Source organism: Mirounga angustirostris, unplaced genomic scaffold (assembly GCF_029215605.1).
Source record: "Mirounga angustirostris isolate CCGP_5_RB_7025 unplaced genomic scaffold, mMirAng1.0.hap1 SCAF_1, whole genome shotgun sequence".
Lineage (NCBI taxonomy): Eukaryota > Metazoa > Chordata > Mammalia > Carnivora > Phocidae > Mirounga > Mirounga angustirostris.
Genome location: NW_026991709.1, coordinates 177,544,849 through 177,596,705, shown reverse-complemented (window position 1 = coordinate 177,596,705; position 51,857 = coordinate 177,544,849). Strand labels below are relative to the sequence as shown.

General features: G+C 42.4%; 2 protein-coding genes and 1 pseudogene across 3 annotated transcripts; 1 reads left to right on the top strand and 2 right to left on the bottom strand.

Moving 5' to 3' along the window:
* Positions 1-5,236: 5,236 nt before the first annotated feature.
* On the bottom strand, positions 5,237-5,404 carry LOC123834902 (U2 spliceosomal RNA; annotated as a pseudogene).
* A 9,329-nt stretch (positions 5,405-14,733) lies between these two features.
* On the top strand, positions 14,734-17,554 carry GPR27 (G protein-coupled receptor 27). Its single transcript, XM_045863791.3, has one exon. The coding sequence runs from the start codon at positions 15,082-15,084 to the stop codon at positions 16,216-16,218; it is 1,137 nt and encodes a 378-aa protein (XP_045719747.1). The 5' UTR covers positions 14,734-15,081; the 3' UTR covers positions 16,219-17,554.
* An 11,369-nt stretch (positions 17,555-28,923) lies between these two features.
* On the bottom strand, positions 28,924-43,466 carry PROK2 (prokineticin 2). Of its 2 annotated transcripts, XM_064576321.1 has the most exons (4): positions 43,285-43,466; positions 39,798-39,923; positions 31,967-32,029; positions 28,924-30,654 (listed from the first exon to the last, which is right to left on the bottom strand). In XM_064576321.1, exons 1-4 carry the CDS (start codon positions 43,378-43,380, stop codon positions 30,550-30,552), a joined length of 390 nt encoding a protein of 129 aa, XP_064432391.1. In that variant the 5' UTR covers positions 43,381-43,466; the 3' UTR covers positions 28,924-30,549. The 2 variants fall into 2 exon arrangements, with proteins under 2 accessions (XP_064432391.1, XP_045719746.1); XM_045863790.3 differs by lacking the exon at positions 31,967-32,029.
* Between the last annotated feature and the right edge of the window lie 8,391 nt (positions 43,467-51,857).

Genomic DNA, 51,857 nt, shown 5'->3' with positions numbered 1-51,857 from the left:
CAAACCTCAACAAATTTAAAAGAAACCACTAATAGAAAGACAACAGGAAAATTTCCAAACACATGAAAACTAACAGTATACATATAAATAATCCATTGGCTAAAGAGAAATCTCAAAGAAAATTTAAATATACATACAACTGAATGAAAATGAAAATACAACATATTAAAATATGTCAGATGCAGCTAAAACACCGCTGACAGGAAATTTTACAGTGTGAAATGCTTACTTTTCAAAAGAAGAAAAGTCTGACATCAGTAACATAAATTCCTACATTAATAAACTAAAAGGAGAAGGGCAAAGTAAACTAAATCAAGAAGGAGGGAGGGGAAAAAATAGCAAGAATCAAAAAAATTTAAGATGTTTACACACATCCAAAAGCTTAAAGTATCCATCACCAGTAGACCCATGCTACAAAGAAGGTCACATGAAGTTCTTCAAGAAAAAGAAAAATGATACCAGAAGGGAATTTATATCTACAGAAAGGAGTAAAGAGTACTGGAAATGGTAATCACATGGGTAAATATATGAAAATTTTCCTTACATTTAAAATCTCTTTAAAAGACAATGGACTGTCAAAACAAAAATGATGAGAAGATAGTATGAGGTTTAAAATACAAATAAAAGAAAAATATGTGACACTAGCACAAAGTTTGGGAGAAATGAAAGTACACTATTTGTAAGTTTGTACACTAGATGTGAAGAGGCACAGTATCACCTGAAGATAGATTGTGGTGAGTCAACGATTACACTATAAACCCTAAATAAAGCACTGAAATAACAGAGCAAAAGATTATAGCTAATAATCCAAAAAAAGAGGCAAAAAAGGAATCATAAGAAACATCTAATTAGGGCGCCTGGGTGGCTCAGTTGGTTAAGCGACTGCCTTCGGCTCAGGTCATGATCCTGGAGTCCCGGGATCGAGTCCCGCATCGGGCTCCCTGCTCGGCGGGGAGTCTGCTTCTCCCTCTGACCCTCCCCCCTCTCATGCTCTCTCTATCTCATTCTCTCTCTCAAATAAATAAATAAAATCTTTAAAAAAAAGAGAAACATCTAATTAATCCAAAAGTAGGTATAAAAACAGGGAAAAGGGAACAAAGAGCAAGTAAGACAAGTAAAAAACAAAAAGCAAGATGATAGATTTTAATCTTATCACATTAATATTCACATTAAATGTAAATAGTCTAAATATCCTAATTAAAAGTTAGGGATTGCCAGATCAAGACCTACCAATAATACTCCCTACCAGAAATACACTTTAAATATAAAGACAGAAATAGGTGAAAAGTAAAAGGATTAGAATGTTTTCCTTTCTGCAGGTAGTATAAGAAAACTTTCAATTTAACAAATATTTACTGAGCACCTACTATGAACCAAGAATATACAAGAAAAACTGTTAAGAGAACAAAAGAATTGTAAGAATTCATTCAAAACCACACACCTGAGGACATGCGAAAACACAGGTGCACATCTTAAATCCCAGATTTAGACTGTAAGCAAAACTGTAAGTTACCTTGATCCTTAGCTTGATTTTATGAACATATCCTACCATAAAATAATTTTTAAAAATAAAAAAATAAGAGTAGAAAAGATATACTGTGCTACTTCTAATCAAAATAAAACTGGAGATGCTATATTAATATCACCCTAGGAGAATTTTAAACCAAAGAATATTATGAGGAATGAAGAAGATCAATTAATTATATAGAAGAGTCAATTCACCAAGACGACATAACAATTCTAAACATCTTCACTCCTGACAACACAGCTCTAAAATACATTTAAAAAAACTGTTACAGCACAAGAAGAAATATATGAATCCACACTTACAGTCCAAAATTTTAACAGTACTCTTTCAATAACTGATAGAACGGGTAGACAGAAAATCAGTAGGAATATAAAATATTTTAACTTTATTGAATATAAAAATACTCAAATTAACCTGATTGTCATTTACAGAATATTCTACCCAACAACCACATAATATATATTCTTTACAGGGGCACATGGAATGTTTAGCAAGATAAACCATACTCTGGGCCATAAAACAACTCTCAATAAATTTAAAAGAAATCAAGTCATACAAATATGTTCTCTGAAACAATGGAATTAAACAAAAAATTAATAACATCAATATCTCTGGGAATCCCCAAAATATTTATAAACTAAATAAAACAATTTTATATAATCCATGGTTTAAAAAAGTCATCAAGAAAGAAATTAGCAAGTATTTTGAAAAAAGGGGGCATCTGGGTAGCTCAGTCGGTTAAGTGTCTGCCTTCAGCTCAGGTCATGATCTCAGTGGGGAGCCTGCTTCTCCCTCTGTCCCTCCCCCTGCTCATGCTTTCTCTCAAATAAATAAAATCTTAAAAAGGAAAAAAAGAAAGTATTTTGAAATAAATGAATATGAAAACACATAGATCAAATTTGTGCAATGCTGCTAAAACAGTAAATTTATAATACAAATTTAGGGAAAAATTTATGATACAAATGCTCGAATAATGGTTTCAAATCAATGAACTTGATCATTGAATCATGTTTAGAAACTAAAAATGAAGAGCAAATTGGATTCAAGTTAAAAAGGAAATAATAAAAATCAGAGTAGAACCCAATAAGTAGAAAACATAGAAAATCAATGAAATAAAAATACAGTTCTTTGAGATTAAAAAAATTGATAAACCCTTAGACTGTTCAAGAAAAAAAAAACTGAGAGAAAAAAATTAGCAAAATCAGGAAATAGATGATATCAACACAGAGTCTATAGATATCAAGGGAATTCTAAGGATAACGAGGGAAGATTATTAACTTTATGACAATGAATTGATAACACTGATGAGCGGGACAAATAACTTGAAAGACACAAACTACCAAAGTTTACTGAAGAAACAGATAACTCAAATTGCCATACATCTATACAAGAAATGGAATATAAAGTTAAAAAACACCCCACAAAGAAAACTTGCTTCAATGGTCTCACTGGTGAATTCTACCAAACATTTAAGGAAAAAATAATACCAAGCACAAAAACTCTTCAAAAAAAATTGTAGGGGCACCTGGGTGCGCAGTCAGTTGAGGGGCTCACTCTTGATTTCAGCTCAGGTCATGATCTCAGGGTCATGAGATTGAGTCCCACATCAGGCTCTGCACTCAGCACAGTCTGTTTAGGACTCTCTTTCCCTCTCCCTCTGCCCCTCCTCCCTAAAATAAATAAATCTTTTAAAAAAAGTTTAAAGGAGGGACATTTCCCAACTCATTCTATTAAGGCAGCCTCACCCCCAAAACAAACAAACAAAAACAAACAGACAAAACCAGGACCAGAAAAGTATCAATAAAAAAAAGTAAAGAATCAATATCCTTCGTGAATACAGATGTAAAAATTCTAAACAAAATTTTAGCAAGTACAATATAAGAATATATAAAAAGGATAATACATCATGACCAACTGGGATTTCTCTCAGGAATACAGGCTGGTTTAACATTTGAAAGTCAATCAATACAACTCATCATTCAACAAATTATACTAGTTAATCCATGTGATCATCTCAATAGATGCAGAAAAAGCACTTGTCAAAAGCTAACAATCATTTTTTATTTAAAAAAACCTCTCAGCAAAACAGGGATAGAAGGAACTTTCTCATCTATAGGCATCTACGAAAATCTACAGCTAATATCAAACTTACTGGTAAAAACCTGAATGCCTTCTCTTTGATATGGGGAAGAGACCAATAAGGTCCGCTCTCATCACTTCTATTTAACATTGTACTGGAGGTTCCAACCAGTACAATAAGGCAAAAAAAGGAAATAAAAAGTATCTGGATTGGAAAATAAAAAATAAAAATGTCTCTATTTGGTGATAACATAATCATGTATGTAAAAAAACCTCATGGAACTTACCCACAAAAGCTACTAGAATCAGTGAGCTTAGCAAAATTTCAGGACACAAGATAAATATGCAAAAATAAATTATGTATTTACATACTGGCACTGAACAATTACAAACTGAAGTTTTTCAAAATGCCATTTGTAATAGTATGATAAATATGAAATGCTTATGAAAACATCTGACAAAAGATGTAAAGAATTGTGTGCTAGCTACAGAAGATTACTGAGAGAAATTAAAGAAGACTTAAATAAATGGACAGATATGTCTTGCTCATGTACAGGAAGCTGTAGTATTGTTAAAATGTCAGTTCTCCCCAAATTGATCTATACACAATCCCAATTAAAATCCCAACAGGCCTTCTTGTAGAATTTGATAACTTGATTCTAAGAGCCATACATGAATGCTAATGACTTAGAACAGTCAAAGCAATTTGAAAAAGAAGAACAAATCTGGAAAAATAACACTCCCTGATTTTAAAGCTTATTAAAAAGCCACAATAATCAATGAAGTGTGGTATTGACATCAAGATAGAGAAAGTGAACAGAATGTAGAGTCCAGAAACAGAGACATATATGAACAGTTGATTTCTTCGACAAAGATGCAAAGGCAATTGTGTGAACAATAACTGTCTCCCAATAAAGAGTGTTGGAACGAGTGGATATCCATGTGCAATAAATAAAACAAAAACTTCAGGCCGTATCTCACACCATTTACAAGAATTAGCTTAATATGGAACATAAAACTAAATGTAAAACTTAAAAAAATAAAACTTGAAGCAAACATAGAAGAAAATCTTTGTGACTCTGGTATAAGCAAAGACTTCCTAGAAAAGCCACCAAAAACAAATCTATAAAATAATCCAAATTGACACATGGGACTTAGTGAGAATTAAAATCTTCTGCTCATCAAAAGACACTATTAAAAGAATAAAAACACGGGGACGCCTGGGTGGCTCAGTCGTTAAGCGTCTGCCTTCGGCTCAGGTCATGATCCCAGGGTCCTGGGATCGAGCCCCACATCGGGCTCCCTGCTCTGCGGGAGGCCTGCTTCTCCCTCTCCCACTCCCCCTGCTTGTGTTCCCTCTCTCGCTGTGTCTCTCTCTGTCCTATAAATAAATAAATAAAATCTTTAAAAAAAAAAAAAGAATAAAAACACAAGCCGCAGACCAAGAGAAAATATTTGTGAATCATGTGTCTGAAAAAGAACTTGTTTCCAGAATATATTAAGAACTCTCTAAAGTCAATAAAAGTAAGTGATCAAAGGGAAAAAATATAGGCAAAAATTTGAACAGACTTATCAGAAAAGAAGATATACAGATAGCAGATAAGCCCATGAAAAGATGCTCACCGTCATTAGTCATTATTTCCAACCTGGTAGAATTCTATTCCCAGCCAAACTATTGCATAATGAAGGCAAAATAAGGGCATTTTCAGATGTGTAAAATCTTAAAACAGTTACTTCCAAATCACCTTTCTCAGGAAGTTTCTACACTTGATCTTAGCCAAAAGGCCGAGAAGCGATCTCTCAGGAAGTTTCTGATGTACTTACAACCACCTAAGAATGAAATGAAAGAACAAAACAAGAAAGAGAAAGATGTGGGCTTCAGAAAATGGGAGATGTGACATAGCAGGGGAGTGAAGAGGCCAGCATGATTTTGATGGAAAGTGTGAGGGCAACAGCTGCGCAGACCAGAAAGAAGAGAAAGAAGGTTCCAGGAGAGAGGTCTCCAAGGATGAAAACACTACTAATTGCCCGGATGATGAGAAGCTGCAAGATTCTGTCAGAAAGTCCGAGGTCAAAGTGGCCCATATCACATTAAGGTGTGTGTGTGGGGGGGAGATAATTATTCACTTTAAGGAAAACAAAACAGTGGTACAATTGACAAAATGCAATTATGTGATTCAGCTGTGAACTACACCATACACATGGCATTTCATGATCCCACACTTCACTAATGCTAAGCGGACTTGAACTTGTACTCATTAAGCGAGCGCTACGCAGGTTACAAAGTGATGTAAGCGGGGCGCCTGGGTGGCTCAGTCGTTAAGCGTCTGCCTTCGGCTCAGGTCATGATCCGGGGTCCTGGAATCGAGCCCCACATTGGGCTCCCTGCTCCTTGGGAAGCCTGCTTCTTCCTCTCCCACTCCCCCTGCTTGTGTTCCCTCTCTCGCTGTATCTCTCACTGTCAAATAAATAAAATCTTTAAAAAAGAAAATGATGTAAGAGTGGCGGGGTGGGGGTTCAGAGAAATGTAGCTGTTTAACCATTAATGTCAAATAAGAAATGTGCCGAAGTCATATCTTCTGTGTGACTTGTTTCACTGTCCAGATCTGTCTGCCTTATCTCTAAGGTAAGCCTGGATCTTATTTTTGCAGATGCTCTCCCCAAACAACGGTAATAATTCTGGCCAGTGAAAGAGTCTGTCTCTACCTCATCTAAATCAAAACGCAGTGCAAGGGCTGGCCGTAAGGGGGAGAGAAAGAATTTGTATGCGTGTGGGATGTGTACGTGTACAGAGAGTGGGTATTTTTAAATAGTTACTTTTCTTTTTCATTACAAGAAAGTCGTTGCATAACAGGTAAGATAGCAAATCAGGAAATAGCAGGTACATCTCTAGAGATGTGTCTTATGGGTCTCAGTTTCACAGCTCAAAGCATTTTATAAGGATGTGCCCCCCAAATCTGTTATCTTACAAAGTACCGTCTCTGGGGTGCCTGGGTGGCTCAGTTTTTAAGCATCTGCCTTCGGCTCAGGTCATGATCCCGGGGTCCTGGGATCGAGCCCCGCATCGGGCTCCCTGCTCGGCGGGAAGCCTGCTTCTCCCTCTCCCACTCCCCCTGCTTGTGTTCCCTCTCTCGCTGTCTCTCTCTGTCAAATAAATAAATAAAATCTTAAAAACAACAACAACAACAACAACAAAGTACCGCCTCTGTAATTCTCTAGTCTAGAGAGTAACAATAATCAATGCACAATTGGACTTCCGAGTAAATAGGACAGAGGAGTATAGCAGGAGAGCTTTGACACATGCTATTTGTACCCTTAGTCCATACACAGAAGGAGGACAGTTAAGGATTAGGTTTGACCCTACAATCTTCTGCATTCACAGTTGTACCCTTGTCCAAGGGGTCACATTCAATCTCTAAAGAGCAAAATTTAGGGTCACATCATGTCTTAACCACTAGAGGGAGTTCAAACAGCTATTAAACATAGTGGGAAAGCGAGGGGTCACCTAAAAGGCAGTTTTTTCTCACTTGGAGCCATGGCTGTAACTCTTAGGTAAAAAAAACTATGACAGAAATCCCCCCAAAAAACGAGTTTAGATGATGGCGTGATAACATGTTAGCGTAGATTTTCGTTTCTTTTCAATATCGGAAGTGTTCATTTTCAGGTGATTAAAATACTGCCTCCAGCATAATGGTTTTTTTCAACTCTGTCTCAGGTGGTACAACCCCCCCAATTTAATATTTATATGATATTGATAGGTTTTCCTTCATTATGTATCCATCAACGCAGACCTGTAATACATTTACTAAGCATTCAGGCTTTCAGGCCAGTCTCAATTGTAACCTTGCTTCGCCACTTTGTGCTGTGTGACCACAGACCACATGATTAACTGCTCTAATTAACACGAGACTCAGGGTTCCTCCTCTGTAAAATGGGGGGAACAGGGTTTTGTAGGAGTAAATTACATAATGTATGCAAAACACCTTAGAGCATTAGTGGATCTAAAAAAGAACAGTTTTCTAGTGGACAGACAGCGCAATACAAAGCGACTAAATAAGAATTTAACCCCTTCCTTCCAAGTTCACTTCTGCATCAAAGCACGCAAACGCTGAAGGAGCCCAAAGAGACAGCACGCGACCACAGGGCAAGGCATGACTTATTTCTGTGGCCGACCCCAGGAAAGGATATCTGAATTCACACCTTAAAGGCCTACATTCACTTAGAAAGCACTAACAAGAGGTCCCCATTGCTTTCCAGGGCCCTATCCATCATTCATTCATTCACTCAATCTTTTTTTTTTTTTTTTAAGATTTTATTTATTTATTTGACAGAGACAGAGAGAGCAGGAACACAAGCAGGGAGAGTGGGAGAGGGAGAAACAGGCTTCCTGCAGGGCAGGGAGCCTGATGTGGGACTCGATCCCAGGACCCTGGGATCATGACCTGAGCCAAAGGCAGACGCTTAACGACTGAGCCACCCAGGCGCCCACACTCAATCATTTTTTTTTTTTAAAGATTTTATTTATTTATTCATGAGAGACAGAGAGAGAGAAAGAGAGAGAGAGAGAGGCAGAGGGAGAAGCAGGCTCCCAAGGAGCAGAGAGCCCGATGCGGGACTCGATCCCAGGACCCTGGGATCATGACCTGAGCCGAAGGCAGACGCTTAACCATCTGAGCCACCCAGGCGCCCTCAATCATTTTTAAGTAGGCTCCACACCCAGTGTGAAGCCCAACGTGGGGCTTGAACTCCCAACCCTGAGATCAAGACTTGAGCTGAGATCAAGAGCTGGACACGTAACTGACTGAGCCACCAAAGCGCTCCCCCATCCACCTTTTAATAAGGACACTGCCAAAGGACAGAGGTGACCTGACTTTATTATGAATTTGTTCACAATTCTGTATTTTCTTAGGACATTCACGGAGTTGTGCAACTATCACCACTATCTGAGTTTAGAATATTTTCAGCAGCCCCCAAAACAAACCCAGTTCCCCATTAGCAGTCACCCTCCAATCTCTTCTACCCTCAGCCCCTGGCAACCGCCAATCTACTGTCTGTCTACATGGACTTGCCTATTTGGCATTTCGTTAACACAGAATCGTGTAATATGTAGTCTTCTGTATTTGGTTTCTTTCTTTTAGCATAATGTTTTCAAGATTCATCCGTATTGCCACAGGTATCAGCACTTCATTCCTTTCTATGCGTGGGTATTCCATTGTATGGATCTGCCATATTTTGTTTATCCAGTCATCCACTGATGGACATTTGGATTGCTTCCTCCTCCTGGCTCTTCTGAAAAATGCCTCTATGAACAGTTGTGGACATTTTTTCATTTCTCTTGAGTATACGTCTAGGAGTCTAACTGGGTCATATGGTAACTCTATGTTTAACTTTTTGAGGAACTGCCAAACTATTTTCCAAAACACCTACAGCAAGTTACATCCCCATCAGCATTGCAGGAGGGTTCCAATTTCTCCATATCATCACCAACATTTGTTATTGTCTGTCCTTTTGATAACAGCCATCCTAGTTGCTGTGAAGTGGTTTCTCATTATGGTTTTGATTTGCATTTTCCTAAAGACTAAAGATGTTAAGCATTTTTCCTTGACTTTATTGGCCATTTGTGTATCTTTCTGGGAAAATGCCTATTCAACTCCTTGGCCCATTTTTAAAAAATTGGGTTATTTGTCTTTTTTTGTTGTGTTACTAGAGTTCTTTTTTTTTTTTTTTTAAGATTTTATTTATTTGACAGAGAGAGACACAGCGGGAGAGGGAACACAAGCAGGGGGAGTGGGAGAGGGAGAAGCAGGCTCCCCGCAGAGCAGGGAGCCCGATGCGGGGCTCAATCCCAGGACCCCGGGATCATGACCTGAGCCGAAGGCAGATGCTTAATGACTGAGCCACCCAGGCGCCTGAGTTACTACAGTTCTTTATATATCCTGTACAGAAGTCCCTCACCAGATATGTAACCTGAAAATATTTTCTCCAATTCTATAGGTTGTCTTTTTCACTTTCTTGAAGGTATTCTTTAAGCACAAACTTTAAAAATTTTTAATAAAATCCAATTTATCTATTTTTCATTTTGTTATCTCTTTGCTGGTATATCAAAGAAATCATTGCCTAAAGTCATGAATATTTACCCCTATGTTTTCTTCTAAGAGTTTTATAGTTTCAGCTCTTGGTTCTAGGACTATAACCCATTTTGAGTTGATTTTTGTATGTGGTTTGAAGCAGGGGTTCAACTTCATTCTTTTGCATGTGCAGAACACCAACCATTAAAAGAGTTTTCACTACAGTGTTACACCATGTATATACACATAAAGATATTCATTCAACAAATACATGCAGCAAGAACAATATTTTAAGATATGAACTGACAATTTTCTTCCCCTATTTTTCCTATTCCTTCCCAACATTCAAGGACATAGCAGGCAGGCTTCCTTGCCTAGGACAGGTTTATGTCAAGGTAGCTGGCTTTTATTTTCCCAAACACCTAAATTCTAGTAGCACAGATTCCTAGGGGAATTGACCCAATCCCAGATAAAAACAAGGAAGAACTGGTTTTTCCCTCGGCCAGAGTGGATAGGGAGTCCCCAGAAATGAAGAAGGGAGGAAAGGGGGTTTCTGAGAAACAGGGGATCTGCACTTGGTTTCCCAGACATACTGCTGAGAGGATGTGTGGGTACATCTATATCATATGCATCTCAGCTCAGATTCTCAACCCTAAGTCTGGCATGGGGCGGCTAAGAATCGCAAAACCACAATAGTTTCTAAGGACAGGAACAACATGGCAACAACTGACCAAACATCAGATGGAATACCCCACCTACACATGCACACACTCTCCTTAATGACTGAGTACTGTGCAGTCTGGGCATTACCCTGGAACTATGGCACATCTTGAGGAAGCAGGGGCCATGATGAAATCCAAGAAGCACTGAGAAGGTTACATTTTCTCTTCCCACCAGCCAGGCAAAATGGTAACTCAGAGTCAGAAATTAGGTTTCTAGGAAGCAGTTATATTTCTTGTGCCCTCGATTTTATAGACTGACCTTCATACCTGTCACACAAATATTGAGAACCCACTATGTATAGGGCATCCTGTTAGTCTAAGTTGGGGCAGAAAATGTAGACGTTAATCAAGACATGGTTAGCCAAGGCACTTATAGTCTGATAACAGCAAAAAGAGTAACTGTAGTAATCACTGCGTGCACACCATGTGCTTACACTCTTTGTAATGGTTCACATTTTCAATCTTCTTCACAACCGGCCTTTGAGGTTCAGAGGTTTAAAGAAGGTAAGTTACTTGGCTAAGGATGCACACTAGTAATGTATGGGACTTGGATATGAGCTGAGGTACACTAACTCCCAGTCCATTTTCATTCCTATAGTTATGAATCCCTCCCATGGAGAGGCTAATGTAAGTGCTATCCTTTGATAACTCAACATTCCTTGGATGTAGACTCTGTCTCATGTTTTCTAAGAGTTAGGATGGGGTTAAGTCAAACCAATCTTCTCTAACTTGGTATTCGATGCACCCACTGGCAGTGAATGGTCAGGGGTCTAGGGTTGGACAAGAGAGATAAGCCAAATTGGCTCCCATGACCATGGGACCCATGGCTTTGACTATATCTGTCAAGATGGGTCAACCAGTTCCTCCAAACAGTCTGGATTTCCATTACCATCGACACTGTTTATGTGTACAGCACAAGAAGTGACAGAATTGATTTGGGGGTGAAATCCCAAATTTTCTATCTATGTGCAAAAGGGAGAATTTGGTTATAAGCAGAACAGACATTTTGCTTATAGAAAAAAATCTCATAGAACTGTTTTGCTTTGAGATGCAACAACTTAAGTCCATGCCTTAGAAACTATTTTAAATTCTCATCTGATGCTTCCTAGAAACAATAAAAGGAAAATAAGTTGGTTCTGGCAATAAAATGTTAATAGTTTTTCCTTAAGTATTAATCTACTGAACAAATGTTGAGAATGAAAGCAGCAGTCATATAAATGCTGTGAGAGCCAAGATTTATGCATTTTCTTTCGCTGCTTCTGCTATTTGATCTTGGGCAAATGACTAAACCAAATCTCAAATCCCAAAGAGAAGCATATTGAACCATACAGAGAAGTAGAAAACACACGGAAATCTAAATTATAAGAGATGAATGTCCCTTCTTTTGTGTCCTTTTTGGAAGAATAAATGCTCCCCATTTGGGATTATATAACCATTTAACTTTCATTTTTCTCATACACTCACTGAACGTCATCACTGACCACCTGCAGAAATCAGTCGGTCCCCTGTCCGTCTTGTAAAAGGCAACATTTGAGAGTCCATGAGGTGAAGTGACTTGTCCAATGTCATGAGTTCATTAGGACAAATAATATTATTTCAACTAAGTGGGAAGGGTACTGACCTAGGAGTAAAAAAGACCTGGATTCTCCTTCGCATTCAGCCATTAATGAGACTCTATTTATAAAATGAAAGTGTCAGATTAGATGATTTTGAAAAATCCTTCCCTCTCTGAAGGGGCTATAATTCTGTGAACGTGAATATCAGTAGTTCTTGCTTGTTTTTCTTTCCAGAAACTCAGTAACCTTCTTTGCAGTTAGGATAAAGAGACAATATGTATAGAAGTTATGAGTTTGGGCTCTCTGAGTCGGACTCTGCCTTCCAATCCCAGCCCTCATATGTATGTGTAGGGAAAGCCTGAACAGATTACTTAACCTGTCCGCCTCATCTGCAAACTGAAGACTCTCACAGTACCTACTACATATGGCCCTTACAATGATTAAATGAAGTAACACATGTCAGGTATTCAGCATAGTGCATGGCACATAACAAATACTCAGTAAACAAAGGCTGCCATTAATATTACCGGAAAGGAACCAGATTTGGTGACTTTGTGTGCGTTCTAAGAAGGCATGCCTTCCTCAGGGCAGAAGCAGCACAAGTGCTAAGGTCCACATCAAGGCAGGATCTCATTCTTGGCTATGTGTCTGGCTTTCAAAAACAAAACAACAACAATTTCCCAATCTCCCTTCCTGCTAGTGGTAGCCAATGATGTGTTTGTTATAACAGAGGACTTCTAAAAAGCTCTTCAGAGTGGGCCTACTTAAATGGCAGGAACACTTTTGTACTTCACTTCTTTTCCTTTGTTTTTGCCTGGAATGCAGACGCAATGGCTGGAGTGTCAGCAGCTTATGCATAATAAGGGGAGGGCTAAAAAACTTTCAGAGATTCGGTCCTTGAGCCAATAACTCAATGCCAGCAACCACTGACCTCCGACCTCCGGGCTTCTTGTTCATGAGGAAAATAAACACACGTTCACATTTAGGCTACAATTATCAAAATGCAATTCCTACCCAAAATATCCTCCAAAATCTATTTCTCTTTTCTGTCAACAAATATTTGCAGACCTACATGGTCAGCCACCTATTTGTCCCTGGCCCCTTTAGGGGTCCTAAGACAGACTGTCATTGGCCATCACTTAAATTTTTACAAAAGGTCCAAATTGTCCTCGAGATCCTTGTTACTCAGTGTGGTGTGAGGACCATAGCATTAATGTCACCTAGGAACTTGTTAGAAATGCAACATTTTTGGCTCCATCCCTGACCTACTGAGTCAGAATCTGCATTTTAACAGGATCCCAGTGATTTCTGTGCACATTAAAGTCTGAGACTCTGGACTAGACTTCTAGGCTCTACTCTGTCCTTCCTCTTAATTAAGCACTACTGCCAGAAGAATCTTCCTGAAGCACAGCTCTAACATTGTCACTCTCCTTGGGGTACTTCAGGTCACCTCCCTGCCTACAGACTAAAGTTTAGACTCCTTAGCCTGATGGTCAAGGCCTTCTATGATCTTATGTTGTCCTGGAAATGCCCATCAAAGTGCCTGCCATGCACACGGTAGGTGGACAATAAATAATGTTCTGCGTAAGAGGAAAAAAAAAAGAGTATACCCAAGAAACAACATATTCCTCAATTCTGGTTTTACTATGCTAGGCATTTGGGATACAATAGTACAAAAACAAAAACAAACAAAACAAAACAAAAAAAAAAACCCCACAAAAAACAAAACAGACATGGTCACTTGCCTTCATGGAGCTTACAGACTGGTTGGAAGGAGAGAATTTTAAAAAACAAATAAAACTATGAAACGATAAATGATAAGTGCTATGAAGAAAATGAGCAGGCAGTGATACAGAACGAGGTGGACTAGTCAGAAGGATGGCCCACAGGGTGGGAAGCCTGCTCTGGGACGGGACCAGGCAGAGGGAAAGAAAGGCACGTGCAAAGCCTTGAGAGAATTTGGTGTGTTTCAGGATGGGAACAGGGGCCGCCCTTTCAGGCTCATCCAGGAAAGAGATTCCCTGGGAGAAAGGTGTCACGGGGTGCACTTGAGAGAAAATGCTGAATTTCTGTTCCCTGGCATAAGTCTTCACTGGGACCACAGGTGAGGCCGAGAGCAGGGCACGCTGCAGAGCCGCTGGGAGCCCAGCCCTGGAAATCAGACCCAGTGGAATTTGAACCCCAGCTCGGCCACTTCACTGGCTCTCAACTCCCTTGAGCCTCAAGCTTCTGCTCCCTCAGGTATAAAGTATGTTAGGAATACAACCAACTTTGGAGTTACTGTGAACGTTAGGGACATAATGCTTGTAAAGCTTCCCCCGAAAACTGCCACCCACATCAGTGCTCACCTGAACATCGGCGGTTACAGGATTACGATGGTGACGATCACTACTGTTAATCATTAGCTTGCGGGCAGAAGGCTCAACCCACAGATGCCTGCCAGCCCCCGCCGCCCCAGGCCTCCCGACCCTGCCATCCCTAGCCACCTCCCCCTGCGCACGGCCACCGTGACCCCAGCGCGGGCGCCGGACGCCGCCGCCGGACCCCCGTTACCTGGGGCCAAACGCGACTTGTCGCCACCTTGCGTCCTGGGCCCTGCCTCCCTCCCGGCCGCCTCCCGGCCCCGCGGCTGCCGCGGCGGCGCCCCCAGCCCAGCCCGGCCCCGGCGGCGCGGGCTGCCTCGGCGGGGCTGGCGGCGGCGGCCACGCTGCGCGCTCCGGTGAAGGGGAGGGGGCTCGGCGGCGGCGGCGGCGGCGGCGGCGGCTGCGGGCCGGCGGGGGGCAGAGCCAAGAGGCGCGGCGGCGGCGGCGGCGGCGGCGGCGGAGGCGGAGAAGGAGGAGGATGCGGGGGGCTGCAGGCGGCGGCGCGGCCCTGTCCGCAGTGAAGCCCGCGGCGCCCAAGGTGCAGGGAGTGGCCGTCGCCTCCTGCGCGCATCATTCCTGAGATGGCGGCGGCGGCTCGGCGGCGGCTCGGGGAGCCCGGGAGGGGCCAGCCGGGCGCGGGCTGAGCCCCGCCGGCCGGGAGCTCGCCCGAGGGCCCGCGCGGCGGCGGAACCCGGGCCGGGCGGCCTGGGAGCGGCGAGGCCGGGATTGGCCCCGGAGCGGAGCGCACGGCCTGGAGAGGCCGCGATGGCGAACGCTAGCGAGCCGGGCGGCGGCGGCGGCGGCGAGGCGGCCGCCCTGGGCCTCAAGCTGGCCACGCTCAGCCTGCTGCTGTGCGTGAGCCTGGCGGGCAACGTGCTGTTCGCGCTGCTCATCGTGCGGGAGCGCAGCCTGCACCGCGCCCCGTACTACCTGCTGCTCGACCTGTGCCTGGCCGACGGGCTGCGCGCGCTCGCCTGCCTCCCGGCCGTCATGCTGGCGGCGCGGCGTGCGGCGGCCGCGGCGGGAGCGCCGCCGGGCGCGCTGGGCTGCAAGCTGCTCGCCTTCCTGGCCGCGCTCTTCTGCTTCCACGCCGCCTTCCTGCTGCTCGGCGTGGGCGTCACCCGCTACCTGGCCATCGCGCACCACCGCTTCTACGCCGAGCGCCTGGCCGGCTGGCCGTGCGCCGCCATGCTGGTGTGCGCCGCCTGGGCGCTGGCGCTGGCCGCGGCCTTCCCGCCCGTGCTGGACGGCGGCGGCGGCGGCGGCGACGACGAGGACGCGCCGTGCGCCCTGGAGCAGCGGCCCGACGGCGCCCCCGGCGCGCTCGGCTTCCTGCTGCTGCTGGCGGTGGTCGTGGGCGCCACGCACCTCGTCTACCTCCGCCTGCTCTTCTTCATCCACGACCGCCGCAAGATGCGGCCCGCGCGCCTCGTGCCCGCCGTCAGCCACGACTGGACCTTCCACGGCCCCGGCGCCACCGGCCAGGCGGCCGCCAACTGGACGGCGGGCTTCGGCCGCGGGCCCACGCCGCCAGCGCTCGTGGGCATCCGGCCCGCGGGGCCCGGCCGCGGCGCGCGCCGCCTCCTGGTGCTCGAGGAGTTCAAGACGGAGAAGAGGCTGTGCAAGATGTTCTACGCCGTCACCCTGCTCTTCCTGCTGCTCTGGGGGCCCTACGTCGTGGCCAGTTACCTGCGGGTCTTGGTGCGGCCCGGCGCCGTCCCCCAGGCCTACCTGACGGCCTCCGTGTGGCTGACCTTCGCCCAGGCCGGCATCAACCCTGTCGTGTGCTTCCTCTTCAACAGGGAGCTGAGGGACTGCTTCAGGGCCCAGTTCCCCTGCTGTCAGAGCCCCCAGACCACCCAGGCCTCCCTCCCCTGCGACCTGAAAGGCATTGGCGTATGAGGGGCTCGCCAGCCACGTACGCCTCACCCAACCTTTCCCTTTGGCTCGGACAGTGACGTCGTCTCCCCCCTTTCTGCTCCCTTATTTTCTAAGCTGCCTTCGGAATGACTCTCAAAGTGGATAAACACTTGGATTGTACAGAGAGACTACTTTTTCCGGGGGGTGGGGGGGGGAGGGATGGGTTTCCATGTTCCAGCCCCACCCCAGCTCCGTGCATTTGTCCTACTGAGTATATTTTCATCCTGACAATAGGCCTTGGAGTCTTTGTACTGGTACTGACTGACGTCTTTTATTCCATGTGTTCCTTTTCTTTTCTTTTCTTTTTTTAATAAAGGCTAAACTAATTTTCTTCGTGCAACGTTTCCTAAAGACCATGGCCAGTTTTCTACAGAAGCTATTTTTGACAACCTCAAGTGGCATTACATTTTGCAGTGAAGTAGAGAAACCTAGGGGGACTTCACAAGTTTGATTTCTTGAGGGTCTTCTGTTGGAAGCAGGAGAAAGGGGGGAAATTGTCTTAAGTTCCCTCTGAATTGCTGGCCGTGGGGGTCAGTTGCGCTGCCCTGGTTCGTTGAAAGTGTTGAAAACTTTGTTCCGTGTTGATAATGAATTTAAAGAGCAGAAATGGGAGGGTAAAGTAGCAAGGCAGTGTTTTTTAAGCAGTAACAAGTAACAAGATTTGTTTCCTACCTTACTTTGTACAACTAGAAAATATACATCAGCAACAACTGCTCTCTGTATTATACCAATCTTGAGTGGAAACATTTCTGTAAAATTGTAACTTTTAAAAGAGTAAAAGTGTTTTGGTTAGTGATGGTGTGGAGAAAATACAGTATTGCATGTTTTTGTACTGATTGTGGTTCACGGATTGGGAAGGCTCTGAGAAGCAGAGTACGAATCAGAATTGTTTAGGTATTTTTTGCCAATAACAATTAAAAGACGTTTATGGAAGCAGCTTGTGCTTTGAGAAGCCCAGTTTTATTCTGTCTTATGAAGCTAATTTCCACTTTGAAAATTGTTCTTCTTTTGTTCATGGCATAAATGAATGGAATAAAATGATACTCTACTTCTACAAGACAAAGCATTTCCTTAAAATGTTTGCTAGGTTAAGCTGTGCTGTTCATCTGATGGATATTTTAAATTAATAATGACAACCATAATTTTAAATACTTGTTAGACACATTGTAATCTTAAATGGAAAGACTAAACTCTGCAAGTACTGTATAATATTTTTTGCTTATAATGCTACATTTTTATTAATGTACCTTCTGTTTTGAGGATTTATATCTGTATTTCTCTTTGCATTATACAAATATACCAGTATTTTCATTCTGGAGTGGTTTTTTTGTTGCTGTTGTTTGAGGCTGTGACTGGTACTAAGACACTTCTAAATACGGTATTCATGTTCCATTATCCTTTTAGTGCATGCCTGTTCAGCTTAGTTGACCATCAGCATATTTGAGACATTTGGAGTCTTGTTAACTTAAAATGCAAGATAAAAATCTACAAATCTTCTCTTTAAAGGAAAGAAACAGTAGATGTATGTACTGCTTTTATAACTTTTTTTATGAACATACAAAATATGAGTGAGCATTTTGATAAAAATAAGGGTGTAATAAATATATTGCAATTTACTATAGTTGAGCATAATATGAACTATTAACTGTTCAGTCCCAGAGGGTTAAGTCATAATAAGAGGGTGTGGCCAATTTATCTCTGACAAATGCATTATTTTGTCTATAGAAGATAGTCTGTGAAGACAGTCTCATATTTGGAAAATATGAGTAAATATTACCCTATTTCTCCCCAGGTCATGAGACCAAATAGATGTTAGTTATCCAAGGGCCGCTTGTCAAAAATCTCAGCTAACCTGAAGACAGAGAGGCCCGGGAAGTAAACCTTATCTAACCCCCCACCCACCCTAGGGATCCAAGTTAAAAAAAAAAAAATAGAAGTCACCAAGCCCATGTGATTTTTAGAATATTTCGCACCTAGCATGGCTCAGGGACCAAGTCCTCTGACTCCTGAACACATCCAGCCTTACACAGCAGACTGACTGTTGAAACCAACTGTTGGCCCTATATACATGGCTTTGAGTTCATGGATATTTTTTTCATAGGAGAATCCATAAGCGAGTGATTCTCAAATTTTAATATTCATTAGAATTACATGAAGTGCTTGCAGCATCCAGGGATTCTTATTAGGAGGGGCTGAGGTTGGACCCAAGAAAGAACATCTTTAAGAAATGCACCAGTTGGCTGGAGAGGTACCAATAGGCCTTTGTGTTCAGACATAAGATTTACTTTAGATGCCATGTCTACAATCTCGGTTATCTGGTTTTGGTTTTGTTGTGTTTTATTCTGATTAGATGGATGATTTCTAATGAGAGTTCAGGTGAAGAGTAATGAGAAATGACAGCCAACTGTAAAGGGAACAGAAGAACAAAGAGAGACAGAGAAATGAGCTGTCTATGGGAATAGTGTGTAGAGGCAAAAAGCCCCTCACACTTCAACGCTTTTTGGATCAATGAATCTATTAACATGTACTTTGATTGCTAATTATATTAATAAAACATCACCAAGAAAAAGTTTAGTTGTGTTTCAGAATACTCTACTCATTTTACCAGGACAGGTACAAGGTCTTTGGGGAAGACTGCTATTAAAATAGCTCATTTGTTTATTTGGGAAGTTAATTTAGCACATCTCCACCCTGCTCCCCCTCCCCGCCCCCGGAGATAAACAAGTTGCCACTGCACTTGAAGCAATAGAAAATAGATTTCTTGTATATAAACCTTCATCAGCATGTCCTGGCATGGAACTATTGGGTCAGAAATAAGAATTTTTAGGTGTTTTGATATCATTATGTCTAAAAGCTTTGCAGAAGGATTATCTATTTACATTTCCACCTGTGTTCCTTTTTTAAAAAATGAAATATCTCAAGTGGGAAAGCATGTAACAAATCAATACCCATAATGACAAAAATCTCTGTATCCATTATCTGTAACCACCCAATTATCTTGTCAGTTTTGCCATATTGGTTTCCACTGCCCTTTTTTTTCCTTGACCTTTTCTTCTCTTTCTTTGTTCCTCTTCTCTTATTCCCTTCCTCCATCCTCCCCTCCCTTCCTTTCCTTTCTTCCTTTCTCTTTTTAAGAGAAATAAAACATGACACAATTATTTTTGCCAAGTCTGGTCTCACCACCACCTCCTCCCTTCTCAAACGTCCGGACCACTAAGAGATAAAAGGATCCTGGGTCCTAGGGCTGATTTAGGGGTTCATTTTGCAGGGGGATGATTGGATGGGCAGGATCGGGTCTTTCCATTTTGGTCTTTCTAAGGCCTACAGGATGGAGCACAAACTTCTTTGCCTGCCAGAGAAAGCCTTTCATCGTCTGGACCCTCCATGCCCCTGGCCTCATCCTCTCTGTGCATTTCCATCTCTTTCTTCTCCGATGACCTTTGTATAAGCTCTCCTTGGAAAGCCCATGTCCCCTTCTCTGTCTGGGAATCCTTCACCAACCCCTTCCGAGTAGAGGCAATACTCACAATATTTAAGAAGTGGGATGGCAGAGGCATAACTTGCCTGTACATCCATACCTCTGGGCCCTGGCTGACCATTAGGTTTGTGCTGGCCCCAGATCCAAGACTTCTGTGCAAGCCCTTCTTGGCCCAGCCACCCCTCTTCTGGGCTCTCCTGGCACATTGTGTTTACCTGCATGAATCCTCCTGTGTGCCCATGGCTCCCAGCTCCCTTAGGTCTCACCTCTTCCCATTCCTTTCCCAGGCCCTGTCTTCCAGCCACTCCATCACTGCCAGATCATACTGTGTCATACTAACATGGCTTTACATGTATTGTTCCTTGTGTCCAAAGTCCTCACTCCCTCCTTCCCCAACTCAATTACTACTAAGCCTTCAGATGTAAGGGATGAATTCCTAGACATAAGGGGTGAACTAGCCTCCGCAGAGGGGGAGATCATTCTAGGGCAGACCCTACAAAATTTTCAAGTCTCCAAACCCACACATTAGATCTGAGTGCCATGGTGGGTTGAGTAGCAAATGTATTGTCTTACTGGCATTTTGAGTTGTCTTTGCACTGAGGTGGCTGAGGTTATAAAATGTAGTGGATGCAGAATACCATTCTCTTGCAGATGTGTCATTCTTTGTCACCTGCCAAGACCACTGAGTTTCAGGATCCCCTCCATGAGGGGTAAAGGAGGTAATGGGAAACCTTCTCTACCCATCCACATTCTAGACCACTGTTGCACTATTATTTAGCTGCATCTGGAGTGAATGGAAGTTAAAGCAAAATTGATCTGAGTCCAAGGGGTTCTTTATGCCTTTTGTCCAACTTAGTTAGGCAAGACTTTTGGGGTCCAACCCAGCCCATAAATAAAGCTCTTGTGTTCCCCCCCCCCCGACAGACACACACACCTTCCTTTCTTTTGGGATGCTTTTGGTGAGGATTAGATGCTTGGAGCCACAGCATCCATCTTGCAACCCTGAGAAAAGATACCGTCAACACAGTGAAAGTAGCAGAGCAGAAGGATAAAAAAAAAAAAAGCAGGCATCTATTTTTAACATTGTTGAGCTGCTTAACCAAACAAGCAACCTCATATCTATAGACTTCTGGTCTTGAAATAAAAACTACTATTGCTTCAGGCACTAATATTCAGTGATTCAGGCACTAATATTGTGGCTTTTTGAAGTAACAATTAACTGCAACATATTAAAATATTTAATTAAAATATTCAATTCCCTCCACTCCTTTGACAGGTATGCTAGATATCCCGGAACTGTATTTACAAAGTTAAAAAAATTAGACTTATTTAATTCACTCTTTCCAACTATTGGGTCATTCAACCTGCTGTTAACTGTTAAATTAACCTGCCTCTGGAAAAAGTAAATTTGACTTGATTTCTTAGAATGAAATAAATTTGGAAGATTAAAAAGATACCTATTACTAGGCTGGTTTTGATCAGTGTATGTTTAAGATTTTGATTTCATAAGTCTAGTTACAAGAAAATGGAAAACTACTTGAATGAATCCATCTACAGTAATCAATAGGTATTGTAAGCTAATAAGCTAGTTTCTGTGTTGGGCAGTGCGGGAGGACACAGGGGGTATGGTTCTCTTGCTAATGAGTTAGGAAGCTAAGTGGAGAAACCTGGCAAACATGCCCCAAACCACAAATCAAGGCAGAACATAATATATGCCAAAAGCGAGATCTAGATAGTTTGGGTATAATGAGGAGATCAGACATCATAATCAATTGCCTGAGACAGGCCCTAGGCATTCTATCTCTGGTTACCCAAGTGAAGAAAGCAGGAAAGACCAGAAGACTGGAACAAAAATTGTCCAGTTTCCATCTTCCCCCTCCTCTCAGGTTCTTATGTTACCTTCTGACTCCCACATCTTCCCCACTCTGGTGTCCATTTTTTTTTTAAAGATTTTATTTATTTATTCATGAGAGAGAGAGAGAGAGAGGCAGAGTGAGAAGCAGGTTCCCAAGGAGCAGGGAGCCTGATGCGGGGCTCGATCCCAGGACCCTGAGATCATGACCTGAGCCGAAGGCAGACGCTTAACCATCTGAGCCACCCAGGCGCCCCCTGGTGTCCATTTTTAAAGTAAATCCCTCTAGGGGCACCTGGGTGGCTCAGTCAGTTAAGCATCTGCCTTTGGCTCAGGTCATGATCTCAGGGTCCTGGGATCGAGCTTGTGCTCTCTGTCTCAATTTAATAAGTAAAATCTTAAAAAAAAATAAAGTAAATCACTCTAAGTGAAATAAAACCACCCAATTATATCCTCAGCACTTTCTGTTCCACTTCTCTCTGAATATTCAAGGGTCAGTAAAGAATGTGGTCATTTTAATGGAGGAAGTTCATTACACAAAATCTTGCCTCAAGGAGAGCCAGCAAAGACATTATTAATTAGAAGAGTCAGAACTTAATAGAAATCAAACAGGTAGTCTTTAAGAAGACCATTTCACTTCCCTCCCAAAAGAAGAATTAGAAGCAGCAGGTTTACCCTACAGAAAAGGGTATTTTGTGCTTTTGGTCAAGGAAAAGGGAGGGGGAGAGACTTACTGGGTGTTTAACTCACTCTGTCCTAGTTGTAGTTATTTCAAATAAAGAAACAGCTTGAAATTTATGTCTACAAGTCCCGAGTCTTGAAGTCACCTCAAATAACACAGTGAAAACATGCAAAACTATTTTAAGTTGCAATGTTAAGGCATAAATGCAATTCTCTTACTTCTCGGTAACATTAGGGAGACAGGTACATTAAAGCTATTATTATTTGGCTTCTAGGAGGAATAATTTAGTCATTTATAAATTAAGATTTAAGTGGCCAGTCTACGCTAGGTGGAGAACATGTAAATTGTTGGTTAAGTGTATGTTTTAAAATTTCCCCGATTCATTTCTATTACCTGAATTATGCCAGTCTGGGAAGCTTTCTAGGATGGGAAATCTTATTTTCGGCCAGGCTCTGATATCTGAGAAGCACACACTGTTTTTTGGTTAGGACCTGAGTTGGAACCTGGAGAGTGCAATAAACGGTTTCATTTTCTTGAAATACAGATGTGCTGCAATTTCAAAAGGCTTTGAAAAATTATTAAAGTTTCAAAGCTGACTTAATACATGCCTTATTAGAATATTCTCTAGAGATCATGAAATGTAAAATGCATGAGGCAGTGAAAATTTTCCTTGTCTTTTTCATGTAACATATTTATTTTTTCCCCTTTTATTCCTCCATATATTTCCCCCATGTATTTCCTGAGCACTGACCAATTTGCATGGCAGTGTGCTTGGTAGAAGAGGAAGAAGGAGAGGAGATAGGGAGGAACCTGTCACAGGTATTCATTCGGCAGAGTGACATAAAGAGTGAAACTGTACAGTGTGTAATTCTTTCAACCCACAGTCACGAGCCATTTAATTAGCATATCTATCTTGAGGAATTATGGGATACCCAGAGCTATTTCTAGAATTTGATTTGCATAATTGTTCTAATCCTTTATGAGTATGGTGACATGTGGTCTGACAAAAGATTTTTTTTTAATTTCTAAGTTACCTTATAAGTTTTATAAAGATATTAGAATTAAACACCTTTAGATATATATTTAATAACCTGCCTCTATTGAAAGGAACACAATTATAAAAAGGCATAATTAGTCTTCCGCTAATGGCATATTACTTTACTACTCAAAAAAACAGCTTTGTTCACTGAAAGTTTGTCATTTAAAGTTTTTACCTAGCACCTTTTGGTAAGATTAAAATTCACTTAAACATCCTAAGAAAATTTACAGTTGTAATGGACCTCAGTGACATTCCCTGTCTCCAAAATTTCTTAATCCATGGATAGATGACATATTTGAGTTTAGAACAGCGGCAGCAAGAAATGTATTTACACGTATTCTTTGGTTTGGAATATTAATATTCTCATAACCAAAGTACCTAAGTAAGTTTAACTATTTCGGATGAAGATTCCTCTTCCATTTGGTTATCAGGTTCTCGTTAAGATATTATTTCAGGACTGTGATGAAGAGGAAAACCCCAATTTGGATGTTTGAACACTGACCGCTCTCAAGACTCACATTCCCCTTTATTCTTTGCCCTGCAGCTGGACTATCCAGCCCCAGCAGGTAGGAATTCTCATGTTGGCCCTGCCTCTTGGCCACAAAGCTAAAACCAGCCAAACAGCCTGCCTACTGCCACCTGGACTGACTTGCACCTGTTTTACTCTCGCCAGAAAAATCCCATGATATGAGTAATAAACCTTGCCATATCCTTTGGGGGTGTGCCATCATCAGTCCCCAAATGCAAATCAATTTTGGGTAGGGGGTTGATTCCACTCTCTGCAGGACAGTCACTAAAGGAAAACACAGAAACAGTGCTTTTAAGATCACAGAATCAAGTATAAAGTACAACAAAACAATGTACTTTTAAAAAAGAATACTCCATTTATACTGGTTAGGGCAGAGGTGTTTTACAGAGACCCAAAATAAGAGTGGCTTATTTCTCTGGGTTCTGGATGACTGTTTCAGGACATCATCCAGTGACCTGGCTAGTGGGTCAGCTCTACTCTCTTCCCCAAGTGCCTTCCACTCTCTGGGCCCAAAGTGGCCAGATTCATTGTTGCATCTCCCTGTTGGGGAGGAAGTTGAGGGCACTTCTTTTAAGCAAGTGAGGCAGAGGACTTCCGTTCACATTCCATTGCTAGGAACTTATTCATATGGTCACACCTGGCCAAGGGCTACTGGTAAATGAATCTCTAGATGTCTAGATGAGTGGCCATGTGCCTAGCTAAAGCTTTTGGGGGTGAGAGGGAGGAGGAGGAGGTGGAGGAGGAAAGAGAGAGAGAAAAGAAGGAAAAGGGAAAGCAAGAAAGGGGGGAAGAAAGAGGAGAAAGAGAATGTGAAAATGAAGGAATAAATTGTGGGAGATAGAGTCCACCAGCCAAGTCTTCCATTCAAAGATTTTCCCCCTCCTAACCAAATCCAGGAAAATTAACAGAGAATATTAACATTTGCTGTCCAATGGACTATTGGTTGTAGACAACATTCAACTCCCCAGAACCCAATTTGAATCCCAACACCATAGTGTTAGATTTGAATAGCTACTGATTCTTTGGTTTGGAATCCCAACACCATAGTTCGCCATAGTCCGCAATATTCTTCTGTGAGTCTTTTACTTTGAGCAGCAAATATTTTCTTTTAAAATTTTATACAGGAGCAAATATTCTTTCATATGGTCACTTTCTGGGCCTGAAATATTTTGCTCCTCCATTTTGAACTCCAACTTGGGATTTCAAAAATACATCTCAAGAGTAACTATTTCGGGGCACAGGCTGGTCAGTGAAAGGACCTTAGCAAGATCCAGGCAGAGAGTGACCATGAAAAGAAAAAGGATTGCTATCATTGGTAACACACAAGACTGTGGCTGTCTTTATCTATCAGGGACCAAACTTATGTGCTTTAAGACAGCACAGGAGAGTCGGAGGTCCTGGGGGGAGGGGTGGTGGAGCAGAGTTGGCATTAAGATGGGAACTGTTGAGAAGATACTGCAGATGAATATGTGGAGGCTGTCTTATAAAGTTTTGCTTACTTTTATGTTTAAAAATTTCCATAATGGAAAGTTTCTGTTTTGCCTGGATGAGCCACATACACTCAAGCCAGCCTCAGCCCTGCCTATAGGGAACAGGTCCATTCCCAGTCGCACTGAGAAAACTCAATTTGGGAAGCTTCTCAGTAGCTATTCAAATCTAACTTAATACAAAAACACAGTCTTCTCCAACTTTTGCTTGTGAAGCTTTCGAGTTTCTGCAACCCAAACGTTTTCCATAAATTATATGTTATCATAAATAAATGTTAGTCAAGTTTAATCAAGACGGTGAAAATCTGGATTTAAACAATTTGCTGTCCAATGGACTATTGGTTGTAGACAACATTCAACTCCCCAGAACCCAATCCCAACACCATATGCGGAAATTTGCTCCAAAGTGCACTCTTAAGCTGTGAAATCTTTCATCTGCGACTGAGGTTATTTTATCTGAGCCCTTTGCCTTAAGATTTAAAGAGAGGCTCATAAAAAAAAAATGGCTTCCTTGAAACGGGAAACTACAGAGTTGATGTACAACTGGCAGCTCTTTGGTGGGCTATGAAAATGGAGCCAATGTTTACCTTTTCATGACTTTGAAGTCGAATGATAATTTCTTATTTTCAGAACACCTGTTTTGTAGAGCCCCATTTCGAGGTTTAACTTTTCTTTTAATACTGTCACCTTAAATTTTGTTTGATCCTGAAACAGAATTTATACAGATGGAAAGTACCTTCAGACTAAACCAATGGCTCTCTCAGGGGGACAATCTACCCCTACCCATTTGCTTGGTCTAGACACATGTTTGGATGCGAGAGCTCAGGGGAACTACTGGATCTAGTGGGTAGGGGACAGGGCAGCTACTCAACAGCCTATAAAACACAGGACCATGCCTCACAACAAAAAATGGCCTGGCCCTGAATGTCTGGAGTGTCGGTGTTGAGAAATCCTTGACTAAAGTGAGTGAATGCCTGGAAACATCCCCCACAGCTGCCGTTCCAGGGGGCAGGCCATGGTTTTGCTTGGCTGGCACAACTCATACGTAGGGGCCCCAGGCTTCCCCCATAAGGATGAAGTCCGCCGTGGACACCAGGGTATATACCATGTACATACATGATATAGATGAGACCGTGCCTTTTATCGTTAGAAATCACGCTCACACCATGATTTCCCACCTTCTGGCTTCTACTCTCTTGTGGCATATATAGGTTTTATTTAAATGCTTTCTAGTGTGAGTTATTCAGTTACAATTTGCTGCAACATTGGACTTTCTAGAGCCTTTGGATGATTTATGGGCCCAGTAAAATAGAATGAAATCTGGAGATATATGGGAAAGCCGGGCTGGCAGAGGGGGCAGTTTGGAAAACTGTCACCTGGGAGGGTTCCCCTGGAGGAAGCAAGCCCCGTGGCCCCACACCCTGCCTCAGGGCTAGCGCGAGAGCCCAGGGACAAGCTAGGTCCTGCTCCCCTAATCTAATTCCAAGGAACTTTGAATAGACTCCTCAAATGAGCTATGGAACCGCGGTTAAAACTCTCACATGGGACCCTTCTGTGACTACCCTTCTAGAAGTTGTGGTGGGGAAAAAAAAAATCCCCAAAACAAACAGATTCATTTCTGCTTAAGGATCATAGGAACTTCTGAGGGTGGCAAGAAAAGGCAGACAGCTAGCTACTCTCCCCACTTCTAATCTAACTAGAAAGGTGTCTCGCCAAGGGGTGTCCCAGGGAAGCAGCAGCTTTCCTACAGAAGCATATTCCTTTATTCTTTCTCAGTGGCTCTCAAACATGGGTGCACCTTAGAATAAAATAAGTAGCTACAAAAAAAAAAAAAAAAAAAAAAATCCACTCCAGCCTCGCCCTAGATGAACTAAGCCTACAATCTCCGAGAGTGATGGATGATGGGAAAAAACAGGAGCAGTACTTCAAGAACAGCATATTAATGACACCTCTAGTTTTGGGAGATGTGTGTTCTGAAAGTGCTCTGATTTGGGGCAGGGGGTGGGGGTCGGTGGGGGGGTAGTAAATTTACCTAAGGATTACGTTGTTAAAGATACTAGAAGAAAAACGGTTCTCCTTTGTGCAGAAGGGAACACTGACCATTAACAAACCAGGGGCAAGATATGGAAGAACCAAAGAAATATTAATTCTGACGATATTACCTGAAATATATAGCCATGTGTTAAAACAGAAAGATCAGAAAAGGTTGTCAATGAATTTTTAAACAGGGATCCTCATTGAACACCAAAAATGTCCTGCTTTTAAAATGGTCCCCAGCTTTAATCTTCTCAAAAATTGAAGTTAGGAAATTCTGAGTGGGATGAAATTTCTGATATTAAAACCAATGAAGAAGAAAATTGGCTTACGTGTGTGATCTCTCCCTGGACTGACTTTGTAGAGCTCCAACTACAGGACAACACCAAAACGCTGGGAAGGATGAAGGTCTTCTGTTAGATAAGAGTGTCTGTAAGGAAATAGTTTTGGCACAAACTTTTCCATGGTCAAAAAAAAAAAGATGCTAAAAAAAAAAGAGGTTGAAGTCAGAAATGATAGTTTTCATGAAAGTCTATGTTTGCAAAGAAATCCAAAGGTCCACTTGAGTTTGGCCAGTAGGTGCTGGCCTGAGATCTATTTCTCTCTTAGAATGGATAGAATCCATTCCCAATATTTACATCAAAGTAGGCTGCTGACTTTAACTTCTTCCTGTGTAAATTTTCACTTTGCCTTACCTTGCAGACATTCTGGCCTATGAAGTCTGGCCAACTTCAGTGAGAGAGCATCCTGGGGATGGGAAGAAACAGTACCACAGTCTTTATAGTGCAAGACTTTGTGTGCTTTGCATACAATTATCTTAAAGAATCTCCATGGAACATGATTATAAGTTTTTTGACACAATTATTTGAAAAGTGCTAACTTTGGTGACAAGCTAAAAAAAAAACAACAACAAAAAAACTGACCAAATAAAGCTGTACACTAAAAAGGAGTTATTCCCCAATAAAAATAATAACCCAGGGGAGAGGTACCAAATGATAAAGTTCTGTTTTTCTTTGAATGACAGTGAGCAAGTCAGGAGACACGGTTCTGAGTTTCCCACACACCCTCTACCTTCCTTCTCTAGACTACAGTCTACCTCTTTGTAGTGATTGTTTTTTTAATTGAGTTGGTGTATGTAAAACTAAAATTTTATAAAAGTTTGTTCAGTGTTTTTTAACTTGGGGGAAAATGGATGATTGACACAATCAAGTGTTTACAACTTTTGAAAAAGGGTGTCTCAACCATTATATGAAAGCGACATTTAGCAAAACTGTGCAGTGCGTTTCTTTACCCATAATTCCACTTGCTGAAGTCGATGTTTTTTTCCAACAGACTCACTGAGGAATGCTTTTTGCACACAAATGAAATTGAACCAAAAATAATACTTCTATGCCCAGGTATGGTAACGAGTACAGCAAAATCCCATACATTTACAGGACATGTTAGCCCCTAGGGTAAAGTTATATACAACGTGCAACTGTAAGCCTTGGCTGAATAACTAACTACAAAATGGACAAATTTTTCTTTCTTTTTTTTTTTTTTTTGCAAAGTTAGTGGGTTGCCATGGTCAAGTTTAGTCAGTTAAACACATTTCATAAGTTGTTTATTTGCGACGTTGATTCCATTTACAATATTTGGAGGGGTTTTTCAAGGTTTCTCATCACCGTTCGGCTAGCACTTAGCCTCCTGCCTAACCACTCATTATGAACACTGGATCATGATTTGCTGAATCAATACAGTGACATCCCAGGAGTCCATTCCTGATTACAGCCAGTTTTGCACGTCACAATCTTCCTTCATGTTCCAAAACCTCACTGATTTACACATTGTTTTTTGTAGGACCTTAAAATTCATGCAAACAGAATTTTCCTGTATGTAAAGTGAACACAAGCACATCCTGTGAGTGCTATCTGACCAACGCTGGGGTCTTTGCCCATTTTAGAATGTGAGCTAATAGAAATCTGCTTGTAATAAAAACTGACAACAACTGTGACAAAAATAAGGATATAATATTAAAATAAATCAAATGATATACAATACTGTCATTATTCTGATACAGAATCTTTACACAGCAATATTGTTATAGGTACACATGGCAGATGTCAGGTAACCCATTATAAGAGAACTTCTGGTTACAAATGAAGTTTAAATTACAACTTAATACCGATTTTAAAATGGTAACAGGGGTTATGCCAGAATAAAGTCAATACTTCCTCTTCAAGTGACATTTTCTGGACCATCTCTAACTGTGAGACTTAAAAAAAAATAAACTTCATAAAAAGAAAGAGAAATAAATGTAATGTTGTATTGGGGAAGTGTTTTGTTTTGTTTTTGTTTTGTTTTGTTTTTAAACCAACCCAAACCTAGAAATAAGGACCAAATTGGCTTTCCATTCCCTCTGGACTCACTCACACCTGTCCCACAGCAACGTGAAGGCACGGGTTCCGTGAAAGTCTGGAAGCACCCCAACCTCTACGCCGTCTAGGAGAAGTCTGGAGTGTCTACACACCCTTCACTCTTTAAGTATCAGGCAAAAAGCTTGATGCTCCCATCCAAGTACTAACCAGGCCCGACCCTGCTTAGCTTCCGAGATCAGACAAGATCGGCGCGTTTAGGGTGGTATGGCCGTAGACAAAAAGCTTGATTCTCAACAGTGATTCTGCCAGCAAATTAGAGGAGATGGGACAACCCCGCCCCCCACTTTAAAATGCAAAAGGACTGGTGAGGGAAATGGTGAAAAATAAAGTGAGAGCCTTAAAATTCTTTGAGGAGAGAAAAGAGACCTGAGGGGGTGTGTGTGTGTGTGTGTGTGTGTGTGTGTGTGTGTGTGTGTGTGGTAGGCAGGGCTGGGGGGAGGGGGTTTGAGAAAAAAACGTTTCTGTGACAAAATATCAAATTCTTATTCTCCTCATTTTTGTGAAAATGGGTGAGTTATTGGCATTAAAAGAGCTAAGCCAAACCAAAACACAAACAGGGAAATGAGAACCGGTTCCATAATGCCCTGCACTTTACATTCGTATCCAAAATTAAAATCCTCTTTCAATTAAAAAAAAAAAGTCATTTAAAACATCAAAGATAGAAATGTTACTTGGATAGTTGAGAAAGCAACAGCATTTCTTTCTGGCATATTATTTGTTTGGCACAATCACAAGTAAATAGACTTTACAGACATCATGTGGCTGTTCACATTTAAAGTTTCTACTCTCAAGTGATTACTTTCGGGCTAAACAAATAAATCGATTAAATGAAGTCCGTAAACAGGCTAAGCCCGGCATACATGGACATGTGTGATGCATTCTCCGCCCAAAAAATGGAACCTAAGATAAAAGAAGAAAACTGAGTCAGAGCAGGAAATGTTAAAAAACAAAAACAAAAAACTATTCTTGAGAAATGTCTTTGAATAAGAACAGCTAGTGTTATATTGAGTGTTAACTCTTCATTAAGCAATACACTCGGCACTTTATTATCCTTCTTCATCCCATAACCGCTCTGTGAACATGACAAATGCTTTCATTATACCCATTTTACAGGTGAGAGACCGAGACACAGAGAGATTAGCAACTTGCCCGAGCTCACAGACCCAGAACTTGAAGCTTGGCTGGCAGCTGGGCCAGAGAGACATAGCTTTTGACCACCAAGCTACACTGCCTTTTACTTCTTCATTTTAATTCTTTTTATAGCATCCTACTAATGAAGCTCCTTAAGGGGGCCATGACATTAAGGGTGTGACCGCGATGATAATGAGAAAATATGAAGTCACTGACGGCGAGCAATATATAAACTCACACGTTTGCATACAGATAGCAGAAGGGGTCAAAATTCTGGGAAGTGTGGGTAGGGGAGGAACAAAAGGGAAATTAGGGAAGGAGGCAAGCTTGAGTCACAGAAAAGGAACAAACTAAACCCTGGCCTAGGGAGAGCCAGCAGAGAAAGGCTGGCTTCATTCCAAGAGTCATCCAAGTGGTATTTCTAAGTCTCGCCCACGCCACCAATGAAGCTGGGTTGAGGAGGGTCAACCAGCAACTGGCATGGTGGGCCTTTCAGGGGAGTCCCTCAAAATACATACACGTTCCAGAGGCAAAGAACAAAACTCATTCCCTCTCCCCTGGGAATGGTGCCCTCTTAAGAATCCACCTCCTTGGCAAGTTATAGGGAGAAAGTTTAACCCCAGGCCTGGAGGCGACTGATAGTCAATGAAATGGGATGGCAAATTACTCTGGCCCAGGGTACTGTGAGAGAGGCAAGCTATTAGAGACTCATGCCTCTGGGATCCTATACAGTTTACACAGGGCAGAAAAATGCATCCTGTCTGTTTCTCAACTCAGATGCTTTGCTTGCTATCATTCTAGTGTATTTCCTTCCTATTCTCTGCCACCAAAACAGGCCGCCCCATATCAGTTATCTGTCCTAATGAGAAAGTCTGAGATGCATCTTCCAGATGTCTTCTAAATGATTTCTCTGTACATTTAAAAAAAAAAAATCGTCTGCAGACAGTGACAGAACCATTCTAACCTTATTTGGGGATTGAACTAAGAGGACAGACCCATCTGTATGGTAGTCCCAAAATGGCTGGAGCCCACTACGCTGGGCATTATCTTTCAGTGGGTACCATGCTCATGTTCTTCTTACCTCCTTCTTCCTTTTTCTTCTCTTCCTCTTTCTTCTTTCCTGCCTTCCATTTCCAAAATGGTTCTGGAAGGGCCAGGGAAATGACTGAGGTCAATAAATACAAAAGGAAAACAGGGAAGCAGCAGGTGGGCACTGACACCCGGGTGAACAGGCCGAGCCACCCCAGGTTCCTCTGCCTTTTGCCAAGGGCCAGGGCCTTATTGTCAAGGTTCTAATGACAGTGCCTGCCCGCAGGTGCCCGGCCGTCAGCTCCGCGCAGACTTGTGCTCAGAATGGTTCTGTCACTGTGTGTGTCAAAGGGCGGCACGCGGATGGCCAGCTCGTTTGCTGGCACCGAGAACATGTCAGAGGAGGCGGGTACAGCTGCCTGGCTTGGACCATCACAAGCGGACAGCAGGAGGAGTTCTAACCCTTGACCTGTAGGACCTCCTCTGGCCCTGAGGCTTTGCGAGCTTCATCTGGCCATGCCTGAAACTACTGCATGGGCCGGTGGTCCCCAGCTGGGGGTGGCTCTGCCCCCGAGGGGACATCCAGCAATATCCAGAGACATTTTGTTTGTCACAGCTTGGGGGGAGGAGCGTGAGTAGGGGGTGGAGGCCAGGGGTACGGCTAGGCAGCCTCCAATGTGCAGGATAACCCCCAACAATAAGAACTCTCAGGCCCAATGTGGCAGCTGGATATCGCAGCCGCTGTTCCGAAAAACAAACAGAAGCTGCGCTATCCAAGGTAAAGGAGCCTGAGCTAAGTGAACTGTAACTATAATGAACATGTCAGACTGTTATACACGGACAACACCAAGCATGTTTCCTTTATTCGCTCATTCAGCAGATCTTTACTGTCACCGACATATCAGGCCTTATGTTATGTGCTACAGAGACAGTGATGAACGAAACAGGGAAGGCCTGGGCCCATCATGCAGCGTGAGTTTTAACGACGGAAGACAGATACGCGGCAGGATAGTTAAAGCTGTGAAGAAGTGCCCTCATGGTGCTTGCAGTCTTGTGACGTGTGCATCAAGACACCATGGGTGCTCTCTGGCCTGTCATGTGCCTTCTTAATGCCTTGAAGACAGGAGCAAAGAAAAGTAAGAGCGGTGGCCTGCCATGCCCAGGCTTCATAAGGCATGGCGCATGAACGTCACACCAAACTTGTATGCCAGATTTTTGCCTTATTTTGACACAAGCTAAGTGGCTTCCTCTCGAGGTGAAGTAACACGGCTAACTGCAGTCACCCAGCTAAAAGGGAACCTGTCATAATCAAACCCAGTCCCGCTTTCTTCCAGATTTTGCTCTATCTCCTGCCAATGCCCCCTCCCACCCCCCCAACCCCCCCGCAGAAGTGCTCCGCCTGAAGGCAGAGGGGTGGCCTTCCCAGGTCCTGTGGCTTCTCCTTACTCTGCACACCACTGCCCGGCACTGAGCAGGCCCCAAGTGACTCATGCCACCAAACTCACAGAGATGGACTTTCGTGAAGCCAAAGACGCAGAAGGCCTTCCTGTGTATAGTTCCCTCCGGGGCCTAGGTGGGGCCCTGGCAATGTGCTCACAAGGTCATAGGTTTCTGTGAATCCTTCAAAAATATTGTGAATTATCCTTTTTTCTTATGGAGGGTGCCAAGGCAGTACCAGCCTCAGCTCAGATCTGTCCCAAAAACCTTAACATCATGATTACACGGTCCTGCAGGGATCTTTCTACCTGCATGCTCTTTTCTTATTCTTCTCAAGCCCACTCCCCTTTTTCAAGATCCGGTCTGTTTCTCCCCCTGCCAAGGCTTTTTTATCTGTACCCGCTCATAGCAGTTTTCCTCCTCTCCTTCCATCTGTGAGCCCCTAATCACAAAGAACACCATTTCTGATGTGATACACTTAATAGATACTTGGCAATTTCTCCAGTGCCCCCCTTCATTTCTAGCTCTACACATATTTTGTTTTTTAAAGATTTTATTTATTTATTTGGGAGAGGGACAGAGATAGCAACAGAGATAGTGGGAGAGAGAGAGCACAAGCAGGGGGACGGGGGGAGGAAGAGTGAGAGGGAGAAGCAAGCTCCCCACTGAGCAGGAAGCCTGACTCAGGGCTCCATCCCAGGACCCTGGGATCATGACCTGAACCGAAGGCAGACATTTAACAGACTGAGTCACACAGGCGCCCCCTAGCTCTACACATATTGTGCGACAAAGTTAATAGGTGTCTAATGGCCAGAGACATGAGAAGGTATATAGAAGATGCATCTTCAGAGGCACAAATAGAGCCCAGGAGCTAACCATTCAGTCCCAACTTGATGGTTTATTTTAGAATCAACTCAATCCAACACTTCCAAAAGCCCAGAATTCCAAAAAGCAGATTCTAGAAGTAACCAAGGTAGGACCTGTAGCACTTTCCACAAGGTACAATTCTTATCCATTTGTGGCACTTTTAAAAAGAAAACAGCGCTGATACAAAACACAGGTATCATTTGTAATTCCTCTCAAAACAGTCACTTTTGCTAAAGAAAGAAAGGTAAAGAAGGATACACGAAGAAAACCCTGGGCATGTCACATAAAAAGCACTGATCTCATGTGGGAAGGAGGCTTGGGGTGGCAAGATGAGTGAAGGGGGTCAAATGAATAGTGATGGATGGTCATCACTTTGTAGTTCAGACAGATGTCAAATTATAATGTTGTATACCTGAAACTTACATAATTTATATACCAATTTTACCTCAATAAAAAAATGACAATTTTATTTTATTTTTTTAAAAATGTTTTTTATTTATTTATTCATGAGAGTCAGAGAGAGAGAGAGAGGCAGAGGCAGAGGGAGAAGCAGGCTCCCTGCCTAGCAGGGAGCCCGATGCGGAACTCGATCCCAGGACCCTGGGATCATGACCTGAGCTGAAGGCAGACGCTTAACCATCTGAGCCACCCAGGCACCTCCGACAATTTTATTTTTAAGAAAGCCAGTTTTGTTACCATAACTTTTGTCAATAAAAGCACACAGTTCAAAAAATTTCAAATAGCATAATAGCACATAAAATAGAAACTAAAAGTCTCACAGTTCCTGTCTCCCTCTCACAGTTCCCAGCTTTAATTAATTAGGAAGATCGCCAATGTATTTTAATTTGGTCAAGTCTTAAAATGTTTCTTCAGATTTGTTTTGGAATAAGTATATATTCATACAACCCTAAATAATGCAATGATTTATCTTCTTATGGCTAGAGAGGGTTAACATGGGATCTGGCCTCCCACTGCTCTGTGTCCTTGGAAAGAGTAAAGGAAAACAGGGAATGGGGGGCTCAGCCTCGTGGCTTGTATGGAACTTGAGTTGGGTTGGGGAAGCTGTTGGCATGCAGGCCTGAGCCTCTGGGTCTAGAGGGGTGCAAAATATTTGCAAGAAATGAGGGTGGGCTTCTGTGAGTCAAGGGGACCCACCCCCCACACTTTAGCTCTCATTTGGGGCAGCTACAAGTGCCCCGTGTGGAAGATAGGGCAAGCCATGTTGTGTGTTTGGGTAGCTGCTGAGCTCCCAATGCAATGGTGCTGCTTTATCTCCTACACTGTGTCCTGGGAGGGGAAGTAAGTGTAGCGTTCAGCCAGTGGCGCTCAACCAGGGCAAGGTCCATCCCCCAAACCATCACAGGGGATACATCTGTCATAGTCTGGGGACATGGCTGGTTGTCACAACCGAGAGAGGGAGACTAAGGGCATCTCGTGGGTAGAGGCCAGGGATGCTGCTAAACATCCTATGATGCATAGGATGGTCCTCACCACAAAGAGCTATCAGCCCCATACTGTCAACAGAGCCCTGGCTGAGAAACTCTGTATTAGACTAAAGTATATTTATGTCCCCTGAGTCTCTCTGACAATGAACTTGTATTCACAGCAAGGATGCTGTCCTGAGAGAGAAAATGTAGATAGCGGCTCTTGACCTCTGTGATAGGAAAGATGAGGAAATTAACATATTAGGCTTTCATCCACCCATCTTCCACTAAATTCTGAAGTTATATTAGTCATATTTTAGTTAATATTTTTTAAAGTTATACTCTATCCTGAAAGTATGTTTACATAGTTTCATAGGTTGGTTCTAAAACAGAAACTGCGAATAATTTTTTAAATTATCCCTTTTTTCTAAACACAGACAAGTCCCAGGTTTTAATTTTCATTTTTTTTTCAGAAAAGGAAAATGTATTGGTCAAGTTTTAAAATGTAGCTAAAAAAAAAACCCCACCAGAAAACAAAAAGTAAAACTGATACTAAAAATGTTAACATAAAAAGTGAAGCAAAAACAATTTTGGGGGAGGAAACACAGTTGTTTAAATTGAAAACAAAGATAAAATGATAAGCAATAAAAGTATTAACTACATAATTATAAACTTCCAAAGCCAAGAAGCAATCAGAATGGGATGGAAATAGCTGATCTTTGTAAACTCTGGAAAGTGTAGGTATTAATAGAAATACTAAAATAGTGGTTTTTTTTAAACAGCAAAATATTCCTTATAGATATACGATTCAGTAATTCATCCCTAACTGTTAAAAAAATGTTAAAAATGAATACATGTTAAAACTTTTATTTGACTAAAAATGTGTTTGGAAAACACACATCCTGTTCTTAGGTAAACTGATCTTTTATTCTACTTTTCAATTATCAAATGTAAAGTTAAAAACTGTACAATTCTAAAATTAGAGCGTAGCAGTCACTGTAAACTCCACAAATTAGTTGATGTATCTGAAATAAAATAACAATCTGTGACATCAATTCCTACCTGTAGTTTGCAATTTCATTCATCAAATATTACTCACTTTATCAAAATAAACAGACATTTGTGGTTATGACTAAGTCAAGCCAGAATGGAAAGTTTAAAATTTAAACAGGTGTAGTCTTCACTTATTCATAGTCTTGTGTTTTTAAAACACCAATCCCTGTAACCACAACCAGTTAATGCCCCCTTTAAAAAAAAAAAAAAAGGAAGAAAAAGGAAAGAACACATCATATTAAAATAGAATTTTCAATGCAGTGTCTAGACTTTTACCATTTACTGATGAGCCATTAAACTGTAGTTTGAAGTTGAATACTGTACATTACATTCACCAGGATGCATTTACAAAAAATTTTTTCCCTCAAATTGTTTTGAATAGAATATAGTAGAGAGATAATCTGGAAGTAACTAGATTTTTACCAGGATAAGTTAATTTCACCCAGAATAAGTAACAACTCCGGGACCTACTTTAAAAATAGAAGTGACATAGGAAAATGTATTTTCAAGACAGAAAAGTATCCAGTAGGAAAAGTTGTAAAACTGAGTTCTAGAAACACTTTTCAAGTGGGCATCTGAATTGGGGGGAAAGTTAAGATCTGACATAAAACCTTTATTTTTTTTTTTAGTTCTTTAGTTCTTTTAACACATAATTCTACTATGAAAACCATAACTTATTATCAAAGACTTCATTATTACAACTGTGATTAAAAACAAAGACGGAGAGATGTATCTGGGATTCCGGGAGAAGAAGGATTCTGTTTACTCTCAGAAATGACCTTACACTACATACACCTGAACTGGAAGTTACCCAGGCACCCGGGGAAAGAGAATTTGGCTCTCTTATTAAAATACCTCAGAATTGGAAAACTCATCAGAACTACAGGGTGTGACATATTCCCAGGAGGGGCCGTTCTCTCTCTCATCCCACACAAACCAGTTTTGGTTAACCCGAGCAGACGAACCCACTTTCACGGTGGCAGAAGAGTATGGTGATTAACACCACACAACCAATGGAGCGTCACACAGACGTGACGTCCCAGGCTGCTGCGCGCCCTCTCACCTGGTGACCTCAGCCAGTCACCCAGTCCCTCTGAGGCTTACTGTGGTTGTACGCAGAAGGTGCTGGAAACCAATGTGCTTCACGGGCTTGTTGCGTGAAATGAGAAACTCATAACCAACATTTAGTACAGGCGGTCTGGGATGTCCCCGCCCTCGCCAAGGGGCAACTGCGCTTTGCTGTGATGACAACGAACAGCTGCACAGAACGTGTCAGGCTGCACAATCCTGGTATATGCGGGGTGTGTAAGGGTATACTAACGCTGCACAAAAACAACACTGTTCTTAAAAGAAAAGGTTAAGAGCAACCTTTTCAAGGACACTGGCTCAAATGTACAAAAGTTATTTCTCAAGGAAACCACAGGGAAGCCAAACTCAGTCTTCAGAGCCACCCAAGCAAGAGGAGTCCCTATGACAGCTCACAGAGCTGAACGTAAGCCCATTTATTTCATTACCTTGGCTCGCAGAAAAGTCAAAACAGCTAACTGTCATCTGCAACTGTCGAGGACAGGGAAGATGCTGGGCTTTACTACAGCTTTCAACCCTAAACCACATGTGGGGGGGAAAAAAAGGCAAAAGGCAGAGTCCAGAAGGTAGATTACTTGGAAAACATTCCATCTATTTTATTTTATTATTTATTTATTTATTTATTTATTTTTTTAAGATTTTTTTTATTTATTCATTTGAGACACAGAGATAGAGAGAGAGAGCATGAGCAGGGAGAGAGGCAGAGGGAGAGGGAGAAGCAGGCTCCCCGCTGAGCAGGAAGCCAGATGCGGGGCTCGATCCCAGGACGCTGGGATCATGACCTGAGCTGAAGGCAGACGCTTAACCATCTGAGCCACCCAGGCGCCTCACATTCCATCTATTTTAAATGGGAGAGAATGCCGCAGACAGACGGAGCTCTGCCTCCAACGAGCCACCTGGCCTGGGACGCGCCCTTCTATGGCCTGGGGCTTCCCTTTGCTGCTGGGTAAAACCAGTAGGTGGCGCTAAGGGGGCAAGGCACTGCCACCTGGGTCCCTGGGGCATCTTACGGAGATCCCATCATTTTAAGTTTTGATTCAGAAGGGCCAAGACTCTCCAAGCTCCACACACTTTTCTGCTCCCTCCTGCCTCTAACCCACCCCGCCTACCTGAAGTCATGTCACTGACTGGCCCTCGCAGACAGGAGTGTCTGCCACACAACCTCAAAAGCGCCATCCAATCCTGCCAACATAAGGTCATGCCACTTTTTTTTTTTTTAAGATTTTATTTATTTATTTGAGAGAGAGAGAATGAGAGACAGAGAGCAGGAGAGGGAGGAAGGTCAGAGGGAGAAGCAGACTCCCTGCTGAGCAGGGAGCCCGATTGGGGACTCGATCCCGGGACTCCAGGATCATGACCTGAGCCGAAGGCAGTCGCTTAACCAACTGAGCCACCCAGGCGCCCAAGGTCATGCCACTTCTTGCCAAAACTGTTCAAAAGTGTTGTTTAGGGACACTGAGCTGTTAGATAACCGAATAAGTTGGAAAATTAAATATCATTAACCTCTACGGTTATGAACAGTGTATTGTGTAGATTAAGTGAAAATAAAGGACTTTTAAATTAAGATACAAGGATAACTGTATCATTGATGATCTTGTGCAAGAAACAAAACACAAAGTTATTTACTTCTGCCTTATCAGTGGGTCTGATATTAAAAGTCTTTTCAAGAACTTCCATACTCTGATTGCTGCAAAGAAGTATACACCGTACTACACACATATATTTTTGTCCTAAATCATTTTTAGGCAAATTCATGTGTTTGAAATTATTTTTCTGAAATGTTTCTAATGTCATGAGAGCAAGGATATGAAAATGATTCACTAGAATAAGGATGGTAGAGGACCCAGTTCTTTAAACTGGTAGGGGAGAGGGGGGAGGAGGTAGTTTTCCATTGTCATCTTCTCTAACTTATAATTTCAAGCACATTAGCCTGGGTTTCCTGTCATACAGGCCTTGCTTGGAGTTGAGTTACCACAACATAAGAGAACCACCATGAATACAAATATATATACTAACTTTACGAGTCAGCGGATGGCAGCTGTCTCCCACTTTGCCCATAGGTGTGCAAATCCTTATGCTCTTAACCCAGATACTAACAGCACAGCACATGCCTCCACCACACTGGGGGTCCTTGTCGCAGGCCTGAAATGTAACAAATAAACAGATAAATATGGATGGCGGAAAAGACTTGGGCTAAGGAAATCTAAAATTAGCAGTAAAAATGCTCTTTACATCTCCAACCGCTAGGATTTTAATAATCATACATATAAAAAAGAACTGTAATCTTCATCTGCTTGCACATATTTACCATAAAATCTGAATAGAAGAGATTTTCCTAGTTTAAAAAAAATGGCCTAAAGAATGGCCTACACATTATGAAAATCTTAAACACACACAGAAAATCACCTCTTTTTCTAGTGTTTTGTGGCTGAATTGGCCTTGAATTTGAAAAACGAGTCTGCATTAGTCTTATACCATACATGGCCATTAGGAACTACATAAATTGAATCACAAGATTTTATGACTATTAACAGCAGAATACATTGGGCCCAATTTTAAATGGTCTCTAGATTTGGCATGAAATGCTCCAGACCCATAAAGGCACTGATGTAAATTTTAAAAGTGCTCATTTTCCCTTTCAAATATTTGCATTTTGGTTCATGAGACTTGATGTTTCTCAAACCACTGACTTGATTTTCACATTTCCTCTTTAAAGAAAGAAATTTCATAGGTTGGGAATGGGCAAACCAAGACTTTTGTCTTAGGTTACTTTTTTTTTTTCGGGTGAGTAACCTGCAAAAAGGAAATTATTGGCTTAGGGTATGCACATGTGTACATTACAAAATCGGTGGGACTATTCTTTAAGATTAATCAGATTTAGAAATGCAAATGACAGATGCAATTATCAACAATGATTACTCAAGGCATCTGTTCCCAATATAAAAATTGTAAATACAAATAATTAAAGAATCAACTATGGAGGAGTTTTCATACTCTATCTAAATAGCAATAAATAATGCAGTCTAAATTTATTTGCATAAAAATAGATCTGAAGAACAATTGTTCCTTCCTAGAACCAACAAAAAATAGGATGCATTGTTTGAATGGTGTGTAATAATCTGTTTTGCTAGCGATGAGGTAAAAACATGCTGTACTATATATGTAAGAAACTAAAAAGTCTATAATTTAGACAAAAATTTAAATTTTTTACATTTATTGGAAACAACTAAAACACTCCTTCCACGTTTTTCTCTTCAAAGTTTTGGGGCTAGCCACAAGTTCTCAAAACATAAATATATGGGCACACCCTTATTCACTGCTTTTTTGGTAAAAATTACCAACCATCCTGCTTTAGGGTTGGTTTATTTCCCTCATTAGAGTTTTTTTCCCAGTCTATTTAAAACAACTATATGGACAAAAACATACAATTTGAAAAAATACAATATTCACCTTGGGGCATTAGGACATTCAGAGGAAAACATCCAAACATTTCCATTTTTCAATTTTTAGCTGTATGCCAGAAATCATGTATACACGGCCATGACATTTCATAAATGAGAGGTTCAGTACATGATCTTTTCCAATATGATTTTAACAAATCTATGTGGAACATAAATCAGTTTCAAAATAACTACACCTATTACCAAATATATATATATAAAAGGTGGAGGTTTCAGGCAGTATTTTCTGTCAACAGATGCTCAAGACCTGGAATTCTGAAGCCCTACTAACCCTTTTTAAAAGACAATCAAAATCCAGCCAAAATCTTCCAAAAATTCAATTAATCACTTGGATGTTTAACATCCTGAAGACAATAAGTTACCAAGTTTTTCATTTGGCTCCAGATGGTTCCTGTCATGAAAACATAACTACATTTCTTTATTGCTACATTGCTTAGAGAAATTTTTAAAAATTCTCTTTTGGTAATACTGAGTTAAAACAGCATAGAGAAGTCCACTCTAAGCCTCTCCAACAGATAAACATCCCATGTGATAAAATTTCATTTTTGTAACAAAAAGCATCACTTATTGGAAATATTTACAAAAAACGCATAGGCTTATATATTTTTAATTAGACCGCTGTTTCCTAATGCCCTTCATCCTTAACCCATTGCAGATCTATTCAAATAGTGTTGTCCTGTGAATGGAACAAAAAGATACTTATATTGCAAAAGAATTCTGGGCTCAGAGGATTAGGAGAAATTTAAAATGAGCCAGCAGGGGAAGAGGGGGGAAAAAAACCCAATCATGTTCCAACTCATATATTAGAAAGACCTGTAAAAAGTTTTTTTTTTTTCCCAACCACACTGACTGACAAAGCTATTCAAAGACACTTTGAAAAAAACCTCTATTTTATAAATACCACAATGCTTATAATACCTATTGGATATAACCAAATACTGTTATTGTACAAGGGCTTTCAAGATGCTATAAACCTATGAACTAACTTGAGAGACTATGGAGCTTTGTTTTCTCAAGACAAGGACAGAATTCCCTCAAATTTCAGTATTTCATTATGTATCATCAGTTCAAACATATAAGTCTTATTTAAAATCCCATAGTGTGCCTTAGATAATTGAAGTAATTTAATGGAGGTATAAAATAATTTAAGACTTAAAAAAAAGATAAAAGAGTAAAGCAGATGAGCAACCAGGAAATGGTAGGGATTTTGCACTGTTGATGTAAAGTAGACTACTGTAAACTCATCCTTCAGATCCACACACACAAAATTGTTGGTGGGAGTAGGAGAGAACGGACTCAGTTCCTACTTTCAAAAATGATGAGGACAACTTCTCTAAGTTGAAACAAACATCTACATTGTAACCTACACCATAATTATGCTCGAGCACTGGAGGTGTTTTATCAGGAACTGGAAATGGAAAACTTTTAAAAGGAAAACCTCAAGAAGCTGAAGAAAAAAAAAAAAAAAAAAAAAAAGCCCTGGAAACCAGAAGGAAGCGCCCACACTGCTTTCAAAAGGCACACAGGGCCTCGGACCAAGTTATTTCAAGGGGTTTCTGCGGAGGGTACAAGGGGAGCAAACTCCTCCTTGACCAGAGGATTAAGTCTCAGGGTTGGGGGATATTCGTCTTGCCCCTGTGCATTTCAGAAAAGGTCTCCCAAATTTTAAGGTTCGAGGTTGGAACGCCTCGAAAAAGTGCTAGGGAAGACTCTGGAAGCAAACTTCTTTCAGCTTAACAGAAAAACAGACCAAACTCGAGGAGAGAGCTTGCAGGCGTCTAAGAGGGAAGCAAGGGTGGAAAGCTGGTGATAAAGGAGGCCGGTGACACTTCGGTCCCTTTTTCTTCCACGGCGCGCCCAGGGTCCCGGGCCGTCCGCTGCTTTTGGGGCAGGGCACCTCTCCCAGAGCGCCAAAGGGCGACTGGGGCAGGTGTCCCCGCCCGGCGCGACCCTCCCCGCGCCGCTACCCACCCCCGCCCGAGCCCCCGGGGCGCAGCGCGGGCGCGCATCCCGGGCGGACAGGTGCGCCGGAGGCCGCTTACCCCGGTGATGACGGCGGCGTCCCCGGTGGGGGGCGTGAGCAGCAGCGGCGGCAGCAGCAGCAGCAGCAGCAGCGGGGCGCAGCGCGGGCCCCTCATGGCGCCCTCGGGACTGCGCGGCGGTTGGGGGCCGTTGGGGGCGCGGGGCCGGGGCGCGCTCGCTGGAGCGCGGAGCGGCGGCAGGGCGGGCTGGCGGGCGGCTGGCGCGAGCCTCCCGGCCGTTATAAAGGCGAGCCCCGCCGTGACTCACGCCGGCGCCCGCCCGGCAGCACGCGCGGGGGGCACGGCGCGGGCACACACCCCACGCCCCACGCGCACACGCTCGCCCACCCCGGCCCGGCGGCCCCGGGACGCGCACGTGCCGGCGCGCGGCTCCCCGCGCCCCCGCCCCCGCCCCGGGCGCCACGCAGGCAGCGCCCCCCGCGGGGCGCCCCGCTCGCGGCCCGCGCCTCGCCTCCCGCCGCCCGCCGCCGCCTCTCGCACGCGCCCCAGCCGCTTTGTGGTCTGAGACACGCTCGTTCACGGTCCTGGTTTCCAAAGCTCCACGTGCTGGGCGCCGAAAACTTGCAGCTCATTTGCCGTGCAGATGTTTAGGGAGCGCCTACTACGTGCCGGGCGGTTAGACACCCCGGGGGAGCGGGGAGGGGAGGGACCGGAGCCTCCGAAGCCCTTCATTTGTTCAGCGGGTCTTCGCGGGGCGCCTGCTGCGTGCCAGGTACTGGCCACTGGGGTCTGGCCTCATGGTCCAATAACCGAACAGAAAAGACACACATCAAACAAATAAACCGGGAAACGTGGAAGACAGGAAAGAAGAACAAAGGGCAAGCAAAATCACCCCTAATCCCACATCCCTGACGACATGGTGGGGTTTGTCCTTCCAGCTGTGGGAGTCCAATTTCTTTCTTTCATTTCTAATGCTTTCCCTTTATGCTCACATCTGTTCCCGACCCTCTCCTCTCTGATTTTCCCCACATGCCTTTCCTCCCTTCTGTAACACCGCGCCAGCTTCAGGCAGAGCAGTTCAGGATGATGCCAAGGGGAAATGAGAACGCCTGGCTTCGGGGCCGCCACGGCTGAGGCCCCCTGAACTGTAGGTAGGCAGCCCTCTCTTCCTTTACTTTCCAGCCCAGGAAAATCACCCTTCCGTCTTGGAAGATGCCATGTAGCATCGCTGTGATGAATTCATTCACGTAAACAGGACTTGAGTGCCTACTGGGCTCTAGGCTACTCATGAGAGAGCGAGTGACACATTTGCCTTCCATCTCTGACCAAGCCTAGTTCCAAGAATCACAGCTTGTTTTTCTTCAATGAAAACGATTTCATGAATACCTCGCTGTGACCACTGCCAACCTTGCTTGCAGCGAAGTTTTGGGAAACCCAACTTTGTTTCTGAATTGTCAGAACCTCTGGCTTTCCCTGGTCCCTCAAGGACCAGAAACTGTTGAAAAGCAGATGCGTATTTCAGCCTCTTTAATAAACGCAGTGAGAAAATAAATAAATAAACTCAGGGAGGAGAGTTGGGACAAAGTTACTTTCAGACGGTGGGGTTCCCCATGCCAAAACATTCAGACTAAATGTGGAGGAAAAAAAAGGAAGGCAATTATCTGAATGTTAAACAGCTGAATATTTGGAAAACCAAATTTTTGACTGAGTTTTAAAATCTTTCTTTTTGCCTGTGTTGTATGTTTGAGAAATGTCCTGAAACGAAACAAAACAAAAAAGAATTAAACTTGTTTTAACTTTAAAAAATTGTTAAAATTGGACTCACAGTAAAATAAGTGGAAACAGTAGCAAGTGACAGATTGGTGGAAAGTTTCCTTTTCCAGTCTCCATGCCAACGCTAGCATGGGAATGTTGCCGGGTAAATGTAAAAACCAGTCAACATGGATTTTAACATTCCTACAATTAAAAAAAAAAATGTTCTATTTCACATTTGCTACAATTGAGTGCCAGCTTGGGTATTCCCTGCTTCTCCAAGCATAGAAAACAGGTTATATCTACACAGGAAAATCAGATTTCAAAAGTGGATGGCTTCATACATGGCTGTTGGGAAAACAGTCCTCATAAGGCTGTTTTGAAACAAGGTTGGAAACACTTAAAAATAGGGTTGGTTGGTTTCATGTTGTTTCTTTTAATTGTTTTTAATGCTTTAGAGGAGAAATGATGGCCCGTGATAGGACAAATCTTTGCATCCATGGCCAGCTTAGAGAATTAAAGTCTCAAAGTTCCATCTTATAAAGGCAAAGGTGAAAGGTTGAGTTTGGATTAGTTCATAGAAATCAGGTGGGAAGGCCAATTTAACAACTGGCCTTCTGAGATCGAAGTTGAAGAGTAGCTTAAATATTTTATTCTATTTATTACTGCAAACTGTTGATATTACCACATGATAAGTTCAGCCCAGGGATAATTGCATAAGGAGAACCAACCTTGGTGTTGCTCGAGTGTAGACCACCATATACTAGCAGGCTATTAAGGCTGAACTGAGTTGAAAGGTCAGTAAAGTCCATAGGACCCCAAATTTGTGAATCAGACCAACCTGGATTAGAATACTGAATGACTTGGGGCGCCTGGGTGGCTCAGTCGTTAAGCGTCTGCCTTCGGCTCAGGTCATGATCCCAGGGTCCTGGGATCGAGCCCCGCATCGGGTTCCCTGCTCCACAGGAAGCCTGCTTCTCTCTCTCCCACTCCCCCTGCTTGTGTTCCCTCTCTCGCTGCATCTCTCTCTGTCAAATAAATAAATAAAATCTTAAAAAAAAAAAAAAAAGAATACCGAATGACCATTGGGCAAGCTGCTTAAGCCTTTCTAAGCTTGTTTCCTCAGCTGTAAAACAGATATAAAATACCAACCCAATGGGTTGCAACCTCCACGTGGATGAAAGAATCTAACACCTGCAAAGTGCTTACCATAGAACCTAGAACGAACCAGAAGTCCTGTTAGCATTCCCTCTTACTAAGTCATATTATTTGGTGTCCTCTGATAATTTCAGCCAACACTGATAGTTTTTTTCTGTTTCGTCCACCAGATCAGATTATATATTCCTGATAATTGGACTCCTTGTGTCTAATTTCCCACACATCCCTCTTGGCACATAGCACAATGATAGGCATATGGCAGCACTCAGTAACTACTGATCAACAGGAATGTATTCTATGGAAGACAGTCCGGAAAACAGGTCACAGGGAAAAGATATACAGCATAGGCACATTTAATTTGCATGAATCAGTGAAATGTAGTCATCAAATAGCTATAGGGATAAATACTTGAGCCGGGGCAGGTGATTCAGCCCCCACTCTAACTCGGGGGACATCACGGAACTGAACTGAGGTGAACATGGAGGCACAAACCTGTCTCACTGCAGTGACCCAAGGAACCAGGCTGATGAAGGCTCCACCTCAGCATGTGCTGCATGGGGAGAACGGGTTCCACTGCGTCCCTGCCAAAAGCTATGTTCACGTTCTAACCCTTGGTACCTGTCAGTGTGACCTTGTTTGTAAGTAGGGTCTTTGCAGATGTAATCAATTTAAGATGAGGTCATCCTGGGCCCTAAGAATTAAAGTCTCAAAGTTCCATCTTATAAAGGCAAAGATGAAAGGTTGAGTTTGGATTAGTTCATAGAAATCAGGTGGGAAGGCCAATTTAACAACTGGCCTTCTGAGATCGAAGTTGAAGAGTAGCTTCATGTAGGGTCCTAAGCTAGGGCGGAACCCCAAATCTAATAACTGGTATCCCTCTAAGAGAACGGCAAGGGAGATCTTGACACAGAGACACGGAGGAAATACACCGAAGACGGCCATGGGAAGACAGGGGCAGAGACTGGAGTCATGCATCTATAAGACAAGGGAATGCCATGGATTGCCAGCAAGCCCCAGAACCTGGAAGAGTCCAAGAAAGATTCCTCCCTAGAGGCCTCGGAGGAATCAGGGCCTTGTTGACACCTTGATTTTGGACTATTAGCCTCCCGAACTGTGAGAGAATAAATTTCTCTTGTTAAAAGCTACTCGTTGTGATACACTCTTCGGCTGGCCACCGGAAACTAACACAGGCGGGCCGACCTGCAGGGTTGCACACCAGCTTTCAAATGCCTCTGCCTTGAGTTGACACCTATCACTTTTGCTCACATTTCAATGGCCAAAGCAAATCACATGACTTAGCCTGTCTTCAAAGGGCTGGACAATGTAAATCTGAGGGGAACCGGAAGTCTGGTGAGCAAGGCCCTATGTTATAGGAAAGGGATCCGTCATGGCTTGGATTCCTGAATGAGCATATTGAACTCTGGATGATTATAAATGATAATGTGCTATTTCCTTGGTGTTTCTCTCTAGGTCAGTGTTCCTTATGCTAGAATTATACAAAGACTCTGCAAGAGAATAAATGTATAAGCTGATGTTTTCTTGTGGGTGGGTAATAAGCCATCATTCATTCATTCATTCAGCAGACATTTACGAAATACTTACTATATGCCAGATATTGTGTGAGGCACCAGAGGTACCAGGGTGAGCAAAACAGACTGTGAATCCAGCCCCCTGGGACCTTACAGTGTAGCGGGAAGGCCATGAATCAAATAATCATACAATTACAAAATTATAGGAAACAAATATAGCACATGAGGACATGGCACAGGGGGAGACCTGAAGGTTTCCTGAAAGTAAAGAAGCCTAAGCTGAGATCTGAAGCTTGAGCAGGATTTAACTGGGATGGAGAATGGGGGCAGCAGGAGGGGAGGGTGCTGGGCACTCCAGGCAGGGGAATCAGCTTGTGCTGGAGATTGGAAAGAGCAACTATGTTCAAGGAGCTGAAGAGAGACCAGTGTGGCTGGAAGAATGAACATAAAGAGAAATCTGATACGAATATGGGGCCAGAGAGGTGGTAGGGATCCCATGTAGGGTCCTAAGCCTTGAGGAATTCCATCTTTCTATGGCCAGGGAAGATGGAAAACATAAGGATGAACCAGGCATGATGAGACTAGTTTTTGAAAAGAAGCCCCTTATTGCAGGGTGATGCAACATGTCCAGAGCCAAACTCCTTGTGGCCCCACCCAAACCTGTTTTGTTGAAGGCAACTCTGTCCTTCTGAGGATGACCTTGGAGTCATCCTTGACCCTCTCTTTCTCTCACACCTCATGTGAGGAATCTTGTTGACCTTGCCCTCAAAATCTAGACCTCTGACCACTTTGCCCTCTCTTATGGCCACCCTTCTTGTTCTGAGCCACCATCAGCTCCAGCCTGGTGCCCTGGTTTCACCCCTGCCCTTTACATCCCATCATCGCCCCAGCTGCCTAAGCTCTTCTTTTAAAATATAAGTCAGGAGACACCTTGGTGGCTCAGTCGGTGAAGCGGCTGACTTGATTTTCTGCTCAGGTCATGATGTCAGAGTCCAGGATCAAGCCCCAGGGCTGGCTCTGTGCTCAGCGGGGAGTCTGCTTGGGATTCTCTCTCTCCCTCACCTTCTGCCCCTCCCCTGGCTCACACACTCTCTCTCTCTCCTTTAAAAAAAATTTTAAGTCAGATCTTTTGCTCAAAACCATGCAGTGGATTCCCATTTCTCTCACAGAGACTTGAGATCTTCGGCTTCATCTACTCTGACTTACCACTTGTCTTCCTGCCGGCTCAGCCATATTGGCCTCCTGGAGTTCCTTGAAAACACAAGCATGCTCCCACCATGGGAACTTAGTCCTGAAACTTCCTTTGTCAGGACTTCTCTTCCACCAAATAGATAGGAATGCAACTGACTCCCTTTTGTCCAAATCTTACCTTTTGAAGGAGGCTTCTCCTGACCACTCTAATTAAATTCGCAACTGCCCCAGCACTCCAGAGTCCCTTACTCTACTTTGCATATTTGGCTTTCTCCTATAACACTGAACATCTTCTAACATACTTTGTTATTTACTTATATGTTTATTGCTTTGTCCCACTTATCCTACACATAGACCAGCATATAAGCTCTATGAGGTCAAGACTTTTTTTAAATGTATTGTGTCTACCAATTTATCTCCAGTGCCTAGAAAAGTGCCTGGCACATGGTAGGTACTCAAGAAATATTTGCTGAACCAGTTACTGGGAATGTGGAGAAGAGACTGCAGGTAGGGTAGGATGGATGAGGATGGATCTGATGGCAGGTTACTGGAGTGGTTCAGGGGGCTTCTGCTAACATCACTGGCAGTAAAGTGGGACAAAAGTCAATTGATTCACTTAAGAAGTGAAACAGGTAGAGTTTACTGTTGGTTAAGATAAAGAGTGGAGAAGAAAAAAATCAGATTGATCCCCAGGATTCACCTTGTATCAACAGCAGTGACGCTAGGGGTGCAGGAAATGTACCCGGGTGTGGGGAGAGGCAGAGAGGCGTGGGGCACAGAAAAGAGGCTGGGCTGGGAATAAAATTCTGGCCTGTTTCCTTTAAAATCTTTTCCTTTGTCTGTATCATATAATATAGCCACAATGGTAAAAATTTAGATCGGTGGTTGGCAAACTGTGACCTACTACCTGATTTTATAAATCAAGTTTCATTAGAACACAGCCACACTTGTTCATGTATCGTCTATGACTGTTTTTACACCACAGCTGCAGAGTGGAGTATTTCTGAGAGACAGATTGTATGGCCCACAATGCTAGAAACATATATTATCTGGCCTTTTATAGAAAGTTTTTATCCAAAGTTTGCTGACTCTTGCTTTAGAGGATAAAGAGGAATCTGGAGTTTTTCTACTGTTCCTCAGGGCAAATTTGTTACCGTGAGATTTCCCTGGGCCTCACATGGGCTGTACTTTAGATATTCCCTTGGTTTATCAGTTTAATCCAACAGCTTCCTGAGTTTGGGGAAGTTACCCCAAATCCTGGTGTCCTGATGGACCCCTCACATGTTCACCTTGTTAGACGTACCTTCCACCTCAACTGCTTGTTATGTAGTAGGTGCTCAGTGAATGTTTCCTGGGAGAGCTGGAGGAAGAAGGATGATACATTTGTTTGGCCTGCCATGTTGAACTAGAAGCCTGAAACCTTTTTTCAAGAAAACTTTATCAAGAAAACTTTTATTACTCTTGTATACGAAACTCTAGTTTTTAAAGTGATTCCAGCTTGCTTGAGGACTTACTTTCTTGTATGTCTTCTTCATATGACTTCTGATTATTACAGCATAACAGGTGGGCTTGTTAACTTCATAGCTGGCTCCCATTTGTCTTAGTAAATGATCTTCATTTAGATGGGTTTAAATAAAAAGTAAAATTGGGGCGCCTGGGTGGTGCAGTCAGTTAAGCCTCCGACTCTTGGCTTCTGTTCAGGTCATGATCTCAGGGTCATGAAAGGGAGCCCCGCGTCGGGCTCCATGCTGGGCACAGAGTCTGCTTAAGATTCGGTCTCCTTTTCCCTCTGCCCCTCCTGTTTGTGTGTGCTCTCTCTCTCTCTAAAATAAATAAATGAAATAAAATAGATATTCTGCTTGTTTTTTCCCTTTTCATCTTTTATCACCATATATTACACAGTGGCTTTTCTTGTTAACAAACCCATATTATCAGTCTGAAATATTTTTTAAAAATAAGACTCAGGCTTTAAATGTGACATATGAAAAATGAACCGCTTTTATAACTCTAAATAAGATATCTATTTTAATCTATTTCAATGCTGATGATTTCTCTTTATTTTTAAAAATAAATCACGGTGCTTCAATTTGAAAGCCATTGTCTATGGAGGCACTAAAATTATTTAGTCTATTCAAGTGATAATGTACAATAAAGTTTACCTATTTTTAAATAGTTGAAATACAATCCAGGAGAAAGAGTTTTCTTAAAACAATTAGTATAAAATTCATCTGAAAGAATAGGAGGGGTCAGGATGAATAGTTGTTTCTAAAAGATTTAGGTTTTATTCATTATAATGCTGAATGTATTTAATATTCATTTTTAGCACTGAAGATGGGCCTTAAGGCTAAGGTTTATATATCATGTACTTCACTAAAAGGAAGAGATTGTTACGCAAATCTGTAGTATATTTAGTAACTTTCCACAACAAAAGAGAAAAAGCTCATATAGTAAAGAGTTTCAAGATAAAAACCAGAGCTAGGTAATTACTTCTTTATTATTTTAGATCAACATTTATTAGCTATCCCACGCAAGTAAATTTCACTTAGCAATTTGTTTTTCTCCCCTAAATCTGGACCGTATTTTTCTATTGAGGAAAATGACTTGGAATAATAAGGCATCTGGGTGTAGGAACTTAAGGCACAAACCAGTTCATAGAGCCTCCATTTCTAAATGTAAAGGCTGACTATTTCTATCTTTTGTACATGGTAAATAAATTTCAATACAGCTTGTGTAAGATCCCCAGTTACTCTATGGGGTATCTACTAGCACAATCCCCATTTTAAAGAAGAAAAAGTGTGATTCAGAGAGATTAAATATGTTGCACAGAATCATAGTAATTTCTAAGTAGTAGAGCTGGGTTTCAACCCAGTCAGTCTAATGCCAAATACTTCGATATTATAGCTTTGCCTCCTATTTTTATGGTTTACATAAACATGCCATACAAAATTTAGGTAGCCAATAACCAGAAGCAAGAAACTATTGATATGGTGTGAATTTTCCTCA

Excerpts from the sequence above, each read along its gene's own strand:
- PROK2 (XM_064576321.1), bottom strand. The coding sequence starts at position 43,380 with ATGAGGGGCCCGCGCTGCGCCCCGCTGCTGCTGCTGCTGCTGCTGCCG. Across the intron at positions 39,924-43,284 it reads ACGCCGCCGTCATCACCGGG|GCCTGCGACAAGGACCCCCA; the intron begins GTAAGCGGCCTC and ends GTTACATTTCAG. Across the intron at positions 30,655-31,966 it reads GAAGAAAAAGGAAGAAGGAG|GTTCCATTTTTTGGGCGGAG; the intron begins GTAAGAAGAACA and ends CTTTTATCTTAG.
- GPR27 (XM_045863791.3), top strand. The coding sequence starts at position 15,082 with ATGGCGAACGCTAGCGAGCCGGGCGGCGGCGGCGGCGGCGAGGCGGCC.